Genomic DNA, 72,089 nt, shown 5'->3' on the forward strand with positions numbered 1-72,089 from the left:
GCTCCCCCTCGATAGATGAGCTTTCTGGAATGTTTGGAGAAACTTGAGGTCCAGAGGTTTCTTGTGGTGCTTGGTATTCAGGCGTTGATGCACCTTCGGTTGGTGAAGTACTTTCGGTTGGAGAAGTGCTTTCGGTTGCAGTTGTAGAGCTTGGCTCCCCCTCAACATGTGAGCTTGGCTCCCCCTCGACTGAAGCATCGTTGGATGGAGGTTCATCAGAATTCGATCCTCCTTCGTTTATTCTCCTGGCAGCTTCTTCGACAATTTGCTTCATATGGTCTACCTTGTTGTCTGATGCGCCTGCTTCTGAGAGAGTAGCTTTCTCTGGTTCGTCAAACAGCTCCATAAACTTCTCGAATAGATTAGCGATCGAGACTGTGACCTGGCCAGTTTGAGGAAAGATTTCCCCAGCGGTGTCTTCTTTGGCCTGTAGCTTTTTGACATAGCTATCGTCAAAAGTCACGTAATAGGTTTCTTCGATTTTTCTCGAACGCTTGTTTAGGACTCTGTATGCTTTGGATGTGAGAGAGTAGCCCAGAAAGATTCCCTCGTCGGCTTTGACATCGAACTTGTTGCGGTGTTCTTTAGAGTTAAAGATGAAACACCATGAGCCGAACACGTGGAAAAATTTCACATTGGGCTTCTTGTTGTTGAGAATCTCATAAGGTGTGAGCGTGAATCGCTTGTTGAGATAGGACCTGTTCTGTGTAAAACAAGCAGCAGAAATAGCATCAGCCCAAAAATAAAGAGGTAAGGAAGCGAAACTTAGCATAGTTCGGGCAGCTTCACACAAAGATCGGTTTCGTCTTTCGACAATTCCGTTCTGTTGAGGTGTGTAGGGAACTGAGAAGTTGTGACTTATTCCCTTTTCTGCTAGAAATTCTTCAAATTCCCTGTTCTTGAATTCCAGACCATTGTCTCTCCTGATGTTGCGAACGACCTTCTTGAGCTGTACTTCAATCTGCTTGATGAACACTTTCAGCTTATGAGTCGCTTCAGATTTGAGCTTTAGAAAGAACACCCATGTAAATCGTGAAAAGTCATCAACAATAACAAGAATATACTTGCTACCACCGATGCTTTCGATAGATGATGAACCACACAAATCAATATGAAGTAACTCGAGTGGTTCAACAACTTTTGTGTTAATTATAGATGGATGACTTTGACGACTCTGCTTCCCCATTTCGCATGCATCACACAAATGATCTCTGTCGAACTTGAGCAGTGGAAGGCCTCGACATGACCTCCAGTGACAAGTTTGTTAATATCTTTAAAGTTGAGATGAGAGAGTCTTCGGTGCCACAACCAGCTTTCGTCAGATTGAGCTTTTGATAACAGGCATATAGTTGGGTTTCCTTTGATGGGTTTAAGATTTAGAGGAAACATTTCACCCTTACGCTCCGACTTGAGAATTACTTTCTTTGTCTTCTTCTCAATAATTTCAGAACCTTCATCGTCGAATGAGACTTTGAGACCTGTACCTCCAACAAGCTGAGATACACTGATGAGGTTGTGTTGTAGTCCTTCCACATATGCCACCATCCTTATAGTAAAATCACCATTAGTTATCATTCCGTATCCCTTTATGGTGCCGAAAGAATTGTTTCCAAACTTAACGTTGCCACCATTTGAAAGAGACCTGTATTCCCTGAGCTCTTCTTTCCTCCTTGTCATGTGACGTGAGCAGCCACTATCGATGTACCATTCTTCGTCGAACTGCTCGTCACTTATAACCTGCAAAAGTTAAGCAGATTTAGGAACCCAAAGTTTCTTGGGTCCTCGTGAGCTTTTCATAGGAACAGGAATAGTAAGAGAGATGTCAACAAGATATCTTCGTTTTATAAGTGTTGTTTCATCTTTCTTTTTGATGGTAAAAAATTTTATTTTATTAGGATTAGGTGCGTTCGGTTTAGACTCTGGTTTGGATGCATTAACCTTCTATTTGCCCTTTTGTTCAGCTGACGAATGAGATTTTTGAGAACGAACAGAATGAGCTTGAGAGCAAGATGGAGATGAATTGGAAGATTAGAAGAATTAGATGAATGAGAAGGAGTGGGCTTAGATTGAGATGACTTCTTGGCTGGAGACTCCAGGTGACCCTTTTGCTTTTGATCATTGGTGGGACTGACCTTAGAGTTTTGATCTCTTTTGACTTCAGAACCGAACCTTTGCTTTCGGTTGGAGCAGTTCTCTGTACCGAACCTATGCTTTCGGTTGGAGTCATTCTCAGAACCGAACCTTTGCTTTCGGTTGGTATTCTTTCTGAACCGAACCTTGGCTTTCGGTTGTTGTGGCTCTCATGCTTTTTGACAGGATTGTTCTCAAACTTTAGATTCTTGTCTTGATGTGAGAAATATGCATTCTGGGATTGCCAGAATTGTTTCCTTTCAGATAGATTCTTCCTGTATCTCTGGTTCCTTTCACGTTTCTGATTCCTCATCTGCTTCGGTTGATGATGGATATTGGCTTTCATTTTCGGTTTCTCCTTAGCTGGTTCACTTTGAACTGTAGGAGTTTCACTTTGAACTGAGGAACTAGAAGGAATGTCTTCTTTTGCCGAACTTCCATTCTCTTGAGGAATGTCTTTCGTACCACTAGTACTTGGCACATCGAAATTATCTGGCTTGTTCAGAGGTTCTGGTATGTATCTACCTTTACTAATCCATGAAGTCCTTTCTGACAAGCCCACCGTTTCATCTGCATTATCGATTGGAGCTGACCAGAAGAACTCATCACATCCATCAGCATTGTCTTCGTTAACAATAGCTGTGAGTTCAGCGGTCTGATGTTCGGTTACTCCAGTGACCTTGTACACTTGATTTGGAGTGGTCCTGACCTTTTGATATACAACCGCTTTCTCTGCTAAGATCGGGGACTTTTGTTGGGACAATCGAGCGAACTCCACTGAATTTTCAGAAATTAGATTCTTGTGGTTTTCAGGTTCGCTTTTTACAAATTCTGAGCAGTCAACCGTGTCCTCTACAGAAATTTCACTCATGTTGTCGTCCTCATTAAGCTCAGATGCATTTTCAACATCAATTTTGTTTTCTAAGCTCAAGTTGGCGTTTAAAGAGTCAAATTTTTGTATGGTTTCGGTTCTCAGTTTAAGTCTATCATTTTCATCCAAAAGGTTTTTAAGCATGTCCTTGTGGTCCTTGGATTTAATGAAAGATTCTATTTTGTCCAGTCCATACATGTAGGTCGGATTAATGTCATCAGATGATATCACACTCTCACAATTATAAGCTTCAGCATCGATTTCATCCTCCTTAAACTCAAGGAAGGGCAAAATCATGCGATGGATCTTTTGGCCTATTTCACAGTCCAAGTGAAGCTGAGTAATATTAGAATAAAGACGTTTTGCAATTAAACAAAAAACATTCCGTTGTTTTAACAACTTTAAATTGTCTCTTTGTAAATAAATGTTTTCGTCTTTTATTTTAACTAATTCAGACTCCTTCAACTCGATCCACATGCGCCGCTCCTCACTCTTCGAAGACACCCTGCTTAATTGATCAGTTAGGTTAGAATTGGTGACTCGAGTTTGAGTTAAACTACTATCTAGATGAGAAATTCTTGTATTAACATTTTTTAGTTCTTTCTCATATGAGGATTGTGGTACTTTAAATGAAACGAAAACCGATTGTACCTTCTTGATCAGTTCATCGAGCTCGTTGAACTGCACGTTGAGCGGTTTAGCCGTAAAGCACATATCCTGCTGCTCCTTCGGTTCATTGCTTCCACCATCAGTGTTGTATCCCCTCATCTGAGATACATCGGACACCATGAAGCACCTTCCTCCACGGCTCTCCTCCTTTGCCACACAAGCCTTTCCATGAGAAGGCTTCCTCACTTCATCGTCTTCAGAGTCGGTTGACCAAACTTCCACTCCACCGAACTCGTCATCAGCAACCGAACCCTGCACAATAAGAGCATCCATGGAAGGGTTAGCGGTAGATTTCTTCTTCCTCATCTCATCAAGCTTTTTCTGTAGCAAAGCTTCCTCATCATTTTCCTCATCTTTTTCAGCCATCTTTTTGAGGACACAATCCTTAGCATAGTGATTTTCCCTCCACAGTAGTAACAGCTTACTCCAGAATCACCATCTGCTTTCGGTTCCTTCTTGGGCTCTTCAACCTTCGGTTCATTATTAACCTTTTCTGAACTATAACTCCCCTGCCAGTTTCGGTTTTTGTTGCTGGGGAATCTCTTCTTAATGAACCTCTTGGGGTTAGACACCATCATAGCATAATCCTCAGACGTAAGATCATACTCCTCCAAGTTGAGGTCTTCATCCTCCATCACAGCTTTACTTTTTGACAGGAGGGCCAGCGAACCTAGGCTTGAAACAACATTCTTTTCCTGCAGCACAATCTTCTCCTGAGACTTGAGAATACCCACCAGTTTCGCCAAAGAGTATGATTTAAACTGCTCATGGGCTTTAACTGTTGACACCAATGCTCTCCATTCTGACCTTAGACCATTTAAGAACGTAACCTTCTGCTCGATAAGCTTCCTTTCGATGTCATGTTTGATCATCCTGCTGAGAAGATGATTGAAGCGATCGAACGTCTGGGTCACAGTTTCTTCGGCTCCTTGCCTGAATTCTCCAAACTCAGATAAGAGCAAGGTTTGGATAGAATGTTCAAGATCCTCGTCTGTAGAGTACAGTTCGCGAAGTCTATCCCAAACTTCCTTTGCCGTCGTGCATGAGCTGACCAACCTGAAGGTGTCAGACTGAAGGGCGAATCTTATCAATCTTAATGCCTTGATATTACACTGGAATTTATCCTTTTCATCTTGCGCAATATCTTTGACATCCTTCAGCAGATCATTATACTCCTTTTGAGTTTTAATAATCCTTGACGTTGCAGAATGAGAAAAAGGTCCATTAATGATTGCTTCCCATATAAGGTATCCATTATCCTCAGATCCTATAACGTAGTCTTCGAAGTGATGCGCCCAGACTTCATAATCATGGGTATATAGGATTGGAATCTTTGTGGTTGAACCGATGTTGTTGGAAATATTGATGGGATTTGATTGCGACTCGTCCATTATGATCGAAAAACCTGTTCAAAGATCAGACTTGTAATAAATCAGATTAGGGCAAAACAATAAATATCAAGATACGTCAATAATGAGATGATGGCTCAATAAATATCAGTAATTGCGGAAAAACCCTAATTGAAACCTTTTCATAGAAAATATGTGTATCGATTACACAGCCTCCTGCTCTGATACCAATTGATGAGATTAAAATTTAATCTTGAAGATCGATTAGATCTCAAACAGGTAATTAATGATTAAACAGCAAGAACACGAAAATAAAGAACAAGTCAAGAATGAATCAAACGTGTCGAATGATTATAAAATAACCCTCAGAAGAGCTCGATCAAGAACATCAATTGTAGAGGGTTGGAGGTTTACAAGAACGATCAAAGAAATCTGTAATGCTATCGTAATCGTTATTCTCTAGATCGATAACCTAATATGCATGCAAGCATATTCTTATATAATAGACCTAGCAAGCTTACGGTTTGGACAGGCCCAAAACCGGAGTATAAAATAAATAGACTATCAGCCGAGCCCAATGACGCAATCTTCAAACGAATCTTCAACCCAACAGTTAGAGAAGCAAATATGACCTCAGGAGGTCATTTGAGTGTAGCCATGGAAGCAACTCGCTGAGTTCATAAGTGGACTCGACGAGTCGAGACGGGGTTGCCCCACGATTCGTGACAGGAGGAACCCGTCGAGTGAAGGGATGACTCGACGTGCCAAGTGAGGCTAGAAGGATTCAGAGGACCCCGCATGAACTTGCCGAGTTGCCCATGTGCACTCGACGAGTCGGGTCAAAGTTTGACCGTTGACTTTAGTTGACCTTAGGGTTTTGGTCAAGACTGATCCAAGGGAGTTCAGGGAGGGGTAGAATGACCTTCTACCCAATCTTTAGAGATGAGATTATGAGAGAATGTTTATTAGGGATGTTATTTTGAGAGGAGGAGGCTAGGTCGGGTATTCGAGCACCGGAGATTATCCGATATCGTACGAGGTGAGTCTTCTCACTATACTGTACCTGGAATGGTACCTGTGTGTGACCTGAAGGTCTTATATGCTATGAGATGTATGTGTTGTATGTTGTTATATGATATGTATGTGCTATGTATGTTATGAATGATAAGGACCGGAAGGTCAAGATGATATGGGCCGGAAGGTCAGGAGGTTACGGACCGAAAGGTTGATAAGGGTAGGACCGGAAGGTCTACCAGGATTTCGGGACAGAAGTCCCCTGAGACACTTGGACCGGAAGGTCTCACAGAGTTATGGCCTTGAGTGGCATATGTGTTGTATGTGGTATTTAATGGGTTTTGAGCATTCTAACACTTCCTAAGTGTACATGCAACCCTAATAACCTTGGATCTATGTTTGTCTAATTATCATGCAAAGTTGAATTCCAAGGTTATATTCCTATCTAGCATACATGGGGAACAATTTTAACTTGAATCATAGATAGAATAACTTACCTTGTTGTTGCTTGTGTTCCTTGAAACCTTGTGAGCCTAGCACCCCAAGTGTGATGCCTCAAATGCTTCACACAACACCAAATGCTCTTGGAAAGACTCTTGAGATAACACACACTTGTCAAAATCGGCCAAGCCCTCTAGTTTCTTTTTCTCTACCCGATTTTGGTGGAGAATATGATCCTTATATAGTGTTGACACATCTAGGGTTACACCATGTAAACCCTAATGTGTCATGACTCTTCATTTCCATGACCCATGGGTTTGTAACTCCCATGGAGCATCCATGGAGCATCCTATGGGTAGAACCCAACTTGATAATCCATGGAGCCTCTTAGCCCACTATACAAGATATGGATGATTTACATAATCAACCCATATATTTAATTAGTTATCCTTTGATCACTTAATTAATTCAAAATTAATTCTTTGATCAACTAATCAAATAATATTATTAATATATTAGAACTTATAATATATTAATAATCTCCAAGTGTTATTTCTCTCATTTAGTCTAACCAATTGCATGGTGCCATGCAACCCAAATGGACCATGCCGGGTCGGGTCAAGTACAAGCCCGAAATAGTTATGGACTTAGACACCTTATCCAACAGTCTCCCACTTGGATAAGTCTAATAACTATATCTCTAGTACTTCAGGAACCGACCGGCAATCGTAGCTCTTTCAAGGTCTCTCGGAACTGAGAAGATGATGATACGCCATTTAAGATAAGTGATCATATAATCCTCTGTTCTAGATATCAGCCGGACAAATACATGGAACATGTCTTGCTTATTGTCCAGCATTTGTTTCCCGATTTCCGATTTGTTTGACATAGAACTTAATTGAACACATCAACTTCGTTCTGACCGGGCCCGGTACATGGGTCAAAACAAAATCATCGAGGGGCCCAGATATCAGCTTCTAATCCAAGAAGGAACAGATAAACTTCGACTCATATGTTTGTTCTACCACTCATTGAATTACACACAAAAGTACGTTTTATAACATCGAGTTACCAATGCGGTTTCGTACAGTCAATGCATAACCAACTTGTAAGTAACAAATCATATCTCTAGGTTTGAAGACTTATATGATATTACCGTCTCACGATCACTCGAGATAAAATTCCATGAAGTGATTCCAGTGAGCGTGGGTTGTGTCCAATGCTCAGAACTTATGAGCACTCATGATTGTTGTAGCCTTGTCCAAGACCTCTACAACCAAACATGACAGTCTTGATTCATATCTACTTCCAACATATGACCGACTGTGGAGATTTGAATAATATTTTATACCAAACAAAATTATTCTGGAAGTCAAAACATGCAAAAGAAATATAGTAAACGATTGACAAGAGATAGCAACACTTTACTCATAAATAAAACACCTTTTATTCATCATCAAATGTCAATTACACTTTACATATTTCCGGGTTATCTAACTACTAAAACTTATATCATCCTTCAGCCCTATGCTCCGAGCATGCTGGAGATGCTTAACCCTACTCAGTCCCTTCGTGAGGGGATCTGCTGGGTTCTCATCCGATGATACCCTCTTTGCCACGAGGAGTCCTTCTTCGATCCGATGTCTGATGAAATGGTATTTTCTGTCGATGTGTCTGGATCTCCCGTGATCCATTGGTTCCTTGGCTAAGGCAACAGCACTTTCACTATCACAGAAAATTTCCATTGGCTCTTTAATAGCTGGTACAACTCCAAGGTCTCCAATGAAGTTCTTCAGCCATATCGCCTCCTTTGCTGCTTCACTAGCTGCAATATACTCTGATTCACAAGTAGAATCTGCCACTGTCTCTTGCTTGGAACTCTTCCAAGAAATTGCTCCTCCGTTTAAGGTAAAGACCCAGCCCGACTGAGAGCGGAAATTATCCCTATCAGTCTGGAAGCTAGCATCACTATACCCTACAACTCTCAAGTCATCACTCCCACCGAGGGTAAGAACCCAGTCCTTAGTCCTCCGCAGGTACTTGAGGATATTCTTTACCGCAGTCCAGTGTGCCTTGCCAGGGTTTTCCTGATACCTGCTAACCATGCTCAAGGCAAAAGCTACATCGGGTCGAGTACACGTCATAGCATACATGATCGATCCTACAGCCGAAGCGTAAGGTGTTCGACTCATTTCTGCTATCTCAGCCTCAGTGCTAGGGCTTTGTGTCTTACTCAATCTGGTGTTACTCTGGATGGGTAACTCTCCTTTCTTGGAATCCTGCATGCTGAATCTCTTCAGCACCTTATCCAAGTAGGTACTCTGACTAAGTCCAATTAGTCTTTTACTCCGATCTCTCAAGATTCTTATCCCTAGAATATAGGCAGCTTCACCAAGGTCCTTCATAGCGAAACACTTCCCAAGCCAGGACTTAACTTCCTGCAGGGTTGGAATGCCGTTTCCTATGAGTAGTATGTCATCCACATACAGTACCAAAAAGCTAACTATACTCCCACTAGCCTTGACATACACACAAGATTCATCTTCACTCCTAGAAAAGCCAAATTCCTTGACCTTTTCATCAAAGCAAAGATTCCATCTGCGAGGTGCTTGCTTCAATCCATAAATGGATTTCTCAAGCTTACACACTCTATTAGGGTACTCGTTACTGACAAAACCCTCTGGCTGACTCATGTAAACATCTTCAGCCAACTTTCCATTAAGGAAAGCGGTTTTGACATCCATCTGCCATATTTCATAGTCATGAAATGCAGCTATGGCTAACAGAACCCGAATAGACTTAATCTTGGCTACCGGAGAAAAGGTCTCATCATAATCCACTCCAGGAATTTGAGAGAAGCCCTTTGCAACCAGTCTAGCCTTATAAGTGTGTACTTTACCATCCATGTCGGTCTTCTTCTTGAAGACCCATTTGCACCCTACTGTCTTACGACCTGGTACATTTTCAACCAAGTTCCAAACTTGATTGTCATACATGGATTGTATCTCGCTATCCATAGCCTCTTTCCATTTAGCAGACTCGGGGCCTGCCATGGCTTCGTCGTAGCTGTTAGGGTCATCTTGACTTACTAGTGTTTCATCACTAATAAGTGTCTCACCTTCTGCAGTAATATGGAATCCATAGTAATGCTCAGGTGCACTCCTAACTCTCGTGGAACGTCTCAGAGGTACAGATTTGTCAATTGGCTCAACAGGAGTTTCCTCCTCAAGTTGAGGGCTAGAGTTTGAAGTTCCTTCACCGCTTGATTCTTGAATTTCTTCAAGATCAATTTGCCTCCCACTGTCTCCTTGGCTTATAAATTATCTCTCTCGAAAGACTCCTCTTCTTGCTACAAAGACCACATTGTCACTAGGTCTGTAGAAGAGGTAATCAAAGGATCGCTGTGGGTAACCGATGAAAATACACCTCTCGCTTCGAGGTTCGAGCTTATCATGAGTCTCGCGTCTCACGAAAGCCTCGCAACCCCAAATCTTGATGTGGTCTAGTTTAGGTACTTTACCAGTCCACATCTCGTGAGGAGTTTTGGCAACTTTCTTTGTAGGGACTAGATTAAGAATATGGGCGGCAGTCTCTAAGGCATACCCCCAGAATGAGATTGGTAGCGTAGCTCGACTCATCATGGAACGAACCATATCTAACAAGGTTCGATTACGCCTCTCAGCCACACCATTCAACTGTGGTGTCCTGGGAGGTGTCAATTGTGAGACTATCCCACATTCCCTTAGATAGTCGAGGAACTCTGAACTAAGATACTCACCACCACGATCGGATCGAAGCATCTTAATGTTCCTGCCCAATTGATTCTCGACTTCCTGTTTAAATTCCTTAAACCTCTCGAAAGTCTCTGACTTATGCTTGATCAAGTAGACATATCCATATCTACTATAATCATCAGTAAAAGTCAAATAATAACGATTAGCATCCCTTGTGGCATGTTTGAATGGTCCACACACATCCGTGTGTATAAGGTCCAACAAACCTTCACCCCTCTCACATGAACCTGTGAAGGGTGACTTTGTCATTTTTCCAACTAAGCATGATTCGCAACTATCATCTGACTTTAGGTCAAACGACTCCAAGACTCCATCTTTTTGGAGTTGGCCTATGCGCTTCTTGCTTATATGTCCAAGACGACAATGCCATAATGATGCTTTATCGAAGTTATTATTAGTAGAATCAATACACAAAACATTATTTCCTAAGTTATCAACAACAGATACAGCTTCATACACACCATCACAAGGTAATGCTTTAAAATAAAGAATATTATTAAAGAAAGCATCAATAGAACCAACTTCATTATTAAATGAAAAGGTAAACCCTTGTTTGTACAAAGCATGGAAGGAAATAATATTTCTTGCCATTCCTGGCGAATAACAACACTTATTCAGATCTAAACTAAACCCACTACTTAGCGATAAAGTATAAACTCCAATCTTGGTAACAGGTATAGCTTTCCTATTCCCCATGATCAAGTTTATCCTTCCTTGCTCCACATCCTCACTTCTTCTTAGTCCCTGCAAGTCACAACAAATGTGAATACCAAAACCGGTATCAAGGACCCAAGAATTAGAATGGGGTGAGTTATTAGAAATGATAGTGTAAATACCTGCATGGTTGGGTTTAACTTTCCCATCCTTCACATCTTGCTGGTATTTTGGGCAGTTCCGCTTCCAATGAGATTTTTCATGGAAATAGAAGCATTCAGCCTCTTTTGGGTCAGAAGAAGGAGTAATGAAACCTTTCTTGGTTCCACTTGAAGAAGAGCCATCAAGGGTCCGAGCCTTGGTACCCTTCGAAGATCTCTTTCTCTTCCTCCATCGATTCTTCCCAATTGCCAAAACCGGAGTAGAGTTTTGAGTAGGAGTGATAGCAACCGACTTCCCCTTAAGACCTGATTCTGCGGTCTTGAGAAGTCCCTGAAGTTTGCTGAGGGTGACTTCTTCCTTGTTCATGTGATATGTCATGCGGAATTGATCATAGCACGATGGTAAGGAATGCAAAATAATATCTATTGCAAGATCCTCCGGGAAGTTCACATTAAGCTTCAGCAAACGATCCACATACCTTTGCATTTTCTGCATGTGGCTCGTGACGGATTCCCCGTCCTTCATCATGGTTGTTATCATGGAGCAGATGATCTCATACCTCTCTTGTCTTGCACTTTGATGGTATCTTTCCATCAAATCTTGGTGCATGTCATAAGGGTAGAAATCTTCATAAGACTTTTGGAGTTCCGCTGTCATCGTGGCCGTCATGATGCAAGCCACTTTCGTAGCATCCCTTTCATGTGCCCGAAATTCAGCGATCTCCTGAGGAGTTGCAGTGGACTCATTAATCTCCTTAAGCTCCTTGTCAAGGACATATTCTTTGTCCTCGTAGCGGGTAATCATCCTGATGTTTCTGATCCACTCATTGAAGTTGGATCCATCAAAGGTGACTTTCCCACACAAGTTCATAAGGGTAAAGGAGCCATTAGGATTAGAGCCAGAAGCATTGTTGAAAGACATCTGAAGGAAAGAGGACAAGATTAGTTTAGATATAAAAGAGTCCTTAATAAAACACCCAAATGTAATATTAAGGCTAGGTTCCAATCACAATATAATATAACTTAGAAGAGGTATGCCGTAATCTAAGCTATATCATATTTGAAAGGTAGGTGAATGACGATTCACCAATTTCCACCACGAAAACCGCAATATTTTAGTATTAGGTTTTTGAATGGTTCTTAGAAATTCCTAGATTCTTTGAGATTCAATGAACTTTTCAAAGGCATGTTTCAATCTCGAGTGTGCCCTCCAAGTTTTGTGACTGGGATACCGAGGATCACAAAACGAGGTGTGAAGTAACCATGCAAATCACTTGGTACCCTTAAAGTTTATCACTCAATCGATGTGCCGGTTAACCACACACGCTCCATCGATTCTATAATAAACCCTAAGTCACCCTTTACCTACCTTGTTAAGTCCAAGTTAGTGTGCCGGTTAACCACACACGCTCCACCAACGACTTAATCAAAGTGTAAAGTGTAATTTCATGGAATAGCACCTTATTCACATTTTTCCTAAAGTAACTAAGATTGGGAATTTAATAAAACATTTAGTTACTTTATAATATTCATCATACTTTGAATGAGAATTAATAAGTCCTTGTCTTACCCGTTCGGCTAACGACCCTCCACCGATCAAGCAAGCGGTGGGTGAGAGTGGACACCCATTAAGTCACCATTTTATAGGCAACAACCTTATACCCACCTTATAGACCGGCTTCGTGAATGAGGCGTACTAGCGGTAAGACGACTTTGTTCTTATACATATATATATATATAATTATTAAATCATAATAATATAAGTATAAGGGTTGAATTTTAACTTTTAAAATTCTAGGGGTTGGAACTAAAGTTTTAACTTAACTTTACTTGTTCCAAAACTTGAGGGCAAGTTTTGTAAACTTTCAAAACTTTTCATTTCTTGTAAGTTATGAGTTTAATAGAGTAATAAAATGAGGACTTTTCATTTTTCCTAACTCTTGTGTTCTTTTAATGGTTTTTAATCCAAGAGACTTTTGGTTTTCCATAACTTGAGGACAAGTTATGGACTCCATTAAAACACATTATGATCATGAATTAATCTACCACATAGGTTACAAATAATTCCTATGATCATCTAAACATCATAAGAACAAGAATATGAATATGAACACTTTCAAAAATCAAAATCACATTTAATCTTTGTAATTTTGATAACTAGTTGTTGTAAATGAGTTAGAAAAGACATTACACCTTCTAAAATAAGTTTTCAAGTACCAAAACATTTTAGGGTAATGATTCTAATCCATTTCCAGCAACTCAAGTCGAAATTCTGCATTCTGTCGACCCTACTCGCCGAGTGCATAAACCTACTCGCCGAGTAGGTTGAAGATACACATGAACTCGACGAGTCCTCCCCATGGACTCGCCGAGTCCATCAGTCAGACAGCAAGATTTTCGACTTTCTTCAACTTTTAAGCACAAATAACAAACAAACAAGCCTAGGCTCTGATACCACTGATGGGTTTTGAGCATTCTAACACTTCCTAAGTGTACATGCAACCCTAATAACCTTGGATCTATGTTTGTCTAATTATCATGCAAAGTTGAATTCCAAGGTTATATTCCTATCTAGCATACATGGGGAACAATTTTAACTTGAATCATAGATAGAATAACTTACCTTGTTGTTGCTTGTGTTCCTTGAAACCTTGTGAGCCTAGCACCCCAAGTGTGATGCCTCAAATGCTTCACACAACACCAAATGCTCTTGGAAAGACTCTTGAGATAACACACACTTGTCAAAATCGGCCAAGCCCTCTAGTTTCTTTTTCTCTACCCGATTTTGGTGGAGAATATGATCCTTATATAGTGTTGACACATCTAGGGTTACACCATGTAAACCCTAATGTGTCATGACTCTTCATTTCCATGACCCATGGGTTTGTAACTCCCATGGAGCATCCATGGAGCATCCTATGGGTAGAACCCAACTTGATAATCCATGGAGCCTCTTAGCCCACTATACAAGATATGGATGATTTACATAATCAACCCATATATTTAATTAGTTATCCTTTGATCACTTAATTAATTCCAAATTAATTCTTTGATCAACTAATCAAATAATATTATTAATATATTAGAACTTATAATATATTAATAATCTCCAAGTGTTATTTCTCTCATTTAGTCTAACCAATTGCATGGTGCCATGCAACCCAAATGGACCATGCCGGGTCGGGTCAAGTACAAGCCCGAAATAGTTATGGACTTAGACACCTTATCCAACAGTATTTTGGGGAACTCACTAAGCATTTATGCTTACAGTTGTTGTATCATGTTTTTCAGGTACTAGCGAGGATCGCAGGAAGGCGCCGACATGATCCGTACACACTCATGGAGTTTATGTCTTGAGATATTGGGATATGTTTTTGTGATGATAACCTTGGATACATTATGTTTTAATATTATATTATGAATGAAAGCATGTTTTAAAAATGAAAAATTGTTTTGGAAATTCATGTCGTTACACATATGATTCTAGAGATGTCCAAAATCAAATAACGTCGAGAAAGGGATTCAAACTACCAAAGGAGACATACAACATAGATATATAGAAGCAACGGTCAACATTGAAGCTTTATACCTCCAATAGACCAGAAACCCAATGAGAATGTTGGATCTAGGATAAAACTTCACTTCCTTGCACCAAGAGGGGGCACATTCTTCACCAAACTCTACAAGATTAAGATCAAAGGCACAAAACATAACTATCTAGGCTAGGGCTTGAGAGTGAGTTTCCCAAATAAGGTAACCCTAGAAGTTAGAGCCTTTAAATAGGGCCCAAATGCAGAGAATAAGGGTTTCACTCATCAGCTAGGTCGCATTGTGCACAAGGCACATCACATCGCGACTTTCATTAAACAATCATGTCGTGATCATCACCAAGGTGATGTCATGAATCTAATAAATTTTCAAACAAATGATTTAAATGAGAAACATAATGGGAAATTGAAAAGTTGGTGTTACAATTCTCCCCCCCCCCCCAATTTGAATTATATTTCGTCCTTAAAATCTATTGTCATGAATAACTCAGGGTAGGGATCTCACATCTCCTCATCCGGTTCCCAAGTACACTAGGAACCCTTCTAGTGCTGACATTTCACCTTAACCAATCTCACTATCTTGTTGAACAAGGTATTCTTCTTCCTGTCTAAAATCGTGATCAATCGCTCAACATAATTTATGTAACATCCCAAAAATACGGACCAAAAATTTCATTTTTAATTAAGTGATTTGCAACACGTAAGTAACAAAATATCATACGGTTATAACCTTTAGTAAAAACATGTCTCTTGACTGTAAACCAAAACGTAAAACATAATAATGTCAGAGTACAAAATCCCAGAATGACTCATGGTGCGAAAAAAAAAAGAGTGTATGTGATGCGCCGCTACCGCGCCAGCTCCTTCCCCTTGACAGAAGAGGTACCCGAAACAACAACTGAAAACCGTAAGCACGAAGCTTAGTGAGTTCCCCCATTGTACCACATACCATATAACCACATAACATACATATATTGTCAGGCATATCTGGGTGCCCGACCTACCCCTTCGGTCCTCTCGACCGGATACTGACTAGCATATCTAGGTGCTGGCCTACCCTTCGGTCCTCTCGACTGGATACTAACTAGCATATCTGGGTGTTGGTCTCCCCTTCGGTCCTCTCGACCGGATGCTGGGGACTATTTCACCCATACTACTACTACCACATAACACATATCACATAATCTATCTAGCATGGCTGGGCATGACTGCCCCTTCGGCCCTATCGACCGGTAATCTGGGGACTATCTCTCCCTACTGTCACTAGGACATAGCATCATATCATACTAGCACATAAACATATCACAGGTCGTACCAACCCTAGATGAATATCACAGAGACAATCATCTAACATACAACTCCTACTGGTGGGCCAACATTGTGGCCGTAGATCCACCGCTACTGGAAGGTAACTCACCTCGAAAGTAGCTGCTGAAGTCTACTTGCTAAGCGCCTGACTGCTGAATTGGAAATCCTCCAGCTATAAATCATAAACATAGGTTAGCCTCTCTTATACATCCTTAGGTCAGATGACTGACCCACCCCTGGTCCAAGGTCAACTTCCAGTTGACTGGACTCGCCGAGTCATGGCACCGAATTGCCGAGTCCTTCTCCCACTAACCCGGTCCCACTCTACAAGTCCCTTTTTCCCACTCACTGAGTTGTCCTTAACTCACTACTTGAGACGATAGAACCGGCTCGCGACCCGACTCGCCGACTCCAAGAACAACTCGCCGAGTCCATGCGAGCAGACCTCCCACTCGCTTCCAGATCCTTATCCGAGCATCCTTCATGAGGATTTGGGTTTCTGGGACTATTGTAACACGTTAGATTGCTAATTCTACATGCAATCACGAAGGGTTGGACTTCCAACACGTAAACCCCTCGTACTTAGTAACAGTTCATACGACTCACCGAGTTTGAAGAACAACTCGTCGAGTACTAGGAAATCTTCATAGGACTCGCCGAGTTGTTCATCCAACTCGCCGAGTCTAAGGCCATCTTCATAGAACTCGCCGAGTCCCTTGACCCATTTCCCATATAGGCCAAATCTGAGACATGCAACGCTTCAAAACCATAGATCTATGGTCCCAGGGCATGCTTATCACGTAAAGTTGCAAACTTTACGTGCATGCATGGCCCTTTAAGCTCAAAAATGCAATTCCAAGCTCTTTAAGAGGTCATACACTCAATGGGGGCCTCAATTACTTCAACCACAGTAACTTTATGCTTCTAATACGTCCATAAGGTCTAGATCGGAAGTCCTTTCGGATCATTAAGCACAAACACATGGAGTTTGGTATTTTAGGGCTTGAAAACCACTAAATTGGGACAAAAATGGTATCTAATGACCTAAAGATCAAGGTAGGAACTTTTCTACCTGAATGGAAGCTTCTCCTAGTGTAGATTTCAGATCTACTCCTTTCCGTGCACTCTTCAACCTCCTCTTTCTTCTTCTAAGCTCCAAACTTCCTTCCACCAAGCAAAACTCACTCACAAGAACAATATGGGGGCTAGGGTCTCTCACTACAGGTCTCTGGAAGTGTTAGGGACAAGGGAGGCTGAGTTAGTGTGCTTAAATAGGGTGACAATACTCGGGTTAGGGTTTTTGCCCAAACAGGGCCTACTTGCCGAGTCGAGGAACCGACTCGCCGAGTCCAAGGCTCAGACCTCGCGTCTCATCCTGCTCCTACTCGGCGAGTCGGTCCTTCAACTCGCTGAGTCCAAGGCAAAAATGCATGAATTATAAATTTTTATTACAAGAAATACATACCGGGAACCATGTGCTACAATTTAGGTGCTCATTATGACAACCGTCAAATTTTGGTCAGCGATCGTCAATCATAAACATGACGAACAACAATGTAATAGACCTAATGTATAATATTTGACTCTTTTCATGTAAATACAATATTATACTTTGTAATACATTTTTATGAGTTAAATCATCAAATTGTGAAAATTTTGGATGAACGGATACTTGTCGTTGTACACGAAAGGTGAAATAAAATGTATTATTGAAATGGATATATGTATTAAGTATCATTTTGTATATATAATACCATAATCAGAAAGTATGTGTAATTACGATTATGTGGATATAAAGAACATCGAAAACGGAGTTTGTATGCAAAATTTATGACAACCTAAAGAAAACGTACAAGTTTTCTGTCTAAAGATGTAATTAATGAAACTTCTAAAGCTTCATTTGTAACAACCCAAAATTATGAGGTAAAATTTTCATTTTTAATTCAACCAAAGCATTAATTATCTTTAAGCCAACATTCATTATCCCTTTCCAAAATATTTAAAAGAACTTTATAAGAAAGATAATTATCATAGTGCAATCCCAAAATCATCATTGTGCGGAAACATGGGTCGATGCGTTGCGATCAAGTCGGGCCCTTCCCTTTCGAACCAGAAATATCTAAAACCACAACCATAAAAAACATAAGCACAAAGCTTAGTGAGTTCCCCAAAATACCACATACCATACATAATAATCACACACTGCCCCCCTCCCCCCAGCCGACCCTTCATCGGGTCCCGTCGGGCATCAAATCGCCAACCGGTTAGGTTTCACCTGCATTGCCATAGACACACGAGCCTCGCCCCATGGGTCTCACCCAGTCTATACCAATGATTAGGCCTTGCCCGCAGGTCTCACCCCATCGAGACCTACCCCAACCTTGCCTCAGACCCCAGTGGTCCTCATCCCATAACAGAGATATGCTTTCCGACCCCACTGTCCGCTTTGCCCAAGGCACGAGTTGGTCATCCTTTATACTCATGACCACCCTAATGATAGTCTACCTTAATCTGGTGAATGTTATGTAACATCCTCCTCTGGCACATATCACAATATTGTCTGCTTTGGGCTCCCAATGCGAAAACTTCCCAGGGGGTCACCCATCCCAAGATTTGTCTCACCTGAGCACACTTAACTGCAGAGTTCTTATGGGATCTGTTGCCCTCATGGATTTAAAATACGTTGTGACATGGAAGTTATCCACACCCCTTATAAGGAAATGTTTCGTTCTCCATCCAATCCAATGTGAGATCAGGTGCAACCCACCTTCACCCTCCATTATAGGTTTCGACATCCCTGTCGAACACATCGACCCATGCCCTAGCTCTGATACAATTTATAACATCCCCCTCTGGAAATTGTCACAATATTATCCGCTTTGGGCTCCCAACACGAAAACTTCCTAGGGGATCACCCATCCCTGGCTTGCTCTCGCCCGACATGCTTAATTGTAGAGTTTTTATGGGATCTGCTGCCCTCATGCCTTTAAAACGTGTTGTGACAAGGAAGGTATCTAGACCCATTATAAGGAAATGTTTTGTTCTCCTTCCAAGCCGACGTGAGATCGGGTGCAACCCACCTTCACCCATGTAACGCCCGCAGATTCGGGCTAGTCAATTTAGAGACAATAAGCGTCAAAAATGTCGTTTTTAAATAAGATTATTTAGAATAAATAATCTTAACTAAGTTATAGTTGTTGGAATAGTGTCTAAGGCTGCAACTATATTAGGCAAGTATTTGACCCGGTTGTGCATGGTCCTTTTGGGTTGCCTTCACCATAGCAACTTGATAGGATGATTTATTAAGAGAGAGTAAATATTATTAATATATTATGGGAATAATATAAAGAATAATATATTGTTATTTGATTAATATAAGTCATAGAATTAATTGGAATTAATTTGGTGACTTAAAGAGGTTAATTAAATAAAGGGGTATAAACTGTCAATTGTTTGATAGTTAAGCTTTAGACTATAAATCCTTATAGATATATAGGGGACGGATTCTAGAAGCTAGGATAGCTTCAAAAATCGTCCAATGAGTTATCTAAGGAAAGGATTTGGATAGCCTTAAGATAAGATTATCCAATTAGGGTTTGGGTTGTAACCTTTAAGGAGTCTACAAGTATAAATAGACCCCATGGGCAAGGGAAATCGACACCTCACCTAAAGTAAGAGAACCCTGGCTGATTTCCTCCCCTCTCCTCTCTCCTAAATCATCTTCCTTGCTATTGTTGTTTGTAAGCCATTAGAGGAGTGACAATTGTGACTCTAGAAGCTCCAAGACTACAAGATCAACAAGGAACTCAAAGGTATGGTTCTAGATCTATTTCAATGTTGTTATTTAACCTAATTAGCCATTAGAAGTCTTGGATTCAAAGCATGTTTAATTAGAAAGCCTAGATCCAAGCATTAGGGTTTTGCATGCGCACATAGCAAAGTTCTTATGGCTAAAACCCATCAGTGGTATCTGAGCCTTGCTTGGTTTTCTTTAAATTGTTGCTTGATTAACTGAAACAAACCTGCAAAATTCGATTTTTTGGTTTCTGAGTCATGGACTCGGCGAGTAGGCCTGACTCGGCGAGTCCCTTTGTACACTCGGCGAGTCCAAGCGTCAGGAATTGCCAGATTCGGGATTTTTTCATAATTATCTTATGGAAACTTACCTTAATCATAATAGATCAATCTAAATCCGATTTTTTTTATATATATGGCTATTATCTTGATCTAGTTAAAGGTATTTATCAACTAATAAAATATTTAATTTCCTTATATGATAATTAATTAATTATTTTAATTATTTTGGTAATTATCCTTCAAAGAAATCTTGAATAAAATCAAATATAGATAATTAGGATATTAATTGTTAATTGGAATTATTTGTTATTTGATCCTCTATGTTTTAAATGTTTAAAACTTGCCCTCAAGTTTTGAAATTTATATTTGTGATTAAAAGTTTTAATTTAGACAACTTAAATTTCAAACCCTGGATTTTAAAAGGTTTAAAATACAACCCTATACTAATATGATATTACTAGAATAATATATATATATATATATATATATATATATATATATATATATATATATATATATATATATGTATAACTAAATGCTAGTCTTACCGTTAGTAGGCCTCATTCACGAAGCCGATCTATAAGGTGTGTATAAGGTTGTGACCTATAAAATGGCGCTTAATGGGTGTACACTCACACCCACCGCTTGCTTGATTGGTGGAGGGTCATTAGCCGAACGGGTAGTATAGGGCAACCTCATCCTCTCATTAAAAGTAATACAAAGTAACTACATTTTTTAAAATTTCCCAATCTTAGTTACTTTAGGAAAAAGTGAATTGATGCAATCCCATGAAATTACACTTTGCACCCTTGCTAAGAAGTTAGTGGAGCGTGTGTGGTTTACCGGCACACTAATTGGTTCTAAGCAAAGGTGGCAAAGGGTGATTCATTGTTTATCATAGTTCGATGGAGCGTGTGTGGTTTACCGGCACATCGAATAGGTGATCGTTACAATGAAGGCACCATGTGAATTTGCATGGTAATTCACACCCGCTTTGTGATCCTCGGTATCCCAGTCACAAACAAGAGGGGCATATCGAGATTTAAACATGCCATTGAATAGTTTCAATGAATCTCATCCGAACCTAGGAATTCTCAATACACTTAGGGATAATAGTTTAAGTTTAGTGTTGGAGAATTAGTGAATCGTCATTCACTTACCTTCAATTTATTTGCATGTTAGATTACGACATCCCTTTTCTAGTATGTAAATGTTATTGTTGGATCCTAGCCCTAATTTTTCTTATTGGGTGATAATTAGGGATTCTTATTCTAATCTATCTTTGTCCTTTTCTTTGTAGATGTCGAACGCAAACAACGTTGCTGCTAGTTCTTTCACGTTGATGAGCCTTTGCCAAAAGGTCACCTTCGATGGAACGAACTTTAGCGAATGGATAAGATACATTCGCACCATTGCTCGCTCTGAGGATAAGGAGTATGTCCTCGATGAGAAGCTCGAGAAAATCAACCCCGAAATCGCTACTCCAGCCGAAATCACCGCTTTTGAGACTCATGAGCGAGATGCAACGAAGGTACATTGCATCATGATTGCTAACATGAACTCCGAATTCCAAAAGTCCTACGAGGACATGTACCCGTACGAGATGCACCAAGACTTATTGGAGAGGTACCACTAAAACGCGAGACAAGAGCGTTATGAGATTTTCACTAACATGATTTCCGCTAAGATGGGTCATGGAGAATCTCCTATCGTGCACTTGCAAAAGATGCAAAGGTATGTTGATCGCCTTCGTAAGTTAAATGTTGACTTTGGAGAAGACTTGGCGATCGACATGGTGCTTCACTCTTTGCCTCCGATGTACAACCAATTTAGGATGACCTACCACATGAACAAAGAAGAGGTCACCCTAAGCAAACTCCAAGGTCTCTTGAGGGTTGCTGAGAGCAACTTCAAAGACAAGTCTGTTGCGCCAACTCCCAATCTGCCTGCTGCTCCTGTCTTGGCTATTGGTCAAGGAAAGGTAAAGAAGAGGAAGGCTTCATCGAAGAACTATCACAAGGTCAAAGCCCGAGATGGTGCCTCTTCTAGTGGGACCAAAGTTGATCCCGCTAAGCCCTGTCCTAACCCGAAGGAGGCAGAGTGCCACCACTGCCACAAGATAGGACATTGGAAGAGAAGCTGCCCAGAGTACCTGCAAGCAATCAAAGAAGGAAAGATCAAGCCATCTTTCGCAGGTATATACACAATTAAATCTAACAATTCTAATCATGCTATTTCTTGGGTTCTTGATACCGGTTGTGGTTATCACATTTGTTCTAATGTGCAGGGACTAAGAAGAAGTAGGGATGTGGAGCAAGGAAGGATCAATCTAATCATGGGGAACAGAAGATCGTCGCCTGTGACCAAGATTGGAGTGTATTCTTTAGTGCTTAGGAGTAATTTGTGTTTAGATTTGAACAATTGTTGCTATTCGCCAGAAATGGCTAGAAACATCATTTCATTTCATGGTTTATATAGACAAGGATTTAGATTTTCTTTTAATAATGAGAATGGTTCTATTTTGGCTTATCTAAATGGTGTCTTTTACTTTAAAGCTATACCACGTAATGGAATATATGAAACTGTTATGATTGTTGATAACTTAGGAAATGATGTTTTGAATATAGATTCTTCCACTAGTATGGATAAATCATCCTTGTGGCATTGTCATCTTGGACATGTCAACAAGAAACGCATAGCCCAACTCCAAAAGGATGGAGTGTTGGAGTCATTCGACCTTAGGGAAGATGACACATGCGAGTCTTGTTTACTTGGAAAGATGACTAAGTCACCCTTCACGAGTATATGTGAAAGGGGTGAAGGTCTATTGGACCTAATATATAACGATGTATGTGGACCGTTTAGATCAACCACGAAGGATGGGAACCACTTCTATGTGACCTTTACCGATGATTATAGTAGATATGGGTATATCTATTTAATCAAGCAAAAGTCAGAAACCTTTGGAAAGTTCAAAGAGTTTAAGAATGAAGCGGAGAATCAATTGGGCAGGAAAATCAAGATGCTTCGATCCGATCGAGGAGGAGAGTACCTAAGTCTTGAATTCCACGATTATCTCAAGGAGTGTGGAATAGTTTCGCAATTGACGCCTCCTAGGACACCGTAGTTGAATGGTGTGGCAGAAAGGCGTAATCGAACCTTATTGGATATGGTTCGCTCTATGATGAGTCGTGCTTCACTACCTATCTCTTTTTGGGGGTATGCCTTAGAGACTGCCGCCCATATCCTTAACACCCTACTAAGAAGGTTGCCAAAACACCTCACGAGATGTGGACAGAGAAAGCTCCCTCGTTGGCACATATCAAGGTTTGGGGTTGCGAGGCTTTTGTAAGACGAGATACTCACGACAAGCTCGAACCTCAAAGTGAGCGATGTATTTTCATCGGCTACCCGCGGACATCCTTTGGATATCTCTTCTATAGACCGAAGGATAATGTTGTCTTTGTTGCGAGGAGAGGAGTTTTCCGAGAGCGAGAACTCATAAGCCAAGGAGATAGTGGGAGGCAAATCGAACTTGAAGAGATTCAAGAGTCGATAGATGAAGGAACCTCTGCCGCTAACACTCAACCCGAGGAGGAAACTCCAGTTGAACCGATTAACGAATCCTTACCTCTTAGACGTTTCGATAGAGTTAGAGTTCTACCCCAGTTTGATGGTTTTCATATTACTACCGAAGGGGACACGTATATTAGTGATGGCACACTAATAAATCTTGATGAACCTAATAGCTATAAGGAAGCCATGGCAGGCCCGGAGTCTGCAAAGTGGAAAGAGGCAATGGATAGCGAGATCCAATCTATGTATGACAACCAAGTTTGGAATTTGGTTGATTATGTGCCCGGACGTAAGACCGTTGGGTGCAAATGGATCTTCAAGAAAAAGACCGACATGGATGGAAAGGTACACACATATAAAGCACGATTGGTTGCGAAGGGCTTTACTCAAACTCCCGAAGTTGACTATGATGAGACCTTCTCACCAGTTGCGAAGATTAAATCTATTAGAGTGATGCTAGCAATTGCCGCATTTCATGATTATGAGATTTGGCAAATGGATGTCAAGACTGCTTTCCTTAACGGGATGTTGGCTGAGGATGTTTACATGGCTCAGCCAGAGGGGTTTGTGGATCCGAAGCATCCGATTAGAGTGTGTAAGCTTGAGAAGTCCATTTATGGACTTAAGCAAGCGTCTCGCAGATGGAATCTTTGCTTCGATGAGAAAGTCAAAGAGTTTGGATTTGTACGAAGTGAAGACGAATCTTGTGTATATGTCAAAGCCAGTGGGAGTGTAGTAAGCTTCCTCGTTCTATATGTCGATGACATTTTACTCATAGGAAACGACATCCCGACTCTGCAGGAGGTTAAGTCCTGGCTCGGGAAGTGCTTCGCTATGAAGGACCTCAGAGAGGCTTCTTACATTTTGGGAATAAGGATAGTAAGAGAAAGAAGTAAGAGACTAATTGGACTTAGTCAGAACACTTACTTAGAGAAGGTACTAAAACGTTTTAGTATGGAAAACTCGAAGAAGGGAGAATTACCGATAAAAAGTAATGCCAAGTTGAGTAAGACTCAAAGTCCGAGTACCGAAGCTGAGATAGCAGAAATGAGCCGAGTACCATACGCTTCCGCAGTTGGCTCAATCATGTACGCTATGACTTGTACTCGCCCTGATGTAGCCTTCGCTTTGAGCATGGTTAGCAGATATCAAGGGAATTCTGGCAGAGCACATTGGATTGCGGTGAAGAATATCCTTAAGTACCTTCGGAGGACGAAGGAATGGTTCTTAGTCCTTGGAGGGAGTGATGACTTGAAGGTGCGAGGGTATAGTGACGCCAGTTTTCAAACCGACAGGGACAACTACCATTCGCAGTCGGGCTGGGTCTTTATCCTGAATGGAGGAGCAGTGACATGGAACAGTTCCAAATAGGAAACCGTAGCTGACTCAACGTGCGAATCAGAGTACATTGCAGCGAGCGAAGCATCGAAGGAGGCAATATGGCTAAAGAACTTCATCGGTGATCTTGGAGTCGTACCTGCCATAAAGGAGCCCATGGAGATTTTCTGTGATAACGAAGGAGAGGTTGCCTTGACCAAGGAACCGAGAGATCATGGTAGATCAAGACATATCGATAGAAAATATCATTTCATTAGACATCGTGTAGAAGAAGGACAACTCATAGTGAAGAGGATATCATTAGAAGATAACCCAACAGATCCGCTTACGAAGGGACTGAGTAGGGTTAAGCACTTGCAACATGCTAGGAGTATTGGGCTGAAGGATGATATTAGCATAGATTAGATAGTATTAGAAACGTGTAATAGATAAATGTAATTAACATTTGATGATTAAATGAAGGAGTTTTATTTATGAGTAATGTTACTGTCTTATGTTAATTGTTTAACTATTGTTTCATTTTGCATGTTTTGACTTCTAGAATAATTGAGCTTATTAGGAATAATCGAATTGTTCAAATTGTCCACAATCGTTCATATGTTGGAAGTAGATATGAATGAAGATTGTCATGAATTGGTGTGTAGATTGTCTAAATGTTGTTAGACATAGCAAAGGGTTGCTGCAACGTTCATGAGTGCTTATGAACTAGTTTTGAGCATTGGAACAAACCCGCGCTTGCTGGAATCACCTTATGGAATATGATATAAAAAGGTGATCGCAAGACGATAATATCGTATAGTCTTAAAACCTAGATATATGGTTTGTTATTTGTTAATTGATTGTACATTGATAATGCGAAAACGCATCAGTAACTCTGTGTTATAAAACGCATTGTTGTGTATAGTTGATTATTGAATAAGTAAATGCATATAAGTCGAAGTTTATCTGTAACTTTTATCTAAGAAGGTAAAAGTGATATCTCGGCCACTTGATGATATGATTTGACTTATGTGTCGGGCCCGGTCAGAACTGAATTGATGTGTTCGATTAAGTTCTATGTCAAATAAATCAGAGATCGAGAAACCTAAATGCTTGACTAACCATTCCATAGGATTGTCAGCATGATATCTAACAGAGGACTGTACGATCCCTTATATAAAGGACAAGATTGATTAGATCAGAGTTTGACAGCATCTTTGAGAGCTACGATTGCAAATCGAATTGTACTTGTGCATATAGTTACAAGACTTATCCAAGTGGGAGACTGTTGGAATAGTGTCTAAGGCTGCAACTATATTAGGCAAGTATTTGACCCGGTTATGCATGGTCCTTTTGGGTTGCCTTCACCATAGCAACTTGATAGGATGATTTATTAAGAGAGAGTAAATATTATTAATATATTATGGGAATAATATAAAGAATAATATATTGTTATTTGATTAATATAAGTCATAGAATTAATTGGAATTAATTTGGTGACTTAAAGAGGTTAATTAAATAAAGGGGTATAAACTGTCAATTGTTTGATAGTTAAGCTTTAGACTATAAATCCTTATAGATATATAGGGGACGGATTCTAGAAGCTAGGATAGCTTCAAAAATCGTCCAATGAGTTATCTAAGGAAAGGATTTGGATAGCCTTAAGAGAAGATTATCCAATTAGGGTTTAGGTTGTAACCCTTAAGGAGTCTACAAGTATAAATAGACCCTATGGCATAAGGAAATCGGCACTTCATCTAAAGTATATAACCCCTGGCCGATTTCCTCCCCTCTCCTCTCTCCTAAATCATCTTCCTTGCTATTGGTGTTTGTAAGCCATTAGAGGAGTGACAATTGTGACTCTAGAAGCTCCAAGACTACAAGATCAACAAGGAACTCAAAGGTATGGTTCTAGATCTATTTCAATGTTGTTATTTAACCTAATTAGCCATTAGAAGTCTTAGGTTCAAAGCATGTTTAATTAGAAAGCCTAGATCCAAGCATTAGGGTTTTGCATGCGCACATAGGAAAGTTCTTATGGCTAAAACCCATCAATAGTGTATGTCACAAGGGTTTCGTACATATAAAGAACACTGAAATCTGAGTTATAACGAAGAAGTTATCACCTGTCGTAGTTTCGCGACAATACTGGCATGACACTGTGTGATGTAAAAAGTGAGTTTTCGATAAGATACTTTTAGCCTTAGCGATCTAAATGAAAGTCGTAGTATACGTTAAACCAAGAGCGTGCATAAAAAGAACATCCAAATCTGACTTCGTATAAGGAAGTTATTTTAAAAGGTGTTATTATAATATATTTTAACTACTCGCGATACATGAAATCTGGTTTGAAGGACCGCATAGGGTTGATTGATTTCAGAAGTGCTTAAATGCCAAAATGATCATGCCCTACGGTGTTTCATGTATGGCCGATGTCTGTGCATAGTGGTTGAAAAGTATTGTTAACACTTATAAAACAATATCACTCGTAAATACTCGCGATAAATATTAGACTAAAATTCAGCGGTAATGATACTTGGTTTAGTCAATGGAAAATAGAATTGTTAGAAGCGAAGCAGAGCCCGAGTTTGGAATCATCACTTTAACACGTGAGTGCATAGTCCCTTTCATGAACATGATTTTAATACAAGTATTGATTAAAGTATTAAATATATGTTTGTGTGTGAAATATTTGATATTTCCTTAAATACGAGTTAAGAGCATATATGTCTGCTGCTCGATCCTGAATCAACCACTATCTCCTGCTTGGAACTTTTCCAAGTAATTGCCCCTCCGTTTAGGGTAAAGACCCAGCCCGACTGAGAGCGGAAATTATCCCTGTCAGTCTGAAAGCTAGCATCACTGTACCCTACAACTCTCAAGCGATCACTCCCACCAAGGGTAAGGACCCAGTCCTTAGTCCTTCGCAGGTACTTGAGGATATTCTTTACCGCAGTGCAGTGTGCCTTGCCATGGTTCCCCTGATACCTGCTAACCATGCTCAAAACAAAAGCTACATCAGGTCGAGTACACGTCATAGCATACATGATCGATCCTACAGCTGAAGCATAAGGTAGTTGACTCATTTCTGCTATCTCAGCCTCAATACTAGGGCTTTGTGTCTTACTCAATCTGGCGTTACTCTGAATGGGTAACTCACATTTCTTGGAGTTATGCATGTTGAATCTTTTCAACACTTTATCCACATAGGTGCTTTGACTAAGTCCAATTAGTCTTTTACTCCTGTTTCTCAAAATCCTTATCCCTAGGATATAGGCAGCTTCACCAAGGTCCTTCATAGCGAAACACTTCCCAAGCCAGGACTTTACTTCCTGCAGGGTTGGGATGTCATTTCCTATGAGTAGTATGTCATCCACATACAGTACCAAAAAGCTGACTATGCTCCCACTAGCCTTGATATAGACACAAGATTCATCTTCACTCCTTGAAAAGCCAAATTCTTTGACTTTCTCATCAAAGCAAAGATTCCATCTGCGAGGTGCCTGTTTCAATCCATAAATGGATTTCTCGAGTTTACACACTCTATTCGGGTACTCTGTACTGACAAAACCCTCTAGCTGAACCATGTAAACATCTTCAGCCAACTTTCCATTAAGGAAAGCGGTTTTGACATCCATTTGCCATATTTCATAGTCATGAAATGCACCAATGGCTAACAGAACCCTAATAGACTTTATCTTGGCCACTGGTGAAAAGGTCTCATCATAATCAACTCCCGGAGTTTGAGAATAACCCTTTGCAACCAGTCGTGCCTTATAAGTGTGTACATTACCATCCATGTCGTTCTTCTTCTTGAAGATCCATTTGCACCCAACTACCTTACGATCAGGTACATGGTCAACCAAGTTCCAAACTTGATTTTCATACATGGACTGTATCTCGCTATCCATAGCCTCTTTCCATTTAGCAGCCTCAGGGCCTGCCATAGCTTCCATGTAGCTGTTAGGCTCATCCAGACCTACTAGTGTCTCATCACTAATAAGTATCTCACCTTCCGCAGTAATATGGAAACCATAGTAATGCTCAGGTGCATTCCTAACTCTCGTGGAACGTCTCAAAGGTACAGACTCGTCAATTGGCTCAACAGGAGTTTCCTCCTCAAGTTGAGGGCTAGGGTTTGAAGTTCCTTCACCACTTAACTCTTGAAGTTCTTCAAATTCAATTTGCCTCCCACTGTCTCCTTGGCTTATAAACTCTCTCTCTCAAAAGACTCCTCTTCTTGCTACAAAGACCACATTATCACTAGGTCTGTAGAAGAGGTAACCAAAGGATCTTTGTGGGTAGCCGATGAAAATGCACCTCTCACTTCGGGGTTCTAGCTTATCATGAGTCTCGCGCCTCACAAAAGCCTCGCAACCTTAAATCTTGATGTGGTCTAGTTTGGGTACTTTACCAGTCCACATCTCGTGAGGAGTTTTGGCAACTTTCTTTGTAGGGCCTAGATTAAGGATATGGGCGGCAGTCTCTAAGGCATACCCCCAAAATGATATTAGTAGCGATGCTCGACTCATCATGGAACAAACCATATCCAACAAGGTTCAATTACTCCTCTCAGCTACACCATTCAACTGTGGTGTCCTGGGAGGTGTCAATTGTGAGACAATCCCATATTCCCTAAGATAGTCGAGGAACTCTGAACTAAGATACTCACCTCCTCAATCGGATCAAAGCATCTTAATATTCCTGCCCAATTGATTCTCGACTTCCTGTTTAAATTCCTTAAACCTTTCGAAAGTCCCTGACGTATGCTTGATTAAGTAGACATATCCATATCTACTGTAATCATCAGCAAAAGTCAAATAATAATGATTTGCATCCCTTGTTGTCACACCCCCAAACCGGAACGGCGAAAACGTTCGGGGGCGGATGACTTCATGTGGTAACGTAATAAATGAATACATAGTAAAGAAAGCAATACAACCATCATATATATAATTGAAAGTTTACATTTGTCAAAAGTTACATGTTCAAAACCAATTACAATATGATGTCAAAATATGAGATTAAACTGGCGCCGCAGTGTCCCTTCTCCAAAAGCGTATTGATACCTGAAATTACTGAATCCCTGGGACATACAAGTAGTTTTGAAAGAGTAGATCAGCATTTAAGCTGGTGAGTTTCATAAGTATTAAATGACAATGTTTGTATGAAATGAAATGTTTTGTCCTTGTTTGTTTGATTCTAGAAAATCCTATATTTTCTATTAGTATAAAAGTAGCCTTCTCTCAAGACCAATGTTTGTTTCTAAAAATGTATGTAAGTGTAAAATAACCAATGTATTTGAAAACCTCATAAATCAATGTATTTTTAATACCCCATGTGAGTTTTATAACCATACTATTGACTCGGAATGCCTATACACAATGTTCTTCAGGCGTTGGAATGTTATGACGTTTGTCACCCCAAATGGTGGACTGTAGCTAACAATCAAGGCGCGGGTTTTCAAGCCCGTATAGATCTATACACAAACACCATGCTCCCCCTCCAAGGGATTCTAGTATATAATACAGGACTTGAAATGTGTACTCGAATGTACGTGAAGTTAATGTCTCACAAATCTTAGTATAAAAATAGATTTACGTGTTAAAATGTTCGTTTGTTCTTGTATATGAAAATGACTTCTTGAAAATGGTGTTTCTAGTATGTAAAAGTTAGAAAAATTCTCGTAAAACTATACCTATTATAGCTTTCTAAAAGTGTGTCTCATTTGTTTTGACATCCCTAGAAAATGAATCACTTGATGTGAAAGTATAGATTTTTATAGTGTCTAAGAGAGACACGTATACATATAATCTAAGCAAAATGTTTAGTTTATACATGCATTACAACAATTTATATTTCAAAAGATAGAATGCTATTGTACTATAAATTGTATACAAGAGTTCCCTATAAAGTTTATAAATCACATATGATTCTATTTAATAAAAGTGTATAATAAAACTTTATATATAACACCCGATAATAATCGTGTGTTTTACTTGTATTCCCCCCCCCCCCCTTGAAAGCATATAAAAGCATTTACAATATTTAAAAAGGTTGATTAAGGTGTATGAACTCACTTGAAAGTTTGAAGAAAGCGAGATGGAAACTGAGCAAAATTTCGTCTCGGGAAAACGGATTTTCTCGGGATTCTCGGGAATCTCGGGAGTACAAACGATCTTCGGGACTTGAGCAAAATGACCAGGGCTTCGGGTTAGCACGGGCACGGAAAATGAGGCAAGAACGCAAAGGAAATGAGAGAAATGGATCCATTTCTTCGGAACCCTCGCATCCCTCTTATAGGGGCTGGAACCGCCTCGGTACGCAGGGCGTACGCGTACATCATGCATGACCGAGTCCTCGACTGCCTCGGACTTCGGATGGGACAAGGCTAGTTTCGCATAGACCGGGATGTGGACGATCCGAGGTCGTGGCTTTGAGTACGCGGGGCGTACGAGGGTACGCAGGGCGTACTTCGGCCCTATCTGCTGACTCCTCTTCGGATATTACCAAGAGTTTATAATTAAATTTATATTTAATTTAATTAATAAACTTCTAAAATTCATATCTTCCTCATACGAATTCCGTTTCTGATGGTCTTTATATCCACGCGTAGGTGAGACTATGCTCTACAACTTTCGTTTAGATTCCGTCGGCAAATTTTGAAATTATTTTTATTATTTATTTTTAAAATGTCGTGTTTAAGGAATTTCTTTAGAAATTCATAACTTCTTTATCTGACGTCGGTTTTTGCCAGACTTTTTACCGCTGAATTACCATTGTCGAGACCTACGATTCTCGTTTAGGTCATTCCGGCCAAAAGTCGCTCGGTCTCCGATTCGAGTTTTTAGCTGTCTGCTGCTAAGCCGAACTTGGAAAAATCATAACTTCAATATACGAAGTCGGATTTGGGCGTTCTTTTTACGTACGATCACGGTTTAATGAAATCTAACATAGTAGGTAATTAAATAGAAACTTTTTGGACATTTTATTTTCGAAGTTAATTTCATTATCACAAAAGTAGTTACAATAATTTACATTTTAGGTCATTACATAGAGTTGAAATAACGGGTTGCCACATCATCCCCCCGTTAGAGGGAATTTCGTCTCGAAATTTAAAGTAGTAAGGATACTAGTGAATATGAAAAAGTTGAGGGTACTTTTGTTTCATCTGATCCTCGCGTTCCCATGTGAATTCAGGTCCCCGCTTGGCGTTGCAACGAACCTTCACGATGGGTATGCGACTTTGTTTTATTTGTTTGACCTCTCGGTCCATGATTTATACCGGTTCTTCCACAAAGTTGAGGCTCTCATTGATCTCGATCTCGTGGAGTGGAATAACAAGAGTCTCATCGGACCGACACTTTTTCAAGTTCGAGACATGGAAGGTTGGATGTATGTTACTAAGTTCACGCGGTAGTTTAAGTTTGTAAGCCACAGGGCCGATTCTAGCAAGAATCTCGAAAGGCCCTATGTATCTTGGATTTAGTTTCCCACGCTTCCCAAAGCGTATTAAACCCTTCCACGGTGAGACCTTCAATAAAACGTGGTCTCCTACCTGGAATTCCAAAGGTTTCCTCCTTTGGTCCGCGTAGCTTTTTTGCCGGTCTCTAGAGGCTTTCAACCGTTCACGAATCTAAACGATCTTCTCTGTCGTTTCTTGTATGATTTCCAGACCGGTGAGAGTGTTTTCAGGAACTCGTCCTCTAGCTAACTGGGTATCGCCAACTTCAGTCCAGCACAGAGGGGATCTGCACTTTCGACCATAGAGGGCTTCAAACGGAGCACCCTTTATGCTTGTATGATAACTATTGTTGTATGAAAATTCAACAAGGAGTAAATGGATATCCCATGCCTTTCCAAAGTCAATCACACAGGCTCTCAGCATATCTTCCAAAGTTTGTATCGTTCTCTCACTTTTCCCGTCAGTTTGTGGGTGGTAGGCTATACTCATATCTAGCCTAGTCCCCAGGGAACTTTGTAGTGACTGCCAGAATCTTGAAGTGAATCTACTATCTCTATTGGAGATAATGGATATCGGAACACCGTGCAGTCGCACTACTTCCCTTATGTAAGTTCTTGTAAGCTTTTCCATTTTGTCAGTCTCCTTGATTGGTAGGAAATGCGTGAATTTGGTCAATCTGTCGACGATGACCCATATGGTATCAAGTCCACCAGTCGTCTTGGGCAACTTGGTTATGAAGTCCATAGTAATCTGTTCCCATTTCCATTCTGGTATCTCTGGTTGTTGTAGTAATCCTGAAGGTTTCTGATACTCGACCTTAACCTTAGTGCAAGTAAGGAATTTACTTACGAAGGTAGCAATTTCTACTTTCATGTTAGGCTACCAATACAGTTTCTTAAGATCCAGATACATTTTATCTAAACCTGGGTGAACGGAATATCTCGTGTGGTGTGCTTCGGTCATGACTACGTCTCTGAAACCACCATGCTTCAGCGTCCAGATTCGGTCCATGAGATAATATGCCCCGCCACCCTTGATTTCTAGATTCTTGTCCATTCCTCTCAGGGATTCACTCGCCACATTTTCAGGTTGCAAAGCTTCCAGTTGAGCCTCCTTAATTTGCATGGATAAGTGGGAATGGATAGTCATAGTCAGAGATTTGACTCTCCGTCCAGTGTATTCTTTTCGGCTTAGGGCGTCAGCTACCACGTTGGCCTTGCCGGGATGATAACGAATTTCACATTCGTAGTCATTGAGTAACTCGACCCATCGTCGTTGTCGCATGTTGAGTTCCTTCTGATCAAAAATGTGTTGAAGGCTCTTGTGATCGGTGAAGATAGTACTCTTTGTTCCGTATAACTAGTGTCTCCAGATCTTCAGAGCAAATACCACTGCTCCTAACTCAAGATTGTGGGTTGTATAGTTCACTTCGTGTGTCTTAAGTTGTCGGGAGGCATAAGCAATAACCTTCCCTCTCTGCATAAGAACACAACCAAGTCCTTGGTTTGATGCATCGCAATACACTACGGAATCTTCTATTCCTTCGGGGAGGGATAGTATCGGTGTGGTGCACAAGGCCTATTTCAGCGTTTGGAACGCCTTCTCTTTTTTCGCTTCCCATTCAAAGGCCACGCCTTTCTGGATTAATGTAGTAAGAGGTTTTGCAATGCTAGAGAAGTTCTTTATGAATCTGCGATAGTAGCCGGCGAGACCTAGAAATTGACGAATCTCTGTAGGTGTCTTTGGTGCCGACCAGTTCTCAATGGCCTTAATTTTGGAGGGGTCCATGTGTATCCCCTTCTCGCTAACAACGCGGCCCAAATATTCGACTCTTCAAATCCAAAACTCGCATTTAGAGAACTTCGCATAGAGCTTCTCCGATCGCAATGTTTCTAAGACTTTTCGTAAGTGCTGACTATGCTCTTCCTTACTTCGGGAGTAGATGAGTATGTCATCGATGAAGACGATGACGAACTGATCTAAGTAGGGACGGCACTGTTGGATTAATGTCTAAGTCCATAACTATAATTGGTAAGACTTGACTTGACCCGGCATGGTCCACTTGGGTTGCATGGCATCATGCATTTGGATAGACTATAATGAGAGAAATAAGACACTTATGGTTATTAATATATTATAAGTTCTAGTATATTAATAATAAGAATAATAAGATTATTTAATTAGTATTGATCAAGAATTAATCTAGGATTAATTAAGTGATCAAAAGAAGACTAATTAAATATATGGGTTGATTGTGTAAATCATCCATACTTGTATAGTGGGCTAATGCTCCATGGATAATCAAGTTGGGCTAAAACCCATAGGATGGTCCATGGATGCTCCATGGTGTATTTGAACCCATGGATCCAAGGAAATGGAAAGTCATGACAATAATTGTAACACTATATAAAGATCTTATCCTTGACAAAAATCGGCCACTAGTGTGTGAATATCAAGGGCTAGCCGATTTCATGAAGTGTAGATTTCTCTCAAGTTATTCCAAGTGTATTTGGTGTTGTGTGAACCATTTGAGGTGTCACACTTGGGGCACTAGGCACTCAAGCTTCATGAAGACTTTCTACATCAAAGAGGTATGTATTCTATCTTGTTACACTCATTGTTTTGTATGCTAGATTAGGATAATACCTTGGATGTTCATATTTGTATGTATAATAGAGAAAACATAGATCCAAGGTATTTAGGGTTGCATGTACACTTAGGAGTGTTAGAATGCTCATAACCTACCAGTGGTATCGGAGACTAGGCTTGTTTTCTTGTTATACTTGCAAAAGAAGCTGGAAAATCGAGTTTTGTTGTTGTCTGCCCAGCAGACTCGCCGAGTCCATGAATGGACTCGCCGAGTCCAAGGCAAAAAGCATCCAACTCGCCGAGTTGGTCCGTACACTCGCCGAGTTGGACCCCCAGACAGCATAAATTCGACTTTTTTGGCTGGAATTGGACTAGGAACATTACCCTAAGATGTTTTTGAACTTATAAAATTGTTTTTGATGTGGTAATGTTCATGCTAATCCAATTTCAAAGATAATTTTCAATAAATTCATGTTTTGTATTAGTTTAAGGTTTAGACTAATTACATGAAAAAGTTTGATTTGAATTATCTTGTTCTTATGAGTTGCTTAGATTAATAGAAAAGTTGAGTGAAATATTTGTTTTCAATCCAAATTAATCTAAGAGTTGATTCTAAAATGTGTTTTTGTAACTTGTCCTCAAGTTATATGAAAAGTCACATTTAATTTTCATAAAACTCATAATAGTTGGCAAAGGTTACAAAAATAAAGAGTCTAGTTCTAATTAAATGGGTTTATGACTCCATAATTTGTCCTCAAGTTATGGAGGGTCAAGAGTCTCTTCATTAAATAATAAATTAAAAAAAGGTGTAACCTTAATTAATTCCATAAGTTATAAAATAAAGAAAAGTTAATTCTTTTATTAATTTAAAGTCTTCCATAACTTGTCCTCAAGTTATGGAACTTGAAGAGTTTTTGGATTAAAACTACTTTAAACAGATAAGTTATGGAATTAATTAGTTTTGAATAGTTTCAAAACTTGCCCTCAAGTTTTGGAATTTGTAAAGTTTTCTCTTATGAATACTTTAATTCCAAGTTAGCCCTTAGAATTTTAAAAGTTAAAATTCAACCCTTATACTTTATAATATTATAAGTTAATGATATATATATGTATAAGAGTAAAGTCAGTCTTACCGCTAGTACGCCTCATTCACGAAGCCGGTCTATAAGGTGGGTATAAGGTTGTTGCCTATAAAATGACAACTTAATGGGTGTCCACTCTCACCCACCGCTTTCTTGACTGGTGGAGGGTCGTTAGCCGAACGGGTTTGACAGGACTAGAATTCTCCCCTTCACTAAAAGTATTAATGATAAATACTAAGTAACTAAACTCTTAATAATACCCAATCTTAGTTACTTAGGAAAATTTGAATAAGGTGCTAATCCATGAAATTACACTTTGCACTTTGTTTAAGTCGGTTAGTGGAGCGTGTGTGGTTAACCGACACACTAACTCGTATTTAACAAGGTAGGTAAAGGGTAACTTAATGTTTATCTTAGTATCGATGGAGCGTGTGTGGTTAACCGACACATCGATTGAGGGGTAAACACTTAACGGTACCAAGTAATTTGCATGGTTACTTCACACCTTGTTTTGTGATCCTCGGCAGTCACAAAACCTGAAGGGCACACTCGAGATTGAAACATGCCATTGAACAGTTCAATGAATCTCAACAGATCTAGGAGTTTCAAATCCAATTAAAACCTAATAATACATTTCATTTATCTTGGTGGAAATTGGTGAATCGTCATTCACCTACCTTCAAATATTTTATAGCTTGGATTACGGCATACCTCTTCTAAGTTATAAAATAGTTTGTTGGGTCCTAGCCTTAATATTTCATATTGGGTGTCATATTAAGGACTTTAGATCAACTATCTTGAATATCTCCCAAAAGATGTCTGGTTTAGACATTTATGATCTTCCCAAATCTCTTGAAACAAACTTTCCTAATCAAGATGATGTCCCATGGATATCATACTTCTTTCACCTCTTCAAATTATTCTCCCCAACCCACAAGTTCTTGAAAAGTTTAAGGTCACTCAGGCCCTATTGGCAAGGCAAGGTCTAGGTGTGGTCACATCTTGGATATGTAGTCAAATATTGACAAGCTGGGAGAGTTGGGTGTCAAAGTCTTAAGAAAGTTGGTGGTTCAACTACTTTCTAAGTCACATAGTGAGTTCTTTTGGACCACCTATGAAACAAACTATGAAAAGACCCTTAATGATCTTATCTATTTGTTAAGATCAACTTCCTTAAAACTTGATGGACATTGATAATAGTGACACAAGAAATCCAGAAAAGCATTCTCTTCCCAATGGAAAGGGATCGGCCATAGTCAACTCAGTTGACCAAATGGTAAAGAGAAAAGCTAAGTCTGTGATAGTCCCGTGTACCGTTATCAAAGGGTCCATATGTTTATATTGCCAAAGAAAAGGGCATTGGTTGAGAAGCTGCCAAATTTACCTAAGGATGTTAAAGTCAATAAGTTTGACTCTAATCCAGGTAAAGTCCACTATCTAACTCTGCTACGTTTCTATTCTGAGATTCATATTACATGATGTGACTGGGTCACATGTTGATGTTTTAAGAATCAAAGAAAAGTAAAGGAACTTAAAGAAAGAATATATTGAATCTGATCGCGTAGATGGATTTCTATCGCGTAGTTTGAAAATTGGATTCTTGAGCTACTTCTTAGGAGTTATGAGATATTGTTTAGGAATAGATAACAACATGTTTTCATATGGATTGTAAGGATAAGGTTTTCCGCAAAGTTTTAAAATAAAAAGAAAATTTTTGAATTTATTTATTTTAAAATATCCTTACAATGGCATCTGTGAAAATTTTTGTTGCTTATAAGAATCCATTAATAGCAAGAGTGGAAATATGAAATTGATTCTTTCATTTGTGGTAATGTCTAAATTTACCAAATAAGGAAAGATTCTCATCACCCAAGTTTCAATTGGACCGGGACTTGGAATCATGCAAGGTGTATAGCATGATGAATGAGAACTTTCAAGTATTGGAAAAATTAAGACTAATTACTCGGTCACATGGATGTGTGAGTCAAGTAAAGGAACAAGGGATCGAGTTCACATTCTTGTGCACTGATTAAGTCCACCACAAAAGATTGATAAGACTATTCGTCATAGTTTACTAAAGCTCATTAAATATGATTGTACTTACAAGGTTAAGTGTAACTCTGAGACATTGGAAAAAGGTTCCAATGTAAGGCAGAACGAATAAGAAGAATCAAATTAGGCAGAAGGATAAAAGTTTCTCAAATCTGAAAAGATGGGAGAGTACTTTAGTATCAGTTTTGTGATCATCTTAATGATTAAGAAACCATATCAAAATTAGTTCTCTAAGGAAATCTTAGTGCATTCTTATGACTAAGAAGAGGAACTTCAATTGTTGAAGTGGTTAAATCAAGAAGATGAGTCATACTTCGTTCCAATACAAGTCTTAGAGTCATACTCCAAGATTGTAACTTGAGTGACATGTCTTAAAGAAGGTTTAAAACACTTGTCAAATGTAAGAGTGAAAGTTTTCTACTCTTGTACATTTGAAATTGGTAAGTTGTGATGTTTTGGATAAAACAAAGACCAACTTAGGCCAATTTTATGAAGTGTTTGTCTTGATTAAAATCCACACTATCTCTTGGATGTTTGACAAGGGATTCTTATATGTCAAGAGGACAGTGGGAGTCTTAAAGGTCATGAAAGTCTCAAGAACTAATCAAGAAGAGAACCTGAAGTTCTTCACCAGCACACGACTTGGGGTTTATAACCTATCATGTTGACATATTCTGTGCCCATTCCAGTTAAAGTTGGCTTTGCATATGAGTTCTTAGAGTTCTCAATTGGTTTCACAACAACTTGGAAGCAATGCCAGGCCCTTGAGCTGCCATGTGGCAAGAAATTAAGATTGAGTTCAGTCCATATGAGTTTGGATTTGTCATTATCCTTGTCTTGTGACTATGGTTTTGACAATTCACATGGATAAGAACACATACACCAGCAAATCTAAGTGTCATAAGGTTTCTCTACGATTCATGAAAATGATGGTGAGGAAACACTTTCACTAAGTAGATTTTAGCTAGATAGCAATTGTGATATTTGCATTCTCAAAGTCGTTAGTGGAGCGTGTGTGGTTTACCGGCACACTAACCTAGACTTGTGAGAAGTGGCAAAAAGGTCTAACTATTATGATTACGGCATCCCTTTTCATAATTGTTTAGATACACAAGTGTACTATCTAAGGGAAGGTGTATGATTTTGATAAAGTTTTATCAAAACAATCTAGCATCAGAAATTTAAACTTTGGTAAGAAAGTCAATGAAGTATTGATTTCTAGAAGTCCAGCTGATTTCTGAGTACATGTCAAAGCTAGTGGGCGCATAAGTGTTATGCTAATAATCATCATCTTAGTGGGAGCATGATAATTATGATAAGTATTGCAAGCTAGCAATGTTAATTATAGAAAACAAAAGTTTCAATTGGGAAAGAGTTGTTTTGCTATAATTAAGGGAGAGGAAATTATACTTCATCTCAAATCTATAAGCTTAGATCATGAGGTTTTAATCATTTAGTCAAGGAAATATATATGAATTTCATGTTGGAATGGCTCAACATAAGGAAATTCTGTATATGGGTCCATTATTTGTGTTCTAAAATTCGATTATGATTACGACATCCCTTTTCATAATCTGACTTATGAGAACTTGGCAAATTGAAATGGAAATGTTATAGCAAAAGACTAGTTTAGTCTTTATGTTAGAAATCATGAATCGTGTCCCATATGCTTCGGATATAGGATCGATTACATGTGCTATATTCATCCTTTCTAAAATTTTCCAAATGCCTAGGGCATTAAGAAGGGAAAAGGTTTAGAACTGGATATGACTAAAAGGATTAAACAATTTTCGAGGACAATCTAAGGTTTACCAAAGATTGGTTGCTCAAGGACAGTTGGAAGTATAGTGATAATTCTGGAAGGACCATATTGACATAATCTGGAAGGAGGCAACTCTTATTCAGAAGTGATAGTCAAAATGGAATCTGGAAATGTTTCAAAGTTAGTTTTTTCAATCTGTTTAAGATTAGGAAACTTAATGCAAGAAGGATGTTTCCAAGGAGTTGATCTCCTTTGGAATGCTCTATAATGATTGTTGTCAAGTCTTTCTGACTTTGTGCATAATCATTACAAGAAGATCAATGCATATAAGTTTAGAATCTAACAGATTTAAGTTAATGGCATGAATTTGGAATTCTTGCATTTGCAGTAAGGATTTGGGAGTGTGAAAAGATAATCATTGAAGTTATGTTCAATTGATCTACTTCACAAAGTAAAGATCATAGACAAACATAGTATGCATACTTGGTGTGTGGCATGACTAGTGTTTAGAAAACATAGTGTACATGCTTGGAGCATGGGACAACTATTGTTTTAAATTCAAGAATAAAGTTCATAGCTGAAACAGTATACAATGAATAATGTGTAATCATATGGTGATAAATAAAAAGTGTTTTATTTATGTTCATAGGTTTTGATACCATATTGGATTCAATTATTATTGTGTTTCACTTTGCATGTTTTGACTTCCCGAATAAAGTGGGTTATTCTTCCGGAATAACTAAGTTATTCAAACCATCCACAGTCGGTCATATGTTGGAAGTAGATATGAATTAAGACTCTCATGGGTTGGCTTGTAGAGGTCTAAGGTGTTGGACAAAGGGCTACAACACTCATGAGTGCTCATAAGTTCTGAGTATTGGATTCAACCCGTGCCCATTGGAATCACTTCATGGATTTTATCACAAGTGATCATGAGACGATAATATCTTATATTCTTCAAACCTAGAGATATGAGTTGTTACTATGAGTTGGTTGTACATTGATTGCACGAAACGCATTTGGTAACTCGGTGCTATAAAACGTGTCTTTGTGTGTGATTCAACAAGTAGTAGAACAAGCCATATGAGTCGAAGTTTATCCATTCCTTTTACCTTCGGGATAAAAGCGATATCTGTGGGCCCCTCGATGATTTGATGATGACAAATGGAAGTGCTCGGCCGGGCCAGGACTGATTTGATTTGTTCAATTAGTCAGTCGTCATAAATCGGAAATCGGGAAACAACAAATGGACAGAGAGAATGATGTATAATCCATGCCTCAGTCCATATGATATCTAGAATGGAGGAATATATGATCCCTTATCTAATGGACAAGTCACTGACAAAGGTCAGAGTTCATCTACAAGGTCAGAGTTCGACAGAAACTTTTGAAAGCTACGATTGCCAGTTGGTTCCTGAAGTCATACGCAATAATAGTTTTACACTTATCCAAGTGGGAGACTTTTGGATTAATGTCTAAGTCCATAACTATAATTGGTAAGACTTGACCCGACCCGGCATGGTCCATTTGGGTTGCATGGCATCATGCATTTGGATAGACTATAATGAGAGAAATAAGACACTTATGGTTATTAATATATTATAAGTTCTAGTATATTAATAATAAGAATAATAAGATTATTTAATTAGTATTGATCAAGAATTAATCTAGGATTAATTAAGTGATCAAAAGAAGACTAATTAAATATATGGGTTGATTGTGTAAATCATCCATACTTGTATAGTGGGCTAATGCTCCATGGATAATCAAGTTGGGCTAAAACCCATAGGATGGTCCATGGATGCTCCATGGTGTATTTGAACCCATGGATCCAAGGAAATGGAAAGTCATGACAATTAGGGTTTACCCTAATTGTAACACTATATAAAGATCTTATTCTTGACAAAAAATCGGCCACTAGTGTGTGAAAAAGGAGGGCTAGCCGATTTCATGAAGTGTAGATTTCTCTCAAGTTATTCCAAGTGTATTTGGTGTTGTGTGAACCATTTGAGGTGTCACACTTGGGGCACTAGGCACTCAAGCTTCATGAAGACTTTCTACATCAAAGAGGTATGTATTCTATCTTGTTACACTCATTGTTTTGTATGCTAGATTAGGATAATACCTTGGATGTTCATATTTGTATGTATAATAGAGAAAACATAGATCCAAGGTATTTAGGGTTGCATGTACACTTAGGAGTGTTAGAATGCTCAAAACCCAACAGTGGTATCAAAGCATAGGCTTGTTTTCTTGTTATACTTGCAAAACTGCTTAAAAAAATCGAAATTGTTGCTGTCTGATCATCAGACTCGGCGAGTCCATCAGGAGACTCGGCGAGTCCATGCCTAAAAAGTGATCAGATCGATCCAACTCACGAAGCTTCTCTCCGCTCCACTATCGAATAATATGCATGCATATGAATTATCGACAAGGAACGTACCAGCAACTACAGTCGGATCAGCTACGACTTCATCGTGGCCTATAGCCAAAACTCGTCCCACCCCGCTGGTATTTGCTGCCTTTGGACAGTTTCTCTTGTAGTGGCCCACCTCGCCACAATCGTAGCAAGTTTGGCCTACACCCGCGTTAGGAACTTGAGTGATCGGCTTTGCGGGATCCTTGCAGAAACGGACAGTGTGTCCCTCTCTGTTGCAGTTGGAACACTGCATTTCCCGACAAGGTCCATGATGGTGATAAGTGTATTTCGTGCACTTTGGAAGGTTACCCCCATAAGGCTTTGTTGGGTAGGGATTCGTAGGAACGGTAGTAGGTACAGTGGCAGCATTCACTAAAACCAGTTGTTTCTTCGCGGGTTCTTGGGAAGACCCTCCCTTCCCTTTATTCCATACCCTCTTCTTTTTATTGTTGTTGTTGTTTCCCTTTTGTGGTTCTGGTGTAGCAACCATTGAGTTCTAATGACCTCCGTAGTCAAAAAGAGATTGTGCTAGTTCCTTGGCACTTTCAAAAGTGTCAGGTTTCGAAGCTAACACGCTTGACCTAATTTGGGGCGACAGCCCAAATGTATCTTTCTATTTTCTTGCTCTCAGGAGCAATCATATATGGACAGAGGATTGCCAGATCGCAGAATCTGTTGGTATAAGTTGCGATATCGTACCAACCATTCCAAGAGTCCAGAGTTCGTGCTCGAGTTTTTGAATCTCTCCTCGTGGACAGTATTGTCTCATCAGCATGACTTTTAAGCTCTCCCAGCTTATGGAGTTTGCCACTATCAGGGTAAGTACCTTAACGTGGCCATTCCACCAAGCTAAAGCTCTATCAAAAAGGGTGAAGGTTGCAAACTTGACTTTGCTATGCTCGGTACAGGAGCAGATTTCAAAGACTCATTGTGTCCTTTCGATCCACTACCTCAGCGCCATCACGCCGCCAGTTCCATAAAACATTCGGGTTTGACATTAGTAAAGTCCTTATAGGTGCATTCTCGGGGTTGCCCATGACTCTCGCCATGGTTGGATAGGTGTGTGCTAGTTCCCGAGCCAGTAGTACTCGAGTTATTGATATGTGACATGGCAGCTGCTACCGCTGCGGTGACTACTGCTTGGAACATGACAACATCAAATTGAGGAGGTGGAGGTGGTGGTGGTATAGGTGCTTCCCCACCGTTGTTTCGCCTTGGGTTCCTACGCGGAGGCATCCTTCAACTATAGGTTGAAAAGATAAAGATAAGAATTCCATAGCATAGAAACTATATGTGACTCATGAACTATATTGCTATAGCCCAACAACAGATGATAGTACGGGTCTCAAATAGAAGAATGAAAGTTATTTGTAAGACTGAAAATATGAAACAAGCATTTTATTTTTCCATAACTTTTTAGGGATTGAATGAAATACTCCACGAATTAATAATAGTGCCACTTATATTAATATAATAGTTGATACAATGATCACAAAAATTTGACCCCTATAAGGGTCTCCGGTTACAAAGTTTAAGAAAATTTAAAAACTTTTAGCCGAGGTCCTAACTTATAACAAAATTTGAGATTTTGGCAAGCACTACTTGCGACGTAGGTTGCGCTTGGAGCTTGACTCCGCATCCGATTGCTTCGATTCCATAAGACGCCTATCAAAAGCGGCTTGTTGTTCCCTCAATTCGGCTAGGGTCGTAATCATTTGCACTTGGAATGCCTCAGTTTGGAGTTGGGCATTGTCCTGAATTTTGTCCAGCCTACGGATGTCAGAAGTATGAACCTGTACTTCCATGTTGACATCCCGAATCCGGCTAGCTTGAACTCCGGATTGGTAGGACTGATTGGCTAGTTTGCTAACCATTACTGGGAGTGCCCGATCAGCCGAACCTCCGCCTCGGACATCGTAGAAGTCTCGACACATGCCGTAGGGAGGGCGTAGGTTTTGTTGTTGGCTCCAGTGGTGGAGGTGACTTCCCCAGACGGGAGTCGGTCCTTGAAAGTTCCTGATGAAGACGGGAGGTTGTGCGGGAGGTGGATTGATCACTTCCGGCTCTGAGTCGGTACCGGAGTCATCATCCAATTCTATAGGTTCTTCGTCCTCCTCGGGATCGTCTTCGACCCATCCTCCGTCGCCTTGGTTAGGATAGTAAGGGTCGTCGGGGTGGTGAAATCCAGCCATTTGACTGTACGAGAATAAGGTTATAAGAATTGAAATAAAGTTGGAACATGTAAGAATTAAACATGTAAGTTAAACTAGTCTATGTAGCAAATACTCCTATAGTATTTAAATTCTTGTGTTTGATTCTTGTGATGTTTTGGTAAGTTTGACTTGTTGCTTACTACGAGCATTCCTTGATATACATTGGTCCGAACTCGGGAAAATATAGTTGATCACGCTATATTTGTCCCAAATCTGATTACATATATCGAGTCTTAATCGTAGTTGTTGGGTTTTAGCCATAAGAACTTTCCTATGTGCGCATGCAAACCAAAAGGACCATGCACAACCGGGTCAATTACTTGCCTAATATAGTGGTAGCCTTAGACACTATTCCAACAGTCTCCCACTTGGATAAGTCTAGTAACTATATGCATAAGTACAATTCGGTTTGCAATCATAGTTCTCAAAGACGCTGTCAATTCTATGGAATGATTAGTTAAGGGATCATACAGTCCTCTGTTAGATATCATGCTGACAATTCTATGGAATGATTAGTCAAGCATTTAGGTTTCTCAATGTCTGATTTATTCGACATAGAACTTAATCGAACACATCAATTCAGTTCTGACCGGGCTCGGCACATAAGTCAAATCAAATCATCGAGCGGCCGAGATATCGCTTTTACCTTCTTAGATAAAAGTTATAGATAAACGTCGACTTATATGCATTTACTTATTCAATAATCAACTATACACAACAATGCGTTTTATAACATTGAGTTACCAATGCGTTTTTGCATTATCAATGTACAATCAATTAGCAAATAATAAACCATATATCTAGGTTTTAAGACTATATGATATTATCGTCTTGCGATCATCCTTTTATATCCTATTCCATAAGGTGATTCCAGCAAGCGCGGGTTTGTTCCAATGCTCAAAACCAGTTCATAAGCACTCATGAATGTCGCAGCAACCATTTGCTATGTCTAATACCATTTAGACAATCTACGCACCAATTCATGACAATCTTCATTCATATCTACTTCCAACATATGAATGATTGTGGACAATTTGAACAATTCCATTATTCCTAATAAACTCAATTATTTTGGAAGTCAAAACATGCAAAGTGAAACAATAGCTAAACAATTAACATAAGATAGTAACATTACTCATAAATAAAACTCCTTTATTTAATCATCAAATGTTAATTACATTTATCTATTACACGTTTCTAATACTATCTAATCTATGCTAACATCATCCTTCAGCCCAATACTCCTAGCATGTTGCAAGTGCTTAACCCTACTCAATCCCTTCGTAAGCGGATCTGTTGGGTTATCTTATGATGATATCCTCTTCACTACGAGTTGTCCTTCTTCTACACGATGTCTAATGAAGTGATATTTTATGTCGATATGTCGTGATCTAGCATTCTCCCTCAGTTCCTTGGTCAAGGCAACCGCTCCTTCGTTATCACAGAAAATCTCCATGGGCTCCTTTATGGCAGGTACAACTCCTAGATCACCGATGAAGTTCTTCAGCCATATTGCCTCCTTCGACGCTTCGCTCGCTGCAATGTACTCTTATTTGCACGTTGAATTAGCTACGGTTTCCTGCTTGGAAGTTTTCCATGTCACTGCTCCTCCATTTAGGGTAAAGACCCAGCCCGACTGCGAATGGTAGTTGTTCTTGTCGGTCTGAAAACTGGCGTCACTATACCCTCGCACCTTCAAGTCATCACTCCCTCCAAGGACTAAGAACCATTCCTTTGTCCTCCGAAGGTAGTTAAGGATATTCTTCACCGCAATCCAGTGTGCTCTGCCAGGATTCCCTTGATATCTGCTAACCATGCTCAAAGCGAAGGCTACATCAGGGCGAGTACAAGTCATAGCGTACATGATTGAGCCAACTGCGGAAGCGTATGGAACTCGGCTCATTTCTGCTATCTCAGCTTCCGTACTCGGACTTTGAGTCTTACTCAACTTGGCATTACTTTGTATCAGTAATTCTCCCTTCTTCGAGTTTTCCATACTAAAACGTTTTAGTATCTTCTCCAAGTAAGTGTTCTGAGTAAGTCCAATTAGTCTCTTACTTCTTTCTCTTACTATCCTTATTCCCAAAATGTAAGAAGCCTCTCCGAGGTCCTTCATAGCGAAGCACTTCCCGAGCCAGGACTTGACTTCCTGCAAAGTCAGGATGTCGTTTCCTATGAGTAATATGTCATCGACATATAGAACGAGGAAGCTAACTACACTCCCATTGGCTTTGACATATACACATGATTCATCTTCGCTTCGTACAAATCCAAACTCTTTGACTTTCTCATCGAAGCAAAGATTCCATCTGCGAGACGCTTGCTTAAGTCCATAAATGGACTTCTCAAGCTTACACACTCTATTCAGATGCTTCGGAATTACAAAGCCCTCTGGCTGAGCCATGTAAACATCCTCAGCCAACTTTCCGTTAAGGAAAGCGGTCTTGACATCCATTTGCCAAATCTCATAATCATGAAATGCGGCAATCACTAGCATCACTCTAATAGATTTTATCTTCGCAACTGGTGAGAAGGTCTTATCATAGTCAACTCCGGGAGTTTGAGTAAAGCCCTTCGCAACCAATCGCACTTTATATGTGTGTACGTTTCCATCCACGTCAGTCTTCTTCTTGAAGATCCATTTCCACCCAACGGTCTTACGTCCGGGCACATAATTAACCAAATTCCAAACTTGGTTATCATACATGGATTGGATCTCGCTATCCATTGCCTCTTTCCATTTCGCAGACTCTGGGCCTGCCATGGCTTCCTTATAGCTATTAGGTTCAACAAGATTTATTAGTGTACCATCACTAATATACGTGTCCCCTTCGGTAGTAATATGAAAACCATAAAACTGGGGTAGAACTCTAACTCTATCGGAACTTCTAAGAGGTAAGGATTCGTCAATCGGTTCAACCGGAGTTTCCTCCTCGGGTTGAGTGTCAGCGGTAGAGGTTCCTTCATCTATCGACTCTTGAATTTCTTCAAGCTCAATTTGCCTCCCACTATCTCCTTGGCCTATGAGTTCTCGCTCTCGGAAAACTCCTCTCCTCGCAACAAAGACAACATTTTCCTTCGGTCTATAGAAGAGATATCCAAAGGATGTCTGCGGGTAGCCGATGAAAATACATCGCTCACTCTGAGGTTCGAGCTTGTTGTGAGTATCTCGTCATACGAAAGCCTCGCAACCCCAAACCTTGATATGTGCCAACGAGGGAGCTTTCCCTGTCCACATCTCGTGAGGTGTTTTGGCAACCTTCTTAGTAGGGACTCGGTTAAGGATATGGGCGGCAGTCTCTAAGGCATACCCCCAAAAAGAGATTGATAGTGAAGCGCAACTCATCATAGAGCGAACCATATCCAATAAGGTTCGATTACGCCTTTCTGCCACACCATTGAACTGCGGTGTCCTAGGAGGCGTCAATTGCGAAACTATTCCACACTCCTTGAGATAATCGTGGAATTCAAGACTTAGGTACTCTCCTCCTCGATCGGATCGAAGCATCTTGATTTTCCTGCCCAATTGATTCTCCACTTCATTCTTGAGCTCTTTGAACTTTTCAAAAGTTTCTGACTTTTGCTTGATTAAATAGATATACCCATATCTACTATAATCATCGGTAAAAGTCACGTAGAAGCAGTTCCCATCCTTCGTGGTTGATCTAAACGGTCAACATACATCGGTATGTATTAGGTCCAATAGGCCCTCACCCCTTTCACACGTACTTGTGAAGGGTGATGTAGTCATCTTTCCAAGTAAACAAGACTCGCACGTGTCATCTTCCCTAAGGTCGAATGACTCCAACACTCCATCCTTTTGAAGTTGGGCTATACGTTTCTTGTTGACATGTCCAAGACGACAATGCCACAAGGATGCTTTATCCATACTAGTGGAAGAATCTATGTTCAAAACATCATTTCCTAAGTTATCAACAATCATAACAGTTTTATAAATTCCATTACATGGTATAGCTTCAAAGTAAAAGACACCATTTAGATAAGCCAAAATAGAACCATTCTCATTATTAAAAGAAAATCTAAAACCTTGTCTATATAAACCATGAAATGAAATGATGTTTCTAGCCATTTCTGGCGAATAGCAACAATTGTTCAAATCTAAACATAAACTATTCCTAAGCACTAAAGAATACACTCCAATCTTGGTCACAGGCGACGATCTTCTATTCCCCATGATTAGATTGATTCTTCCTTTCTCCACATCCCTACTTCTTCTTAGTCCCTGCACATTAGAACAAATGTGGTAACCACAACCGGTATCAAGAACCCAAGAAATAGCATGATTAGAATCATTAGATTTAATTATATATATACCTACAAAAGATGGCTTGATCTTTCCTTCTTTGATGGCTTGCAGGTATTCCGGGCAGCTTCTCTTCCAATGTCCTATCTTGTGGCAGTGGTGGTACTCTGCCTCCTTCGGGTTAGGGAAGGGCTTATCGGGATCAACTTTGGTCCCACTAGAAGAGGCACCATCTCGGGCTTTAATCTTGCGATAGTTCTTAGACGAAGCCTTCCTCTTCTTTCCCTTTCCTTGACCAATAGCCAAGACAGGAGCAACGGGTGGATTGGGAGTTGGTGCAACAGACTTGTCTTTGAAGTTGATCTCAGCGACCCTCAAGAGACCTTGGAGTTTGCTTAGGGTTACCTCCTCTTTTTTCATGTGGTAGGTCATCCTAAATTGATTTTACATAGGAGGCAAAGAGAGAAGCACCATGTCGTTCGCCAAGTCTTCCCCAAAGTCAACATTTAACTTGCGAAGGCGGTCGACATACCTTTGCATCTTTTGCAGGTGCACGGTAAGAGATTCTCTATGACCCATCTTAGCGGAAATCATGTTAGTGAAAATCTCAAACCGCTCTTGTCTCGCGTTTTGGTGGTATCTCTCCAATAAGTCTTGATGCATCTCGTACGGGTACATGTCCTCGTAGGAATTTTCGAATTCAGAGTTCATGGTGGCTATCATGATGCAATGTACCTTCTTTACATCTCGCTCATGAGTTTCGAAAGCGGTAATTTCAGCCGGAGTAGCAATTTCCGGGTTAATTTTCTCGATCTTCTCATCGAGGACATACTCCTTATCCTCATAGCGAGCAATGGTGCGAATGTATCTTATCCATTCGCTAAAATTCGTTCCATCGAAGGTGACCTTTTGGAAAAGGCTCATCAACGTGAAAGAACTAGCAGCAACATTGTTGGCATTCGACATCTACAAATAGAAAGGACAAAGATAGATTAGAATATGAATCCCTAATTATCGCCCAGTAAGAAAAATTAGGGCTAGGATCCAACAACAACATTTACATATTAGAAAAGGGATGCCGTAATCTAACATGTAAATAAATTGAAGGTAAGTGAATGACGATTCACTAATTCTCCACCATAATACCTAACTGTTAGTCCTAAATGTATTGAGAATTCCTAGGATCGGATGAGATTCATTGAAACTATTCAATGGCATGTTTAAATCTCGATATGCCCCTCTAGTTTGTGACTGGGATACCGAGGATCACAAAGCGGGTGTGAATTACCATGCAAATTCACATGGTGCCTTCATTGTAACGATCACCTATTCGATGCGCCGGTAAACCACACACGCTCCATCGAACTATGATAAACAATGAATCACCCTTTGCCACCTTTGCTTAGAACCAATTAGTGTGCCGGTAAACCACACACGCTGCACTAACTTCTTAGCAAGGGTGCAAAGTGTAATTTCATGGGATTGCATCAATTCACTTTTCCTAAAGTAACTAAGATTGGGAAATTTTAAAATATGTGTAGTTACTTTGTATTTCCTATTATACTTTTAATGAGAGGATGAGGTTGCCCTATCCTACCCGTTCGGCTAACGACCCTCCACCGATCAAGCAAGCAGTGGGTGTGAGTATACACCCATTAAGTGCCATTTTATAGGCCGCAACCTTATACCCACCTTATAGATCGGCTTCGTGAATGAGGCCTACTAACGGTAAGACTAGCATTTTAGTTATACATACATACATATATATATATATATATATATATATATATATTAATCTTGTAATATTATATTAGTATAGGGTTGTATTTTAAACCTTTTAAAATCTAGGGTTTGAAATTTAAATTGTCCAAATTAAAACTTTTAATCACAAAATATAAATTTCAAAACTTGAGGACAAGTTTTAAACATTTAAAACATGGAGGATCAAATAACAAATAATTTCAGTTAACAATTAATTTCCTAATTATCTATATTTGATGTATTCAAGATTTCTTGCAAGATAATTACCAAAATAGTCAAAATAATTAATTAATTATCATATAAGGAAATTAAATATTTTATTAGTTGATAAATATCTTTAATTAGATCAAGATAATAGTCATATATATCAAAAAATCGGATTAGGGTTGATCTAATATGATTAAGGTAAGTTTCCATAAGATAATCATGAAGAAATCCCGAATCTGGCCATTCCTGATGCTTGGACTCGCCGAGTGCACCAAGTGACTCGCCGAGTCAGGCCAACTCGCCGAGTCCATGACTCAGAAACACAAAAATCGAATTTTTCAGTTTAGTTTCAGACAATTAAGCAACAATTTAATGAAAACCAAGTTAGGCTCTGATACCACTGTTGGGTTTTAGCCATAAGAACTTTCCTATGTGCGCATGCAAAACCCTAATGCTTGGATCTAGGCTTTCTAATTAAACATGCTTTGAATCCAAGACTTCTAATGACTATTTAGGAATAAGAACAATGTTAAAACAGATTTAGAATCATACCTTTGAATTCCTTGTTGATCTTATTGTCTTGGAGCTTCTAGAGTCACAATTGTCACTCCTCTAATGGCTTACAAACACCAAATAGCAAGGAGGATGATTTGGGAGAGAGGAGAGGGGAGGAAATCGGCTAGGGGTTCTATACTTTAGATGAAGTGCCGATTTCCTTATGCCATAAGGTCTATTTATACTTGTAGACTCCTTAAGGGTTACAACCTAAACCCTAATTGGATAATCTTCTCTTAAGGCTATCCAAATCCATTCCTTAGATAACCCCTTGGACGATTTGAAGCTATCCTTAGCTTCTAGAATCCGTCCAATGCACATCAATATGGATTTACAGTCTAAAGTTTAACTATCAAACAATTGACAGTTTATACCCTCTTATTTAATTAATCTCTTTAAGTCACCAAATTAATTCCAATTAATTTATGATTTATATTAATCAAATAAAAATATATTATTCTTTATATTATTCTCATAATATACTAATAATATTTACTCTCTCTTAATAAATCATCTTATCAAGTTGCTATGGGTGAAGGCAACCCAAAAGGACCATCGGGTCAATTACTTGCATAATATAGTTGCAGCCTTAGACACTATTCCAACAGTAGTGTCAACTTGTCTAAATACTGGTTGTATAGTTAGATATCATGAAAATAAATTGGTTGTATGCATGTATTTGTACTTAAATGAACTATAATTTAAGTTAAACATAACGCTACTTAAGCATAAAACAAAAGAAAATTGTTTTGTCAGAGAGTATTAGTCCCTTAAGCATTTATAGTTTGTATATCTTATGTGGTTCGATATACTTAGTTCACTATAAACATTGCTCTGATACCAATCTGTCACACCTGCAAACCGGAACGGCGGAAACATTCGGGGGCGGATGACTTCATGTGGTAACGTAACAAATGAATACATAGTAAAGAAAGCAATACAACCATCATATATATAATTGAAAGTTTACATTTGTCAAAAGTTACATGTTCAAAACCAATTTCAATATGATGTCAAAATATGAGATTAAACTGGCGCCGCAGCGTCCCTTCTCCAAAAGCATATTGATACCTGAAATTACTGAATCCCTGGGACATACAAGTAGTTTTGAAAGAGTAGATCCGCATTTAAGCTGGTGAGTTTCATAAGTATTAAATGACAATGTTTGTATGAAATGAAATGTTTTGTCCTTGTTTGTTTGATTCTAGAAAATCCTATATTTTCTATTAGTATAAAAGTAGCCTTCTCTCAAGACCAATGTTTGTTTCTAAAAATGTATGTAAGTGTAAAATAACCAATGTATTTGAAAACCTCATAAATCAGTGTATTTTTAATACCCCATGTGAGTTTTATAACCATACAATTGACTCGGAATGCCTATACACAACGTTCTTCAGGCGTTGGAATGTTATGACGTTTGTCACCACAAATGGTGGACTGTAGCTAACAGTCAAGGCACGGGTTGTCAAGCCCGTATAGATCTATACACAAACACCATGCTCCCCCTCCAAGGGATTCTGGTATATAATACAGGACTTGAAATGTGTACTCGAACGTACGTGAAGTTAATGTCTCACAAATCTTAGTATAAAAACAGATTTACGTGTTAAAATGTTTGTTTGTTCTTGTATATGAAAGTGACTTCTTGAAAATGGTGTTTCTAGTATGTAAAAGTTAGAAAAATTCTCGTAAAACTATACCTATTATAGCTTTCTAAAAGTGTGTCTCATTTGTTTTGAAATCCCTAGAAAATGAATCACTTGATGTGAAAGTATAGATTTTTATAGTGTCTAAGATAGACACGTATACATATAATCTAAGCAAAATGTTTAGTATATACATGCATTACAACAATTTATATTTCAAAAGATAGAATGCTATTGTAATATAAATTGTATACGAGAGTTCCCTATAAAGTTTATAAATCACATATGATTCTATTTAATAAAAGTGTATAATAAAACTTTATATATAACACCCGATAATAATCGTGTGTTTTACTTGTATTCCCCCCTTGAAAGCATATAAAAGCATTTACAATATTTAAAAAGGTTGATTAAGGGGTATGAACTCACTTGAAAGTTTGAAGAAAGCGAGAAGGAAACTGAGCAGAATTTCGTCTCAGGAAAATGGATTTTCTCGGGATTCTCGGGAATCTCGGGAGTACAAACGATCTTCGGGACTTGAGCAAAATGACCAGGGCTTCGGGTTAGCACGGGCACGGAAAACGAGGCAAGAACGCAAAGGAAATGAGAGAAATGGATCCCTTTTTTCGGAACCCTCGCATCCATTTTATAGGGGCTGGAACCGCCTCGGTACGCAGGGCGTACGAGGGTACGCGGGGCGTACGCGTACGTCATGCATGACCGAGTCCTCGACTGCCTCGAACTTCGGATGGGACAAGGCTAGTTTCGCATAGACCGGGACGTGGACGATCCGAGGTCGTGGCTTTGAGTACGCGGGGCGTACGAGGGTACGCAGGGCGTACTTCGGCCCTATCTGCTGACTCCTCTTCGGATATTACCAAGAGTTTATAATTAAATTTATATTTAATTTAATTAATAAACTTCTAAAATTCATATCTTCTTCATATGAATTCCGTTTTCGATGGTCTTTATATCCACGTGTAGGTGAGACTACGCTCTACAACTTTCGTTTAGATTCCGTCGGCAAATTTCGAAATTATTTTTATTATTTATTTTTAAAATGTCGTGTTTAAGGAATTTCTTTAGAAATTCATAACTTCTTTATCTGACGTCGGTTTTTGCCAGACTTTTTACCACCGAATTACCATTGTCGAGACCTTCGATTCTCGTTTAGGTCATTCCGGCCAAAAGTCGCTCGATCTCCGATTCGAGTTTTTAGCTGTCTGCTGCTAAGTCGAACTTGGAAAAATCATAACTTCAATATACGAAGTCGGATTTGGGCGTTCTTTTTACGTACGATCACGGTTTAATGACATCTAACATAGTAGGTAATTAAATAGAAACTTTTTGGACATTTTATTTTCGAAGTTAATTTCATTATCACAAAAGTACTTACAATAATTGACTTTTTAGGTCATTACATAGAGTTGAAATATCGGGTTGCCACACTTGTCGCATGTTTGAAGGGTCCACACACATCCATGTGTACAATATCCAACAAACCTTCAACCCTTTCACAAGAACCAGTGAAGGGTGACTTTGTCATTTTTTCAAGTAAGCATGATTCGCAACTCTCATCCGACTTTAGGTCAAATGACTCCAAGACTCCATCCTTTTGAAGTTGGCCTATGTGTTTCTTGCTTATATGTCCAAGACGACAATGCCATAATGATGCTTTATCCAAGTTATTATTATTAATAGAATCAATACACATCACATTATTTCCTAAGTTATCTACAACAGACACCACTTCATACACACCATCACAAGGTAATGGTTTAAAATAAAGAACATTATTAAAGAAAGCATCAATAGAACCAACTTCATTATTAAATGAAAAGGTAAACCCTTATTTATACAATGCATGAAAGGAAATAATATTTCTTGCCATTTCTGGCGAGTAACAACATTTATTCAAATCTAAATTAAACCCACTACTTAGCGATAAAGTATAAACTCCAATCTTGGTGACAGGTGTAACTTTCCTATTCCCCATGATTAACTTTATCCTTCCTTGCTCCACATTCTCACTTCTTCTTAGTCCCTGCAAGTCACAACAAATATGAATACCACAACCGGTATCAAGGACCCAAGAGTTAGAATTTGGTGAGTTATTAGAAATGATAGTGTAAATACCTGCATATTTGGGTTTAACTTTCCCATCCTTCACATCTTGCTGGTACTTTGGGCAGTTCCGCTTCCAATGCGCCTTTTCATGACAATAGAAGCATTCAGCCTCTTTTGGGTCAGACGAAGGAGTGACGAAACCTTTCTTGGTTCCAGAAGAGGAGCCTTTAAGGGTCTTAGCCTTGGTACCCTTCGAGGGGCTCTTCCTCTTCTTACCCTTCCTTTTCCCGATTGCTAAAACAGGGGCGGAGTTGGTAGGAGTAGAAGTAACAATCGCCTTACCCTTAAGACCACTTTCCGCGGTCTTTGAGAGTCCTTGAAGTTTGCTGAGTGTGACCTCTTCCTTTTTCATGTGGTATGTCATGTGGAATTGATCATAACATGAAGGTAAGGAGTGCAAAATAATATCTATTGCAAGCTCCTCGGGGAAGTTCACATTAAGCTTCAGCAAACGGTCCACAAATCTTTTCATTTTCTGCATGTGGCCCGTGATGGGTTCACCATCCTTCATGCGAGTTGTTATCATGGAGGAGGTGATTTCATACCTCTCTTGAAGAGCACTTTGATGGTATCTTTCCATCAAGTCTTGGTGCATCTCATAGGGATAGAAATCTTCATAGGATTTTTGGAGATCTGCAGTCATGGTGGCCATCATGATGCATGCCACTTTGGTGGCATCCCTTTCGTGTGCCCTAAAATCAGCGATCTCTTGAGGAGTAGCAACTGTCTCATCAATCTCCTTAAGCTCCTTATCGAGGACATATTCCTTGTCCTCGTAGCGAGCAATCATTCTGATGTTTCTGATCCATTCATTAAAGTTGGATCCATCAAAAGTGACTTTCCCACACAAGTTCATAAGAGAAAAGGAGCTACTAGGATTAGAGCCAGAAGCAGCATTGTTTGCAGACATCTGAAAAGAGAAGAAAAAAAGGATTAGTTTAGATATAGAGATAGTCCTTAATAAAACATCCAAATGTAGTATTAAGGCTAGGACCCAATCACAATATATTATACTTAGAAGAGGTATGCCGTAATCTAAGTAATAACATATTTGAAAGGTAGGTGAATGACGATTCACCAATTTCCACCAAATACGAAATATTAAAAAATATTTAATTCGGGTTTTTTTAGAAACTCCTAGATTCTTTTGAGATTCAATGAACTTTTCAAAGGCATGTTTCAATCTCGAGTGTGCCCTCCAAGTTTGTGACTGGGATGCCGAGGATCACAAAACGAGGTGTGAAGTAACCATGCAAATCACTTGGTACCCTTAATGTTTACCCCTCAATCGATGTGCCGGTTAACCACACACGCTCCATCGATGCTATGATAAATATTAAGTCACCCTTTACCTACCTTGTTAAGTCCAAGTTAGTGTGCCGGTTAACCACACACGCTCCACTAACGACTTAGACAAAGTGTAAAGTGTAATTTCATGGATTAGCACCTTATTCACATTTTTCCTAAAGTAACTAAGATTCGGAATTTAATAAAACATTTAGTTACTTTATAATATTCATCATACTTTTAATGAGAATTTATAAGTCCTTGTCCTACCCGTCCGGCTAACGACCCTCCACCAGTCAAGCAAGCGGTGGGTGAGAGTGGACACCCATTAAGTTGCCATTTTATAGGCAACAACCTTATACCCACCTTATAGACCGGCTTCATGAATGAGGCGTACTAGCGGTAAGACGACTTTGATCTTCTACATATATATATATATATATATATTATTAACCTATAATATTATAAGTATATGTGTTGAATTTTAACTTTTAAAATTCTAAGGGTTGGAACTAAAGTTTTTAATATGACTTTACTTGTTCCAAAACTTGACAGCAAGTTTTGTAAACTTTCAAAACTTATCATGTCTTGTAACTTATGAGTTAAATAGAGTAATAAAAATGAAGACTCTTCATTTTTCTAACTCTTGTGTTCTTTTAATGGTTTTAATTCAAGAGTGACTCTTGGTTTTCCATAACTTGAGGACAAGTTATGGACTCCATTAAAACACATTATGATCAAGAATTAAACTACCAAGTAGGTTACAAACAATTCCTATGATCATCTAAACATGATAAGATCAAGAACATGAACATGAACACTTTCATGAATCAAAAACTACACTCAAAACTTTGTAATTTTGATAACTTGTTGTTGTAAATGGATTAGCATGAACATTACACCAACTAAACGAAGTTTTCAAGTACCAAAACAGTTTAGGGTAATGTTCCTAGTCCATTTCCAGCAACTAAAGTCAAAAATCTGCATTCTGAGGCTCCTACTCGCCGAGTGCACGAACCTACTCGGCGAGTAGGTTGAAGATACACATGAACTCGGCGAGTCCCCCCATGGACTCGACGAGTTCATCAGGCAGACAACAATTTTTTCGACTTTTTCCAATATTTTGCATCAAGTATCAATCAAACAAGCCTAGGCTCTGATACCACTGATGGGTTTTGAGCATTCTAACACTTCCTAAGTGTACATGCAACCCTAATAAACCTTGGATCTATGTTTGTCTAAGATACATGCAAATAATTATTTTTCCAAGGTTCATATCCTAACTAGAATGGCATGGGGAACATAAATCAAATAAAGCTAGTAGAAATACTTACCTTGTAGTAGTAGTTGATTGCTTGGAGTTTTAGAGCCTAGCACCAATAGTGTGGATGCCTCAAATGGAAATCACAAATCACCACAAACTTGGAACTTTGAGAGAATAGTCACTACTATCTTGAAATCGGCCCTCTTGCTTTACTCACTTCAACTAGTGTGATTTCAAGAACCAAAGCCTCCTTTATACAGTGTGGTGGATTAGGGTTACATCCATGTAAACCCTAATACCCATGTCTCTTCATTTCCATGAGATCCATGGGTTAAAGCTCCATGGAGTATCCATGGACTTTCCATGCAAGCCTAGCCCATTCCAAATAAGCATTAGCCCACACTATATAAATATAGAAGCCCATATTTAATTAGTAATACTTTTGATCTCTAAATTAATCCTAGATTAATTATAGATCAATACTAATTAAATAATATGATGTTATATTAATATATTAGAACTTATAATATATTAATAAATCATAACTTATACTATTCTCAAAAGATTATCCATAAATTGTTCGGGTGAAGTGCAACCCAAATGGACCATGCCGGGTCAGGTCAAGCACATACCAAATATAGTTATGGACTTAGACACTATATCCAACACTCTATACATCTTCGTCGCCCCTGGATGAATGGAGAATCGGGATTTCTGCACCTCCTCCATCAAGATCTGGCGTACAACCCCGTGATACGGTACCCACACCCTACGGTGTAGTGTCATTAATCCCCGACTATCATAATCGAAGGAGGTGACTTGAACAACTATCCACTCGCTCTTCCGATGCTCCTCCTTCATAGCCTCCTGCCGAGCTTCCCGAATCTGCTCTAACAGTGGAGTCACCACCGTAATCCTCATACATACATCCTTGATCGGTGCCGCCTTACGGCTAAGCGCATCGGCCTCCACATTGGCCTTCCCCGGGTGGTAAAGGATCTCGCAATCATAATCCTTCACCACGTCTAACCACCGACGTTGTCTCATGTTCATATTCGGCTGATCCATGAGGTACCTCAGACTCTTGTGGTCCGTGTAGATGGTACATCGAACCCCGTAGAGGTAGTGCCGTCAAATCTTGAGGGCGAAGACTACCACCCTCAACTCTAAATCATGCGTCGAGTAGTTCGCCTTGTGAGGCTTCAGTTGCCTCGAAGCGTAGGCAATGACATGCCCCCTCTGCATCAGTATCGCGCCCAACCTCGAAATGGACGCGTCACAGTATACCACAAAATCCTCTACGCCCTCGGGTAAGGCTAAGATTGGCGCCTCGCACAATCTTTGTCTCAGAATCTCGAACGTTGCCTGCTACTCAGGCCCCCATCAAAAGACCACGGCTTTCTTAGTCAACCGTGTCAGGGGTACGACTATCTTGGAGAATTCTTGAATGAATCTCTGATAGTAGCCCGCTATTCCTAGGAAACTCCGAATCTCGGATGGAGACTTCGGAACCTCCCATCTCATCACGGCCTCTATCTTGGCCGGGTCGACCAGTATACCCTTCTAGTTGACAAGGTGCCCAAGGAATTGCACCTCGCGCAACCAGAACTCGCACTTGGAGAACTTAGCATACAAGCTCTCCCTCCTTAGGGTCTCCAAAACCTCCCTCAGATGCTCATTGTGCTCCTCCTATGTCTTGGATCTCCTGCGTCTTGGAATAAACCAAGATGTCATCAATGAAAACTATCACAGACCGATCCAGCATCGGTCTGCACACGCGATTCATGAGGTCCATGAACGCGGCAGGAGCGTTGGTGAGCCCAAACGACATCACCACGAACTCATAATGGCCATAACGCGTCCGAAACGCGGTCTTCTGCACATCCTCCTCTCTGACCCTCATCTGGTGATAACCCGAACGCAAATCGATCTTGGAGAATCAAGATGCTCCCTGTAACTGATCAAAGAGGTCGTCGATCCTCGGGAGTGGGTAACGGTTCTTCACCGTTACCTTGTTCAGCTCTCGGTAATCTATACACATCCGATGCGACCCGTCCTTCTTTTTTACAAACAGGATCGGGGCTCCCCAGGGTGAACTGCTTGGTCTAATGAATCCCTTGTCTAACAGCTCCTGTAGCTGTGTAGACAACTCCTGCATCTCAAGAGGAGCCAACCGATACGGTGCCTTGGCTATCGGAGCCGCAGCAGGAACTAGTTCGATCCTGAACTCTACTTGATGCTCCGGAGGTATTCCAGGAAGCTCCTCCGGGAACACATCAGTGTAGTCTCGCACCACTGGAACCTCGCTCACCATCACCTTACCCGCCTATCGGGTATCCATAACATACACGACATATCCCGCGCAACCCTACTGAAGGTAGCACCTGGCTCTCGCTGCTGGACATACTGTGGGTCCACGTAGTGGCCTCTCGCCATGGATCACCAACTCTCCCCCACTTGAGGTCCTGATCCGCACTAGCTGCTGTACGCAATCTATCACCGCCCCATTAGGGCTCAACCAATCCATGCTTATAATCACTTTGTTCCCACGCAACGGAATGGGAACCAAATCCACCAAGTAGCGCTCCTCAAACAACCTTAGAACACAATCTCTGAACAGTGCTGATGCTCGCACTGATCGGTCAGTGGTAATCTCTACCTCTAAAGGGCAATCCAACATGCCCGAAGACTCGGTAAACTTCTTGCTAAGCGCAAGAGAGACAAATGATCGGGTGGCACCCGAGTCGAACAACACCTGAACTGGGATACCGTTCACATGGAACGATCCTAACGCATATATATATATATATATATATATATATATATATATATATATATATATATATAGAGCACAAATCAATATCATAACATCATAAAAATAAAAATAGAGGGAAAGAATCATACCCGTCGCCACATCAGGTGCGGCGCGAGCCTCCTCGGTAGTCAGCTGAAATGTCCGGCTCCTCACCACTGGAGCCTCTGCCTTGCCCTGCCGGCCATCAGTGATCCGTAGGGTTGCTGGAGCTTCCGCCTTCACTGGTGCTGTTGCTGTTAACTGAGGGCAATTGGCCTTCTTGTGGCCCCTCTGGTTGCAGTGGAAACATAGCAACTCAGACGTCTGTATCACAAGTGCAAGGGCGGTACAATCCCTGCTAAAGTGCCCTTACTTGCAACATTTATAGCAGCCTGACGACCCCAACTTGCACACTCCCTTGTGCGTCTTGCCGCATTTCCTACAGCGGCCCCGCCCCTGTTGGCGTTTCGGCCCCGCATCTGGTCCCTTGGGCTTCTTCCCCGAAGCCCCCATAACATGCCCCTCTTACGCCTTCCTCTTCCAGATGTGCTCCAGATCTATCTCCCTCTCCCTTGCCCTGGCAATCATAGAGTCCAGAGTAGGGCAAGCTGAAAAACTGACATGCTCCCGAATATCCGCTCGTAGCATGTCATGATAGCGGGTCCTCCTCATGTCTTCATCACCCACGTATTGAAGAACCAACAATGCCCTCTCTCAGAACTTGGCTGTGATCTCCGCCACAGTCTCCGTCGTCTGCCTCATATCCAAAAACTCCCTGGCCAGCTGTTGAAGCTCGACAATCGGCGCAAACTCTGCCCTGAACCTGGTCACAAAGTATGACCAGGTCACAGCCTCGACAGCCGAGGCTCCCAACGAGTGACCAACGGACTCCCACCAATCCCTAGCTCGATCTCTCAAACATCCTTCTGTAAATCTCACTTTCGACCCCTCAGGGCAGAAGCTAGTCAACTGTGCAGACTCAATGTCTGCAATCCATCACCTGGCAGCTATGGGGTCCTTCGCCCCGTGAAAATCCGACGCACCACTGCCCCTGAACTCCTTAAAGGATAGTGTGCGAGATCCCGACTGGCCAGATGCCATGTCGCTCCTGTATGCCCGGAGGCGATCCTCCATTAACTCGACTATCCCTTCCTTGATCGACCCGAAGATAATGGGGGTCGACTCAAGGATACCCCTGGTGATCTCTGACGCGATGAACTCGCGTAGTCCCTCATCTACTAGCTCGGAACCTAATCCTGATCCCGATCCCTCTCCTGAACTGCCAACTTTCGGCCTCGATCGTAGTACCACCATTCTGCAATACATAAATAACACCCGTTAGTGATACTGATACTTCTTGAGGGACCGCATCTACTACAAGTTCCCTGGTCTTATCTTGGCCTTCCTTGGTTCGGGTACGGATCCTCTGCTTTCAGTAGTACGGGCCCATACTGTTGGGTTTTGAGCATTCTAACACTTCCTAAGTGTACATGCAACCCTAAATACCTTGGATCTATGTTTTCTCTATTATACATGCAAATAAGAACTTCCAAGGTATTATCCTAATCTAGCATACAAATCAATGAATGTAACAAGATAGAATACATACCTTTTGATGTAGCTTGATGTCTTCAAGCTTTAAGAGCTTAGCCCCAATAGTGTGGAAGCCTCAAGTGGAATCACAATCACCAAAACACTTAGAATAGCTTGAGAGAATTCTACAACTCATGAAATCGGCTAGCCCTTTTACTTTACCCTCTAGTGGCCGATTTGGTCAAGAATAAGATGCTTATATAGTTAGGGTTACATCATGTAAACCCTAATTGACATGGCCTTTCATTTCCATGATCCATGGGTACAAATACACCATGGAGCATCCATGGACCATCCTATGGGTTTTAGCCCAACTTGATTATCCATGGAGCATTAGCCCACTATACAAGTATGGATGATTTACACAATCAACCCATATATTTAATTAGTCTTCTTTTGATCACTAAATTAATCCTAGATTAATTCTTGATCAATACTAATTAAATAATCTTATTATTCTTATTATTAATATACTAGAACTTATAATATATTAATAACCATAAGTGTCGTATTTCTCTCATTATAGTCTATCCAAGTGCATGATGGTATGCAACCCAAATGGACCATGCCGGGTCGGGTCAAGTCTTACCAATTATAGTTATGGACTTAGACATTAATCAAACAGTCTCCCACTTGGATAAGTCTAAAACTATTATTGCGTATGACTTCAGGAACCAACCGGCAATCGTAGCTCTCAAAAGCTTCTGTCGAACTCTAACCTTGTAGATGAACTCTGACCTTTGTCAGTGACTTGTCCATTATATAAGGGATCATATATTCCTCCATTCTAGATATCATATGGACTGAGACATGGATTATAATCGTTCTCTCTGTCCATTTGTTGTTTCCCGATTTGCGATTTATGACGACTGACTAATTGAACAAATCAAATCAGTCCTGGCCCGGCCGAGCACTTCCATTTGTCATCATCAAATCATCGAGGGGCCCACAGATATCACTTTTATCCCGAAGGTAAAAGGAACGGATAAACTTCGACTCAAATGGCTTGTTCTACTACTTGTTGAATCATACACAAAGGCACGTTTTATAACACCGAGTTACCGTATGCGTTTACGTGCAATCAATGTACTATCAACTCATAGTAACAACTCATATCTCTAGGTTTGAAGAATATAAGATATTATCGTCTCATGATCACTCGTGATAAAATCCATGAAGTGATTCCAATGAGCGCGGGTTGAATCCAATACTCAGAACTTATGATCACTCATGATTGTTGTAGCCTTGTCCAACACCTTAGACCTCTACAACCCATCATGACAGTCTTAATTCATATCTACTTCCAACATATGACCGACTGTGGATGGTTTGAATAACTTAGTCATTCTGGAAGAATAACCCAGTTTATTCGGGAAGTCAAAACATGCAAAATGAAACACAATAATAATTGAATCCAATATGGTATCAACCCTTTGAACATAAATAAAACACCTTTTATTTATCACCATATGATTACACATTATTCATTGTATACTGTTTCAGCTATCAACTTTATTCTTGAATTTAAAACAATAGTTGTCCCATGCTCCAAGCATGTACACTATGTTTTCTTAAACACTAGTCATGCCACACACCAAGTATGCATACTATGTTTGTCTATGATCTTTACTTTGTGAACTAGATCAATTGAACATAACTTCAATGATTCTTTTTTCACACTCCCAAATCCTTACCGCAAATACAAGAATTCCAAATTCATGCCATTTACTGAAATCTGTTAGATTCTAAACTTATATGCATTGATCCTCTTGTAATGATTATGCACAAAGTCATAAAGACTTGACAACAAACATTACAGAGCATTCCAAAGGAGATCAACTCCTTGGAAACATCCTTCTTGCATTAAGTTTCCTTAATCTTACACAGATTGAAAATTCTAACTTTGAAACATTTCCAGATTCCATTTTTGACTATCACTTCTGAACAGGAGTTGCCTCCTTACAGATTATGTCAATATGGTCCTTCCAGAATTATCACTATACTTCCAACTGACCTTGAGCAACCAATCTTTGGAAAACCTTAGATTGTCCTCGACAATTGTTTAATCCTTTTAGTCATATCCAGTTCTAAACCTTTTCCCTTCTTAATGCCCCAGGCATTTGGAAAATTTTAGAACGGATGAATATAGCACATGTAATCGATACTATATCCGAAGCATATGGGACACGATTCATGATGTCTTACATAAAGACTAAACCAGTCTTTTGCTACAATATTTCCATTTCAATTTGCCAAGTTCTCATAATTCAGATTATGAAAAGGGATGCCGTAATCATAATCGAATTTTAGAACGCAAATAATGGACTCATATACAAAATTTCCTTATGTTGAGCCATTCCAACATGAAATTCATATATATCCTTGACTAAATGATTAAAACCTCACGATCTAAGCTTATAGATGTGAGATGAAGTATAATTTCCTCTCCCTTAATTATAGCAAAACAACTCTTTCCCAATTGAAATTTTTGTTTTCTATAATTAACATTGCTAACTTGCAATACTTATCATAATTATCATGCTCCCACTAACATGATGATTATTAGCATAACACTTATGCTCCCACTAGCTTTGACATGTACTCAGAAATCAGCTGGACAGTCTGAAATTTAGATTCATACACCCTTTCCGTAGATAGCTCACCTGTGTGTCTAAGCAATTTCAAGAACCATGAAAAGGGATACCGTAATCATAGTCTCAATTGCTTAGGCATTTTCCATTTCTCACAAGTCCATGTTAGTGTGCCGGTTAACCACACGCGCTCCACTAACGACTTTTGAAAATGCAAAAAACACAATTGATATCTTCGTAAAATCTACTTAGTGAAAGCGTTTCCTCACCATCATTTTCATGAATCGGAGAGAAACCTTATGACACTTAGATTTATATGGTGTATGAGTTCCTACCCATATGAATTTGTCAAACCATAATCACAAGATAAAGATAATGACAAATCCAAAACCATATGGATTGAACTCAATCTTAACTTCTTGCCACCTGGCAGCTCAAGGGCCTGCCATTGCTTCCAAGTTGTTATGCAACATACTGAGAACTCTAAGAACTCATATGCAAAGCCAACTTTAACTGGAATGGGCACAGATATGTCAACACGATAGGTTATAAACCTCAAGTCGTGTGCTAGTGAAGAACTTCAGGTTTTATTCTTGATTATTTCTTGAGACTTTCAAGACCTTTAAAACTCCCACTGTCCTCTTGACATATAAGACTCCCTTGTCAAACATCCAAGAGATAGTGTGGATTCTAATCAAGATAAACACTTCACACAATTGGCCTAAGTTGGTCTTTGTTTTATCCAAAACATCACAACTTACCAATTTCAAATGTACAAGAGTAGAAAACTTTTACTCTTACATTTGAAAAGTGTTTTAAACCTTCTTTAAGACATGTCACTCAAATTACAATCTTGGAGTATGACTCTAAGACTTGCAGTATGACTCATCTTCTTGATTTAACCATTTCAACAATTCAAGATCCCTCTTCTTAGTCATAAGAATGCACTAAGACTTCCTTAGAGAACTAATTGTGCTATGGTTTCTTAATCATTAAGATGATCACAAAAACTGGTACTAAAGTACTCTCCCATCTTTTCAGATTTGAGAAACTTTTATCCTTCTGCCTAATTTGGTTCTTCTTATTCGCTCTGTCATACATTGGAACCTTTTTCCAATGTCTCAGAGTTACACTTAATCTTGTAAGTATAATCATATTTACTAAGCTTTTGTAAACTATGACGAATAGTTTTATCAATTTTTTGTGGTGGACTTGACCAGTACACAAGAATGTGTACTCGATCCCTTAGTCCTTTACTTGACTCACACATCCATGTGAACAAGTAATTAGTCTTAATTTTTCCAAAACTTGAAAGTTCTCATTCATCATGCTATACAACTTGCATGATTCCAAGTTTCGGTCCAATTGAAACTTGGGTGATGAGAATCTTTCCTTATTTGGTAAATCTAGACATTACCACAAATGAAAGAATCAATTTCATACTTCCACTCTTGCTCTTAATGGAATCATATAAGCAACAATTTTTCCTCAAATGTCATTGTAAGGATATTTTAAAAATAAATAAAATCAAAATTTTTCCTTTTATTTTAAACTTTGCGGAAAACTTATCCTTACAATCCATATGAAAACTTGTTGTTATCTATTCCTAAGCAATATCTCATAACTCCTAAGAAGTAGCTCAAGAATCCGATCTTCAAACTACGCGATAGAAATCCATCTACGCGATCAGATTCAGCATATTCTTTCTTTAAGTTTCTTCACTTTTCTTTGATTCTTAAAACATCACCATGTGACCCAGTCACATCATGTATCAAGAATCTCATAATAGAAACTTAGTAGAGTTAGATAGTGGACTTTACCTGAAGCAGAGTCAAACTTATTGACTTTAACATCCTTAGGTAAATTTGGCAGCTTCGCAATCAATGCCCCTTTCTTTGGCAATATAAACATATGGACCATTTGATAATGGTACACGGGACTATCACAGACTTAGCTTTTCTCTTTACCATTTGGTCAACCGAGTTGACTATGGCCGATCCCTTTCCATTGGGAAGAGAATGCTTTCCGGGATTTCCTGTGTCACTATTGTCAATGTCCATCAAGTTTCAAGGAAGTTGATCTTAACAAATAGATAAGATCATTAAGGGTCTTGTCATAGTCTGTCTCATAGGTGTCCCAAAGGAACTCACTATGTGACTTAGAAAGTGATTGAACCACCAACTTTCTCAAGACTTTGACACCTAACTCTCCCGGCTTGTCAATATGTGACTACATCTCCAAGATGTGACCACACCTAGACCTTGCCTTGCCAATAGGGCTTGAGTGACCTTAAACTTTTCAAGAACTTGTGGGTTGGGGAGAATAATTGGAGGAGGTGAAAGAAGTATGATCTCCAAAGGACATCATCTTCATTAGGAAACCTTGTTTCAAGAGATTCGGGAAGATCATAGGTGTCTATTACAGACATCTTTTGGGAGATATTCAAGATAGTTGATTTAAAGTCCTTAATATGACACCCAATATGAAATATTAAGGCTAGGACCCAACAAACTATTTTATAACTTAGAAGAGGTATGCCGTAATCCAAGCTATAAAATATTTGAAGGTAGGTGAATGACGATTCACCAATTTCCACCAAGATAAACGAAATGTATTATTAGGTTTTAATTGGTTTTGAAACTCCTAGATCTTTGAGATTCATTGAACTGTTCAAAGGCATGTTTCAATCTCGAGTGTGCCCTTCAGGTTTTGTGACTGGGATGCCGAGGATCACAAAACAAGGTGTGAAGTAACCATGCAAATTACTTGGTACCCTTAAGTGTTTACCCCTCAATCGATGTGCCGGTTAACCACACACGCTCCATCGATACTATGATAAACATTAAGTCACCCTTTACCTACCTTGTTAAGTCCAAGTTAGTGTGCCGGTTAACCACACACGCTCCACTAACGACATAGACAAAGTGTAAAGTGTAATTTCATGGGTTAGCACCTTATTCACATTTTTCCTAAGTAACTAAGATTGGGTATTATTAAGAGTTTAGTTACTTAGTATTATCATTAATACTTTTAATGAAGGAGAATTATAGTCTTGTCAAACCCGTTCGGCTAACGACCCTCCACCGGTCAAGCAAGCGGTGGGTGAGAGTGGACACCCATTAAGTTGCCATTTTATAGGCAACAACCTTATACCCACCTTATAGACCGGCTTCGTGAATGAGGCGTACTAGCGGTAAGACTGACTTTACTCTTATACATATATATATTATTAACTTATAATATTATAAAGTATAAGGGTTGAATTTTAACTTTTAAAATTCTAAGGGCTAACTTGGAATTAAAGTATTCATAAGTGAAAACTTTACAAATTCCAAAACTTGAGGGCAAGTTTTGAAACTATTCAAAACTAATTAATTCCATAACTTATGTGTTTAAAGTAGTTTTAATCCAAAAACTCTTCAAGTTCCATAACTTGAGGACAAGTTATGGAAGACTTTAAACTAATAAAAGAACTAACTTTTTCTTTATTTTATAACTTATGGATTTAATTATGGTTACATATTTTTCTTTAATGAAGTAACTCTTGAACTTCCATAACTTGAGGACAAGTTATGGAGTCATAAAAATTATTCAATGACACAAGACTCTTCATTTTGTAACCATTGCCAACTATTATGAGTTTTATGAGTCTTTAATGTGACTCTTCATGTAACTTGAGGACAAGTTACACAAACACATTTTATACTCAACTCTTAGATTAAAATGGATTGAAAACAACTATTTCAATTAACTTTTCTATTAATCTAAGCAACTCATAAGAAAAAGATAATTCACATCAAACTTTTTCATGTAATTAGTCTAAACCTTAAACTAATACAAAACATGAATCTATTGACAATTATCTTTGAAAATGGATTAGCATGAACATTACCACATCAAAAACAAGTTTATAAGTTCAAAAACAACTTAGGGTAATGTTCCTAGTCCATTTCTAGCCAAAAACTCGAAAATATGCTGTCTGGGGGTCCAACTCGTCGAGTGCATGAACCAACTCGGCGAGTTGGATCGAATTGATTACATTTTAGGCATGGACTCGCCGAGTCCCCTGATGGACTCGCCGAGTCTGATGATCAGACAGCAACAGATTCGTTTTTTCAGCTTCTATTGCAGGTATAACAAGAAAACAAACCTGGCTCTGATACCACTGTTGGGTTTTGAGCATTCTAACACTTCCTAAGTGTACATGCAACCCTAAATACCTTGGATCTATGTTTTCTCTATTATACATGCAAATAAGAACTTCCAAGGTATTATCCTAATCTAGCATACAAATCAATGAATGTAACAAGATAGAATACATACCTTTTGATGTAGCTTGATGTCTTCAAGCTTTAAGAGCTTAGCCCCAATAGTGTGGAAGCCTCAAGTGGAATCACAATCACCAAAACACTTAGAATAGCTTGAGAGAATTCTACAACTCATGAAATCGGCTAGCCCTTTTACTTTACCCTCTAGTGGCCGATTTGGTCAAGAATAAGATGCTTATATAGTTAGGGTTACACCATGTAAACCCTAATTGACATGGCCTTTCATTTCCATGATCCATGGGTACAAATACACCATGGAGCATCCATGGACCATCCTATGGGTTTTAGCCCAACTTGATTATCCATGGAGCATTAGCCCACTATACAAGTATGGATGATTTACACAATCAACCCATATATTTAATTAGTCTTCTTTTGATCACTAAATTAATCCTAGATTAATTCTTGATCAATACTAATTAAATAATCTTATTATTCTTATTATTAATATACTAGAACTTATAATATATTAATAACCATAAGTGTCTTATTTCTCTCATTATAGTCTATCCAAGTGCATGATGGTATGCAACCCAAATGGAGCATGCCGGGTCGGGTCAAGTCTTACCAATTATAGTTATGGACTTAGACATTAATCCAACACATACTACCTTCCACATCTATTCGTACCTTCTTCAAGGACTGCCTCGACTCCACCATATCCCTTTCACTACTGTTGATCACTGCTATACTCATCCAAGGCTTGCCCTAGGGAAATTTCTGACTCCACCTTACCCCGTCCACAGCTGCTGAAGGCCTCCTTGTAATGCCAATTAGCCATTACCTGAATACTATCACATGTTATGAGGCTCAGATAATCCTTCGAGTAATAGACTCGTCACTACAACAGTTAGACTCAAACAAGAGCTGCGCAATGGGGCCAAATCCAGCACTATAAGATTATTCAACCCTGATCACATGTGATGTGACGTATTCACCTAATGGCTAACTCCCATCACTCAGAGTCCCAAGAAGCACAAAGAAAGCAGCATTCAGACAAAGGGAAACAATCTCAAGCAACTCCGCTCTCATAGAGAGAAACTGAACTAGCATACAGTGCTAAACTCATACTATCATGCATAACCCTAACAGGCTATCCTACTGATGTCTACTCAATTCTAGCATGCAATTTTCATACACTGAAGCACATAAAGCAGGCACATAAGGCATCATTCCTAGATCCTTAGTCTTATTCTAGCATGTTGTTCTATTGAAACTGATAAACATAGCATAATCTTGTATAGGTACTTTGGGGAATACTTACTTGAGCTCGGCCGGTCGCGCACAACACACACTTGTTCCTTCTTAAAACTCTTTACTTAACCTTTTAGAAAACATTTTTATTTTTCAAAATCTTTTTAATCCCTCGATTTGAGTTCAGACACCCCCGAAGGTGTGTCTGAATCCCTCAAACCAGGGCTCTGATACCAACTTGTAACATCCCAAAAATACGGACGAAAAATTTCATTTTTAATTAAGTGATTTGCAACACGTGAGTAACAAAATATCATACAATTATAACCTTTAGTAAAAACATGTCTCCTGACCGTAAACCAAAACGTAAAACATAATAATGTCAGAGTACAAAATCCCAGAACGACTCATGGTGCGGAAAACAAAAGAGTGTGTGTGATGCGCCGCTACCGCACCAGCTCCTTCCCCTTGACAGAAGAGGTACCTGAAACAACAACTGAAAACTTTAAGCACGAAGCTTAGTGAGTTCCCCCACTGTACCACATACCATATAACCACATAACATGCATATATTTTCAGGCATATCTGGGTGCCCGACCTACCCCTTCGGTCCTCTCGACCGGATACTGACTAGCATATCTGGGTGCTGGCCTCCCCTGCGGTCCACTCGATCGGATACTGACTAGCATATCTGGGTGCTGGTCTCCCCTTCGGTCCTCTCGACCAAATGTTGGGGAATATTTCACCCCTACTACTACCACATAACACATATCACATAATCTATCTAGCATGGCTGGGCATGACCGCCCCTTCGGCCCTATCGACTAGTAATCCGGGGACTATGTCCCCCTACTGTCACTAGCACATAGAATCATATCATACTAGCACATAAACATATCACAGGTAGTAGAAAACCTAGATGAATATCACAGAGACAGTCATCTAACATACAACTCCTACTAGTGGGCCGACATTATGGCCGTAGACCCACCGCTACTGGAAGGTAACTCACCTCGAAAGTAGATGCTGAAATCTGCTTGCTAAGCGCCTGACTGCTGAAGAGGAAATCCTCCGGCTATAAATCATGAACATAGGTTAGCCTCTCTTATACATCCTTAGATCAGATGACTGACCCACCCCTGGTCCAAGGTCAACCCCTTGGTCAAGGCCAACTTCCAGTTGACTGGACTCGCCGAGTCCTTCTCCCATTAACCCGGTCCCATTCTACAAGTCCCTTTTTCCCACTCACTGATTCGTCCTTAACTCACTACTTGGGACGATAGAACCGGCTCGCGACCCGACTTGCCGACTCCAAGAACAACTCGCCGAGTCCATGCGAGCAGACCTCCCACTCGCTTCCAGATCCTTATCCGAGCATCCTTCATGCGGATTTGGGTTTCTGGGACTATTGTAACACGTTAGATTGCTAATTCTACATGCAAACACGAAGGGTTGGACTTCCAACACTTAAACCCCTCGTACTTAGTAACAGTTCATACGACTCGCCGAGTTTGAAGAACAACCCGTCGAGTACCAGGCAATCTTCATAGGACTCGCCGAGTTGTTCATCCAACTCGCCGAGTCTAAGGCCATCTTCATAGAACTCGCCGAGTCCCTTGACCCATTTCCCATATAGGCCAAATCTGAGACATGCAATGCTTCAAAACCACAGATCTATGGTCCTAGGGCATGCTTATCACGTAAAGTTGCAAACTTTATGTGCATGCATGACCCTATAAGCCCAAAAATGCAATTCCAATCTCTTTAAGAGGTCATACACTAATTGGGGACCTCAATCACTTCAACCACAATAACTTTATGCTTCTAATACGTCCATAAGGTCTAGATCGGAAGTTCTTTCAGATCATTAAGCACAAACACATGGAGTTTGGTGTTTTAGGGCTTGAAAACCACCAAATTAGGACAAAAATGGTATCTAATGACCTAAAGATCAAGGTAGGAACTTTTCTACCTGAATGGAAGCTTC

Source organism: Lactuca serriola, chromosome 8, assembly GCF_051521515.1.
Source record: "Lactuca serriola cultivar US96UC23 chromosome 8, Lser_US96UC23_V15, whole genome shotgun sequence".
Taxonomy (NCBI): domain Eukaryota; kingdom Viridiplantae; phylum Streptophyta; class Magnoliopsida; order Asterales; family Asteraceae; genus Lactuca; species Lactuca serriola.